At 41.4% G+C, this 72,089-nt stretch overlaps 3 protein-coding genes across 4 annotated transcripts; 1 reads left to right on the top strand and 2 right to left on the bottom strand.

Annotated features, from left to right (window-relative positions):
• Nucleotides 1-34,857: 34,857 nt before the first annotated feature.
• LOC135071574 (palmitoyltransferase ZDHHC18) lies at nt 34,858-38,130 on the bottom strand. Its single transcript, XM_063965348.1, has 5 exons — nt 37,610-38,130; nt 35,936-36,740; nt 35,742-35,863; nt 35,268-35,410; nt 34,858-35,183 (listed from the first exon to the last, which is right to left on the bottom strand). The coding sequence occupies exons 2-5, from the start codon at nt 36,692-36,694 to the stop codon at nt 34,924-34,926; spliced, it is 1,284 nt and encodes a 427-aa protein (XP_063821418.1). The 5' UTR covers nt 36,695-36,740; nt 37,610-38,130; the 3' UTR covers nt 34,858-34,923.
• A 5,305-nt stretch (nt 38,131-43,435) lies between these two features.
• On the top strand, nt 43,436-47,599 carry LOC135071294 (solute carrier family 35 member E1 homolog). Of its 2 annotated transcripts, XM_063965083.1 has the most exons (3): nt 43,436-43,517; nt 43,627-44,075; nt 44,273-47,599. In XM_063965083.1, exons 2-3 carry the CDS (start codon nt 43,751-43,753, stop codon nt 44,884-44,886), a joined length of 939 nt encoding a protein of 312 aa, XP_063821153.1. In that variant the 5' UTR covers nt 43,436-43,517; nt 43,627-43,750; the 3' UTR covers nt 44,887-47,599. The 2 variants fall into 2 exon arrangements, with proteins under 2 accessions (XP_063821153.1, XP_063821152.1); XM_063965082.1 differs by having other exon boundaries at nt 43,439-44,075.
• A 4,159-nt stretch (nt 47,600-51,758) lies between these two features.
• Nucleotides 51,759-61,096, bottom strand: LOC135071293 (endoplasmin). Its single transcript, XM_063965081.1, has 12 exons — nt 60,958-61,096; nt 60,509-60,598; nt 56,569-56,729; nt 56,237-56,491; nt 55,967-56,163; nt 55,408-55,755; nt 54,981-55,164; nt 54,702-54,868; nt 54,181-54,506; nt 53,580-53,782; nt 52,653-52,816; nt 51,759-52,133 (listed from the first exon to the last, which is right to left on the bottom strand). The coding sequence occupies exons 1-12, from the start codon at nt 61,001-61,003 to the stop codon at nt 51,947-51,949; spliced, it is 2,328 nt and encodes a 775-aa protein (XP_063821151.1). The 5' UTR covers nt 61,004-61,096; the 3' UTR covers nt 51,759-51,946.
• Between the last annotated feature and the right edge of the window lie 10,993 nt (nt 61,097-72,089).

Genomic DNA, 72,089 nt, shown 5'->3' with positions numbered 1-72,089 from the left:
GCACCCCTACGTGTTATACATCAAATTGTGCGTAATATTTTTAGTAAACACCCTCGTGACGTTTGACACGCGAAAAATCGATTTTCGTGGAAATTTTCGACTTTTCAAATTTTTAATATTGACTTAGAATATTTTCATACAAAAATTTACAACTTTGGTATTTTTGGTCCGTTTTTCAAAATTTTTTCGCTTTAATAGACTCACCCCTTTCGGCTTAGCACTCCCCTGACGTTCGATTGATATCGTTCCATACTAGAACTTGCTTTTTTGGCGGATTTTAGGTTTTCGGAAACGGTTTTTGGACGTCTTTTTCAAAATTTTTCAGGGCGACCCCAGGCGTTGACCGTCTTATTTTGTCCGTCTCGACGAGCCCTATCCGTGGACACCTCATTTGTTGCGATCCGACGCATACAAATCGAGGAATTTGCAGGACAGTCGAAATTTTGGGTCATACCGAGGTGATGTGGTAAATCGATTTACAAACAAAAGCAACTCAAATTTTCTTCAAAATTTAAACGCACCCCTACGTGTTATACATCAAATTGTGCGTAATATTTTTAGTAAACACCCTCGTGACGTTTGACACGCGAAAAATCGATTTTCGTGGAAATTTTCGACTTTTCAAATTTTTAATATTGACTTAGAATATTTTCATACAAAAATTTACAACTTTGGTATTTTTGGTCCGTTTTTCAAAATTTTTTCGCTTTAATAGACTCACCCCTTTCGGCTTAGCACTCCCCTGACGTTCGATTGATATCGTTCCATACTAGAACTTGCTTTTTTGGCGGATTTTAGGTTTTCGGAAACGGTTTTTGGACGTCTTTTTCAAAATTTTTCAGGGCGACCCCAGGCGTTGACCGTCTTATTTTGTCCGTCTCGACGAGCCCTATCCGTGGACACCTCATTTGTTGCGATCCGACGCATACAAATCGAGGAATTTGCAGGACAGTCGAAATTTTGGGTCATACCGAGGTGATGTGGTAAATCGATTTACAAACAAAAGCAACTCAAATTTTCTTCAAAATTTAAACGCACCCCTACGTGTTATACATCAAATTGTGCGTAATATTTTTAGTAAACACCCTCGTGACGTTTGACACGCGAAAAATCGATTTTCGTGGAAATTTTCGACTTTTCAAATTTTTAATATTGACTTAGAATATTTTCATACAAAAATTTACAACTTTGGTATTTTTGGTCCGTTTTTCAAAATTTTTTCGCTTTAATAGACTCACCCCTTTCGGCTTAGCACTCCCCTGACGTTCGATTGATATCGTTCCATACTAGAACTTGCTTTTTTGGCGGATTTTAGGTTTTCGGAAACGGTTTTTGGACGTCTTTTTCAAAATTTTTCAGGGCGACCCCAGGCGTTGACCGTCTTATTTTGTCCGTCTCGACGAGCCCTATCCGTGGACACCTCATTTGTTGCGATCCGACGCATACAAATCGAGGAATTTGCAGGACAGTCGAAATTTTGGGTCATACCGAGGTGATGTGGTAAATCGATTTACAAACAAAAGCAACTCAAATTTTCTTCAAAATTTAAACGCACCCCTACGTGTTATACATCAAATTGTGCGTAATATTTTTAGTAAACACCCTCGTGACGTTTGACACGCGAAAAATCGATTTTCGTGGAAATTTTCGACTTTTCAAATTTTTAATATTGACTTAGAATATTTTCATACAAAAATTTACAACTTTGGTATTTTTGGTCCGTTTTTCAAAATTTTTTCGCTTTAATAGACTCACCCCTTTCGGCTTAGCACTCCCCTGACGTTCGATTGATATCGTTCCATACTAGAACTTGCTTTTTTGGCGGATTTTAGGTTTTCGGAAACGGTTTTTGGACGTCTTTTTCAAAATTTTTCAGGGCGACCCCAGGCGTTGACCGTCTTATTTTGTCCGTCTCGACGAGCCCTATCCGTGGACACCTCATTTGTTGCGATCCGACGCATACAAATCGAGGAATTTGCAGGACAGTCGAAATTTTGGGTCATACCGAGGTGATGTGGTAAATCGATTTACAAACAAAAGCAACTCAAATTTTCTTCAAAATTTAAACGCACCCCTACGTGTTATACATCAAATTGTGCGTAATATTTTTAGTAAACACCCTCGTGACGTTTGACACGCGAAAAATCGATTTTCGTGGAAATTTTCGACTTTTCAAATTTTTAATATTGACTTAGAATATTTTCATACAAAAATTTACAACTTTGGTATTTTTGGTCCGTTTTTCAAAATTTTTTCGCTTTAATAGACTCACCCCTTTCGGCTTAGCACTCCCCTGACGTTCGATTGATATCGTTCCATACTAGAACTTGCTTTTTTGGCGGATTTTAGGTTTTCGGAAACGGTTTTTGGACGTCTTTTTCAAAATTTTTCAGGGCGACCCCAGGCGTTGACCGTCTTATTTTGTCCGTCTCGACGAGCCCTATCCGTGGACACCTCATTTGTTGCGATCCGACGCATACAAATCGAGGAATTTGCAGGACAGTCGAAATTTTGGGTCATACCGAGGTGATGTGGTAAATCGATTTACAAACAAAAGCAACTCAAATTTTCTTCAAAATTTAAACGCACCCCTACGTGTTATACATCAAATTGTGCGTAATATTTTTAGTAAACACCCTCGTGACGTTTGACACGCGAAAAATCGATTTTCGTGGAAATTTTCGACTTTTCAAATTTTTAATATTGACTTAGAATATTTTCATACAAAAATTTACAACTTTGGTATTTTTGGTCCGTTTTTCAAAATTTTTTCGCTTTAATAGACTCACCCCTTTCGGCTTAGCACTCCCCTGACGTTCGATTGATATCGTTCCATACTAGAACTTGCTTTTTTGGCGGATTTTAGGTTTTCGGAAACGGTTTTTGGACGTCTTTTTCAAAATTTTTCAGGGCGACCCCAGGCGTTGACCGTCTTATTTTGTCCGTCTCGACGAGCCCTATCCGTGGACACCTCATTTGTTGCGATCCGACGCATACAAATCGAGGAATTTGCAGGACAGTCGAAATTTTGGGTCATACCGAGGTGATGTGGTAAATCGATTTACAAACAAAAGCAACTCAAATTTTCTTCAAAATTTAAACGCACCCCTACGTGTTATACATCAAATTGTGCGTAATATTTTTAGTAAACACCCTCGTGACGTTTGACACGCGAAAAATCGATTTTCGTGGAAATTTTCGACTTTTCAAATTTTTAATATTGACTTAGAATATTTTCATACAAAAATTTACAACTTTGGTATTTTTGGTCCGTTTTTCAAAATTTTTTCGCTTTAATAGACTCACCCCTTTCGGCTTAGCACTCCCCTGACGTTCGATTGATATCGTTCCATACTAGAACTTGCTTTTTTGGCGGATTTTAGGTTTTCGGAAACGGTTTTTGGACGTCTTTTTCAAAATTTTTCAGGGCGACCCCAGGCGTTGACCGTCTTATTTTGTCCGTCTCGACGAGCCCTATCCGTGGACACCTCATTTGTTGCGATCCGACGCATACAAATCGAGGAATTTGCAGGACAGTCGAAATTTTGGGTCATACCGAGGTGATGTGGTAAATCGATTTACAAACAAAAGCAACTCAAATTTTCTTCAAAATTTAAACGCACCCCTACGTGTTATACATCAAATTGTGCGTAATATTTTTAGTAAACACCCTCGTGACGTTTGACACGCGAAAAATCGATTTTCGTGGAAATTTTCGACTTTTCAAATTTTTAATATTGACTTAGAATATTTTCATACAAAAATTTACAACTTTGGTATTTTTGGTCCGTTTTTCAAAATTTTTTCGCTTTAATAGACTCACCCCTTTCGGCTTAGCACTCCCCTGACGTTCGATTGATATCGTTCCATACTAGAACTTGCTTTTTTGGCGGATTTTAGGTTTTCGGAAACGGTTTTTGGACGTCTTTTTCAAAATTTTTCAGGGCGACCCCAGGCGTTGACCGTCTTATTTTGTCCGTCTCGACGAGCCCTATCCGTGGACACCTCATTTGTTGCGATCCGACGCATACAAATCGAGGAATTTGCAGGACAGTCGAAATTTTGGGTCATACCGAGGTGATGTGGTAAATCGATTTACAAACAAAAGCAACTCAAATTTTCTTCAAAATTTAAACGCACCCCTACGTGTTATACATCAAATTGTGCGTAATATTTTTAGTAAACACCCTCGTGACGTTTGACACGCGAAAAATCGATTTTCGTGGAAATTTTCGACTTTTCAAATTTTTAATATTGACTTAGAATATTTTCATACAAAAATTTACAACTTTGGTATTTTTGGTCCGTTTTTCAAAATTTTTTCGCTTTAATAGACTCACCCCTTTCGGCTTAGCACTCCCCTGACGTTCGATTGATATCGTTCCATACTAGAACTTGCTTTTTTGGCGGATTTTAGGTTTTCGGAAACGGTTTTTGGACGTCTTTTTCAAAATTTTTCAGGGCGACCCCAGGCGTTGACCGTCTTATTTTGTCCGTCTCGACGAGCCCTATCCGTGGACACCTCATTTGTTGCGATCCGACGCATACAAATCGAGGAATTTGCAGGACAGTCGAAATTTTGGGTCATACCGAGGTGATGTGGTAAATCGATTTACAAACAAAAGCAACTCAAATTTTCTTCAAAATTTAAACGCACCCCTACGTGTTATACATCAAATTGTGCGTAATATTTTTAGTAAACACCCTCGTGACGTTTGACACGCGAAAAATCGATTTTCGTGGAAATTTTCGACTTTTCAAATTTTTAATATTGACTTAGAATATTTTCATACAAAAATTTACAACTTTGGTATTTTTGGTCCGTTTTTCAAAATTTTTTCGCTTTAATAGACTCACCCCTTTCGGCTTAGCACTCCCCTGACGTTCGATTGATATCGTTCCATACTAGAACTTGCTTTTTTGGCGGATTTTAGGTTTTCGGAAACGGTTTTTGGACGTCTTTTTCAAAATTTTTCAGGGCGACCCCAGGCGTTGACCGTCTTATTTTGTCCGTCTCGACGAGCCCTATCCGTGGACACCTCATTTGTTGCGATCCGACGCATACAAATCGAGGAATTTGCAGGACAGTCGAAATTTTGGGTCATACCGAGGTGATGTGGTAAATCGATTTACAAACAAAAGCAACTCAAATTTTCTTCAAAATTTAAACGCACCCCTACGTGTTATACATCAAATTGTGCGTAATATTTTTAGTAAACACCCTCGTGACGTTTGACACGCGAAAAATCGATTTTCGTGGAAATTTTCGACTTTTCAAATTTTTAATATTGACTTAGAATATTTTCATACAAAAATTTACAACTTTGGTATTTTTGGTCCGTTTTTCAAAATTTTTTCGCTTTAATAGACTCACCCCTTTCGGCTTAGCACTCCCCTGACGTTCGATTGATATCGTTCCATACTAGAACTTGCTTTTTTGGCGGATTTTAGGTTTTCGGAAACGGTTTTTGGACGTCTTTTTCAAAATTTTTCAGGGCGACCCCAGGCGTTGACCGTCTTATTTTGTCCGTCTCGACGAGCCCTATCCGTGGACACCTCATTTGTTGCGATCCGACGCATACAAATCGAGGAATTTGCAGGACAGTCGAAATTTTGGGTCATACCGAGGTGATGTGGTAAATCGATTTACAAACAAAAGCAACTCAAATTTTCTTCAAAATTTAAACGCACCCCTACGTGTTATACATCAAATTGTGCGTAATATTTTTAGTAAACACCCTCGTGACGTTTGACACGCGAAAAATCGATTTTCGTGGAAATTTTCGACTTTTCAAATTTTTAATATTGACTTAGAATATTTTCATACAAAAATTTACAACTTTGGTATTTTTGGTCCGTTTTTCAAAATTTTTTCGCTTTAATAGACTCACCCCTTTCGGCTTAGCACTCCCCTGACGTTCGATTGATATCGTTCCATACTAGAACTTGCTTTTTTGGCGGATTTTAGGTTTTCGGAAACGGTTTTTGGACGTCTTTTTCAAAATTTTTCAGGGCGACCCCAGGCGTTGACCGTCTTATTTTGTCCGTCTCGACGAGCCCTATCCGTGGACACCTCATTTGTTGCGATCCGACGCATACAAATCGAGGAATTTGCAGGACAGTCGAAATTTTGGGTCATACCGAGGTGATGTGGTAAATCGATTTACAAACAAAAGCAACTCAAATTTTCTTCAAAATTTAAACGCACCCCTACGTGTTATACATCAAATTGTGCGTAATATTTTTAGTAAACACCCTCGTGACGTTTGACACGCGAAAAATCGATTTTCGTGGAAATTTTCGACTTTTCAAATTTTTAATATTGACTTAGAATATTTTCATACAAAAATTTACAACTTTGGTATTTTTGGTCCGTTTTTCAAAATTTTTTCGCTTTAATAGACTCACCCCTTTCGGCTTAGCACTCCCCTGACGTTCGATTGATATCGTTCCATACTAGAACTTGCTTTTTTGGCGGATTTTAGGTTTTCGGAAACGGTTTTTGGACGTCTTTTTCAAAATTTTTCAGGGCGACCCCAGGCGTTGACCGTCTTATTTTGTCCGTCTCGACGAGCCCTATCCGTGGACACCTCATTTGTTGCGATCCGACGCATACAAATCGAGGAATTTGCAGGACAGTCGAAATTTTGGGTCATACCGAGGTGATGTGGTAAATCGATTTACAAACAAAAGCAACTCAAATTTTCTTCAAAATTTAAACGCACCCCTACGTGTTATACATCAAATTGTGCGTAATATTTTTAGTAAACACCCTCGTGACGTTTGACACGCGAAAAATCGATTTTCGTGGAAATTTTCGACTTTTCAAATTTTTAATATTGACTTAGAATATTTTCATACAAAAATTTACAACTTTGGTATTTTTGGTCCGTTTTTCAAAATTTTTTCGCTTTAATAGACTCACCCCTTTCGGCTTAGCACTCCCCTGACGTTCGATTGATATCGTTCCATACTAGAACTTGCTTTTTTGGCGGATTTTAGGTTTTCGGAAACGGTTTTTGGACGTCTTTTTCAAAATTTTTCAGGGCGACCCCAGGCGTTGACCGTCTTATTTTGTCCGTCTCGACGAGCCCTATCCGTGGACACCTCATTTGTTGCGATCCGACGCATACAAATCGAGGAATTTGCAGGACAGTCGAAATTTTGGGTCATACCGAGGTGATGTGGTAAATCGATTTACAAACAAAAGCAACTCAAATTTTCTTCAAAATTTAAACGCACCCCTACGTGTTATACATCAAATTGTGCGTAATATTTTTAGTAAACACCCTCGTGACGTTTGACACGCGAAAAATCGATTTTCGTGGAAATTTTCGACTTTTCAAATTTTTAATATTGACTTAGAATATTTTCATACAAAAATTTACAACTTTGGTATTTTTGGTCCGTTTTTCAAAATTTTTTCGCTTTAATAGACTCACCCCTTTCGGCTTAGCACTCCCCTGACGTTCGATTGATATCGTTCCATACTAGAACTTGCTTTTTTGGCGGATTTTAGGTTTTCGGAAACGGTTTTTGGACGTCTTTTTCAAAATTTTTCAGGGCGACCCCAGGCGTTGACCGTCTTATTTTGTCCGTCTCGACGAGCCCTATCCGTGGACACCTCATTTGTTGCGATCCGACGCATACAAATCGAGGAATTTGCAGGACAGTCGAAATTTTGGGTCATACCGAGGTGATGTGGTAAATCGATTTACAAACAAAAGCAACTCAAATTTTCTTCAAAATTTAAACGCACCCCTACGTGTTATACATCAAATTGTGCGTAATATTTTTAGTAAACACCCTCGTGACGTTTGACACGCGAAAAATCGATTTTCGTGGAAATTTTCGACTTTTCAAATTTTTAATATTGACTTAGAATATTTTCATACAAAAATTTACAACTTTGGTATTTTTGGTCCGTTTTTCAAAATTTTTTCGCTTTAATAGACTCACCCCTTTCGGCTTAGCACTCCCCTGACGTTCGATTGATATCGTTCCATACTAGAACTTGCTTTTTTGGCGGATTTTAGGTTTTCGGAAACGGTTTTTGGACGTCTTTTTCAAAATTTTTCAGGGCGACCCCAGGCGTTGACCGTCTTATTTTGTCCGTCTCGACGAGCCCTATCCGTGGACACCTCATTTGTTGCGATCCGACGCATACAAATCGAGGAATTTGCAGGACAGTCGAAATTTTGGGTCATACCGAGGTGATGTGGTAAATCGATTTACAAACAAAAGCAACTCAAATTTTCTTCAAAATTTAAACGCACCCCTACGTGTTATACATCAAATTGTGCGTAATATTTTTAGTAAACACCCTCGTGACGTTTGACACGCGAAAAATCGATTTTCGTGGAAATTTTCGACTTTTCAAATTTTTAATATTGACTTAGAATATTTTCATACAAAAATTTACAACTTTGGTATTTTTGGTCCGTTTTTCAAAATTTTTTCGCTTTAATAGACTCACCCCTTTCGGCTTAGCACTCCCCTGACGTTCGATTGATATCGTTCCATACTAGAACTTGCTTTTTTGGCGGATTTTAGGTTTTCGGAAACGGTTTTTGGACGTCTTTTTCAAAATTTTTCAGGGCGACCCCAGGCGTTGACCGTCTTATTTTGTCCGTCTCGACGAGCCCTATCCGTGGACACCTCATTTGTTGCGATCCGACGCATACAAATCGAGGAATTTGCAGGACAGTCGAAATTTTGGGTCATACCGAGGTGATGTGGTAAATCGATTTACAAACAAAAGCAACTCAAATTTTCTTCAAAATTTAAACGCACCCCTACGTGTTATACATCAAATTGTGCGTAATATTTTTAGTAAACACCCTCGTGACGTTTGACACGCGAAAAATCGATTTTCGTGGAAATTTTCGACTTTTCAAATTTTTAATATTGACTTAGAATATTTTCATACAAAAATTTACAACTTTGGTATTTTTGGTCCGTTTTTCAAAATTTTTTCGCTTTAATAGACTCACCCCTTTCGGCTTAGCACTCCCCTGACGTTCGATTGATATCGTTCCATACTAGAACTTGCTTTTTTGGCGGATTTTAGGTTTTCGGAAACGGTTTTTGGACGTCTTTTTCAAAATTTTTCAGGGCGACCCCAGGCGTTGACCGTCTTATTTTGTCCGTCTCGACGAGCCCTATCCGTGGACACCTCATTTGTTGCGATCCGACGCATACAAATCGAGGAATTTGCAGGACAGTCGAAATTTTGGGTCATACCGAGGTGATGTGGTAAATCGATTTACAAACAAAAGCAACTCAAATTTTCTTCAAAATTTAAACGCACCCCTACGTGTTATACATCAAATTGTGCGTAATATTTTTAGTAAACACCCTCGTGACGTTTGACACGCGAAAAATCGATTTTCGTGGAAATTTTCGACTTTTCAAATTTTTAATATTGACTTAGAATATTTTCATACAAAAATTTACAACTTTGGTATTTTTGGTCCGTTTTTCAAAATTTTTTCGCTTTAATAGACTCACCCCTTTCGGCTTAGCACTCCCCTGACGTTCGATTGATATCGTTCCATACTAGAACTTGCTTTTTTGGCGGATTTTAGGTTTTCGGAAACGGTTTTTGGACGTCTTTTTCAAAATTTTTCAGGGCGACCCCAGGCGTTGACCGTCTTATTTTGTCCGTCTCGACGAGCCCTATCCGTGGACACCTCATTTGTTGCGATCCGACGCATACAAATCGAGGAATTTGCAGGACAGTCGAAATTTTGGGTCATACCGAGGTGATGTGGTAAATCGATTTACAAACAAAAGCAACTCAAATTTTCTTCAAAATTTAAACGCACCCCTACGTGTTATACATCAAATTGTGCGTAATATTTTTAGTAAACACCCTCGTGACGTTTGACACGCGAAAAATCGATTTTCGTGGAAATTTTCGACTTTTCAAATTTTTAATATTGACTTAGAATATTTTCATACAAAAATTTACAACTTTGGTATTTTTGGTCCGTTTTTCAAAATTTTTTCGCTTTAATAGACTCACCCCTTTCGGCTTAGCACTCCCCTGACGTTCGATTGATATCGTTCCATACTAGAACTTGCTTTTTTGGCGGATTTTAGGTTTTCGGAAACGGTTTTTGGACGTCTTTTTCAAAATTTTTCAGGGCGACCCCAGGCGTTGACCGTCTTATTTTGTCCGTCTCGACGAGCCCTATCCGTGGACACCTCATTTGTTGCGATCCGACGCATACAAATCGAGGAATTTGCAGGACAGTCGAAATTTTGGGTCATACCGAGGTGATGTGGTAAATCGATTTACAAACAAAAGCAACTCAAATTTTCTTCAAAATTTAAACGCACCCCTACGTGTTATACATCAAATTGTGCGTAATATTTTTAGTAAACACCCTCGTGACGTTTGACACGCGAAAAATCGATTTTCGTGGAAATTTTCGACTTTTCAAATTTTTAATATTGACTTAGAATATTTTCATACAAAAATTTACAACTTTGGTATTTTTGGTCCGTTTTTCAAAATTTTTTCGCTTTAATAGACTCACCCCTTTCGGCTTAGCACTCCCCTGACGTTCGATTGATATCGTTCCATACTAGAACTTGCTTTTTTGGCGGATTTTAGGTTTTCGGAAACGGTTTTTGGACGTCTTTTTCAAAATTTTTCAGGGCGACCCCAGGCGTTGACCGTCTTATTTTGTCCGTCTCGACGAGCCCTATCCGTGGACACCTCATTTGTTGCGATCCGACGCATACAAATCGAGGAATTTGCAGGACAGTCGAAATTTTGGGTCATACCGAGGTGATGTGGTAAATCGATTTACAAACAAAAGCAACTCAAATTTTCTTCAAAATTTAAACGCACCCCTACGTGTTATACATCAAATTGTGCGTAATATTTTTAGTAAACACCCTCGTGACGTTTGACACGCGAAAAATCGATTTTCGTGGAAATTTTCGACTTTTCAAATTTTTAATATTGACTTAGAATATTTTCATACAAAAATTTACAACTTTGGTATTTTTGGTCCGTTTTTCAAAATTTTTTCGCTTTAATAGACTCACCCCTTTCGGCTTAGCACTCCCCTGACGTTCGATTGATATCGTTCCATACTAGAACTTGCTTTTTTGGCGGATTTTAGGTTTTCGGAAACGGTTTTTGGACGTCTTTTTCAAAATTTTTCAGGGCGACCCCAGGCGTTGACCGTCTTATTTTGTCCGTCTCGACGAGCCCTATCCGTGGACACCTCATTTGTTGCGATCCGACGCATACAAATCGAGGAATTTGCAGGACAGTCGAAATTTTGGGTCATACCGAGGTGATGTGGTAAATCGATTTACAAACAAAAGCAACTCAAATTTTCTTCAAAATTTAAACGCACCCCTACGTGTTATACATCAAATTGTGCGTAATATTTTTAGTAAACACCCTCGTGACGTTTGACACGCGAAAAATCGATTTTCGTGGAAATTTTCGACTTTTCAAATTTTTAATATTGACTTAGAATATTTTCATACAAAAATTTACAACTTTGGTATTTTTGGTCCGTTTTTCAAAATTTTTTCGCTTTAATAGACTCACCCCTTTCGGCTTAGCACTCCCCTGACGTTCGATTGATATCGTTCCATACTAGAACTTGCTTTTTTGGCGGATTTTAGGTTTTCGGAAACGGTTTTTGGACGTCTTTTTCAAAATTTTTCAGGGCGACCCCAGGCGTTGACCGTCTTATTTTGTCCGTCTCGACGAGCCCTATCCGTGGACACCTCATTTGTTGCGATCCGACGCATACAAATCGAGGAATTTGCAGGACAGTCGAAATTTTGGGTCATACCGAGGTGATGTGGTAAATCGATTTACAAACAAAAGCAACTCAAATTTTCTTCAAAATTTAAACGCACCCCTACGTGTTATACATCAAATTGTGCGTAATATTTTTAGTAAACACCCTCGTGACGTTTGACACGCGAAAAATCGATTTTCGTGGAAATTTTCGACTTTTCAAATTTTTAATATTGACTTAGAATATTTTCATACAAAAATTTACAACTTTGGTATTTTTGGTCCGTTTTTCAAAATTTTTTCGCTTTAATAGACTCACCCCTTTCGGCTTAGCACTCCCCTGACGTTCGATTGATATCGTTCCATACTAGAACTTGCTTTTTTGGCGGATTTTAGGTTTTCGGAAACGGTTTTTGGACGTCTTTTTCAAAATTTTTCAGGGCGACCCCAGGCGTTGACCGTCTTATTTTGTCCGTCTCGACGAGCCCTATCCGTGGACACCTCATTTGTTGCGATCCGACGCATACAAATCGAGGAATTTGCAGGACAGTCGAAATTTTGGGTCATACCGAGGTGATGTGGTAAATCGATTTACAAACAAAAGCAACTCAAATTTTCTTCAAAATTTAAACGCACCCCTACGTGTTATACATCAAATTGTGCGTAATATTTTTAGTAAACACCCTCGTGACGTTTGACACGCGAAAAATCGATTTTCGTGGAAATTTTCGACTTTTCAAATTTTTAATATTGACTTAGAATATTTTCATACAAAAATTTACAACTTTGGTATTTTTGGTCCGTTTTTCAAAATTTTTTCGCTTTAATAGACTCACCCCTTTCGGCTTAGCACTCCCCTGACGTTCGATTGATATCGTTCCATACTAGAACTTGCTTTTTTGGCGGATTTTAGGTTTTCGGAAACGGTTTTTGGACGTCTTTTTCAAAATTTTTCAGGGCGACCCCAGGCGTTGACCGTCTTATTTTGTCCGTCTCGACGAGCCCTATCCGTGGACACCTCATTTGTTGCGATCCGACGCATACAAATCGAGGAATTTGCAGGACAGTCGAAATTTTGGGTCATACCGAGGTGATGTGGTAAATCGATTTACAAACAAAAGCAACTCAAATTTTCTTCAAAATTTAAACGCACCCCTACGTGTTATACATCAAATTGTGCGTAATATTTTTAGTAAACACCCTCGTGACGTTTGACACGCGAAAAATCGATTTTCGTGGAAATTTTCGACTTTTCAAATTTTTAATATTGACTTAGAATATTTTCATACAAAAATTTACAACTTTGGTATTTTTGGTCCGTTTTTCAAAATTTTTTCGCTTTAATAGACTCACCCCTTTCGGCTTAGCACTCCCCTGACGTTCGATTGATATCGTTCCATACTAGAACTTGCTTTTTTGGCGGATTTTAGGTTTTCGGAAACGGTTTTTGGACGTCTTTTTCAAAATTTTTCAGGGCGACCCCAGGCGTTGACCGTCTTATTTTGTCCGTCTCGACGAGCCCTATCCGTGGACACCTCATTTGTTGCGATCCGACGCATACAAATCGAGGAATTTGCAGGACAGTCGAAATTTTGGGTCATACCGAGGTGATGTGGTAAATCGATTTACAAACAAAAGCAACTCAAATTTTCTTCAAAATTTAAACGCACCCCTACGTGTTATACATCAAATTGTGCGTAATATTTTTAGTAAACACCCTCGTGACGTTTGACACGCGAAAAATCGATTTTCGTGGAAATTTTCGACTTTTCAAATTTTTAATATTGACTTAGAATATTTTCATACAAAAATTTACAACTTTGGTATTTTTGGTCCGTTTTTCAAAATTTTTTCGCTTTAATAGACTCACCCCTTTCGGCTTAGCACTCCCCTGACGTTCGATTGATATCGTTCCATACTAGAACTTGCTTTTTTGGCGGATTTTAGGTTTTCGGAAACGGTTTTTGGACGTCTTTTTCAAAATTTTTCAGGGCGACCCCAGGCGTTGACCGTCTTATTTTGTCCGTCTCGACGAGCCCTATCCGTGGACACCTCATTTGTTGCGATCCGACGCATACAAATCGAGGAATTTGCAGGACAGTCGAAATTTTGGGTCATACCGAGGTGATGTGGTAAATCGATTTACAAACAAAAGCAACTCAAATTTTCTTCAAAATTTAAACGCACCCCTACGTGTTATACATCAAATTGTGCGTAATATTTTTAGTAAACACCCTCGTGACGTTTGACACGCGAAAAATCGATTTTCGTGGAAATTTTCGACTTTTCAAATTTTTAATATTGACTTAGAATATTTTCATACAAAAATTTACAACTTTGGTATTTTTGGTCCGTTTTTCAAAATTTTTTCGCTTTAATAGACTCACCCCTTTCGGCTTAGCACTCCCCTGACGTTCGATTGATATCGTTCCATACTAGAACTTGCTTTTTTGGCGGATTTTAGGTTTTCGGAAACGGTTTTTGGACGTCTTTTTCAAAATTTTTCAGGGCGACCCCAGGCGTTGACCGTCTTATTTTGTCCGTCTCGACGAGCCCTATCCGTGGACACCTCATTTGTTGCGATCCGACGCATACAAATCGAGGAATTTGCAGGACAGTCGAAATTTTGGGTCATACCGAGGTGATGTGGTAAATCGATTTACAAACAAAAGCAACTCAAATTTTCTTCAAAATTTAAACGCACCCCTACGTGTTATACATCAAATTGTGCGTAATATTTTTAGTAAACACCCTCGTGACGTTTGACACGCGAAAAATCGATTTTCGTGGAAATTTTCGACTTTTCAAATTTTTAATATTGACTTAGAATATTTTCATACAAAAATTTACAACTTTGGTATTTTTGGTCCGTTTTTCAAAATTTTTTCGCTTTAATAGACTCACCCCTTTCGGCTTAGCACTCCCCTGACGTTCGATTGATATCGTTCCATACTAGAACTTGCTTTTTTGGCGGATTTTAGGTTTTCGGAAACGGTTTTTGGACGTCTTTTTCAAAATTTTTCAGGGCGACCCCAGGCGTTGACCGTCTTATTTTGTCCGTCTCGACGAGCCCTATCCGTGGACACCTCATTTGTTGCGATCCGACGCATACAAATCGAAAAATTTGCCCGCCCACCCACCCTTTGGTCATTTACTAGGTAGACTTTTTGAATTTGACCAAAAATTATTATTTTAGTTTTGGGTTGCATAGGCCAGGGTTGTCATTGAGGGACATTTTGAAGAAATTAGGGTTTAGTTTTAAGTTCAGTTTAGGTCTTATTTGACATTATACTCGCTTTAATTACACAAATTGTGTACTCGACCGCTCCCGACTGCGAGGTGTTGCTGTTCCCGGCATCTGAAAGCAAATTGACGCATAATATTAGTAGAGAGACAACAGCTGAGTAACTGCCGGGCGCGGTGACAGCCACGAGGTCTATTTGGGATTATTCTGAAACAGAATATTTTAAGAACATTTTATTATATACTATATTATTTTACAACTTATACAAACTTACCTTTTATCTATTTTATCTGTTTTATTTTACGCGGTCTCAAGACCTAAATTGTTTTATTTTTACTGACGCATACCTCTAGCACCATGTTTGGTTTTAGAACACCGGCTAAGAGGGTCAGCGACACGAGCCAACAAAAGTCTCCTGATTCCCCGCCCATCAGAAGACCGGGTAAAGTGAGGCGCAGCGTCGGGGAGTGGGAGGCGGGGAAAGCTGGGCTTTCCTCCGCATCCGACTCAACCCCGCCGCGAGCTGAACCGCCGAAGGCTCCAAAGAAGCCCGCGCCGTTGCGCCGGGCCTCTGTGGAGGCTTCGGTGAACTCACCTAAAACTCCCACTGTCACTGTCACCAGAGACAGGACAGCCGAAGCCAGAGCCTCCCTTCAGAAGGCCAAAATGAGCCTTGGCACTGCTCGTAACCTGAGGGGAGACATCAAGACCACCGTCGTAGAGGCTCTGGATCGGCTGTACCAGCTCGTTAAGGAATCTGAAACGGACAAGAAGGGGAAGGCTCCCAGCAAGAGCATGGTCGAGCCTGAACCTGAAAAAGAGCAGGAAAAGGATAGGGTAGAGAGGAAGATAATAGATGAGGACAGGATAGTGACAGAAATACTGGAAAATAGGAGACTTTTGTTGGAGAATAGTTCGAAAATGGAAGCTCTGAAGGAGGAGATGGAGAAGCAGCGGAGTTCCCTGGAGAAGACGACCTATGCCAGCGTGGCGGCTTCCGTGCCCAACCAGCAGCAGGCCAGGTCGGCCCTCCACTCCGTCGTCGTCACATCGAAAGATGAGACGGAGACGGGGGAGGAGGTGCTGCGGAAGGTCAGGGAAGCCGTCAACGCCAAGGAGGGCTGGGTTCGTGTAGAGAAGATAAGGAAGGCAAAACATGCAAAAATAATAATGGGATGTGGAACATTAGAGGAAAGGGAAAAAGTAAAGGAGAGAATCAAGGACACGGGTGGCTCCCTCATCGCGGAGGACATGAAGAATAAAGACCCGCTCCTGGTGCTGAAGGACGTTCTGCTGCTAAATAGCGACGAGGACGTCCTGAAGGCACTCAGGAAGCAGAACGGGAATATTTTCCGTGACCTCCGCGAGGGGGAGGACCGTGTCACAATCAGATACAAAAAGAAAGCCAGGAACCCGCACACTCAGCACATAGTAATGAGCGTTTCCCCGGCGATTTGGACGAGAGCCGTCGGGACGGGCTCCGTGCATATCGACCTGCAGCACATCAGAGTGGCCGACCAATCACCGCTGGTGCAGTGCACAAAGTGTTTGGGGTACGGCCACAGCAAGCGATTTTGCACGGAGCCCGCTGACGTCTGCAGTCACTGTGGCGGGCCGCACTTCAGCGCCGACTGCGCCGAGAAGCTCGCTGGCGGGGCACCTTCGTGCCGCAACTGTCAGCGAGCCAAAGCGGAGCATGTCGCACATAATGCTTTTAGCACCGACTGCCCAGTGCGCAGGCGGTGGGATGCGTTGGCCCGATCCACGGTGGCGTACTGTTGAAGTCGTTCTAGGCGTGATCAACATCCAGCTCATGAATCAAACATCTCACAAACTCCTTGACAAAATTGTTAGGCGGTTAGGTGAAACAATATTAACTCTCTTAAGTTCGGCAAGAAAAGACTCCAATTTTACACTTTTGGCTAGCAAAATTCCGAAAACAAAATTTAAACCTACTTACAAAATTTGGCAAACAAACTGGAGTCAATTTGATGGCCAAATTGACCCGTTTAAAAGTAAAAACTTATCGAAATATACGTAGTAAAGGGAAGTTAAATGTTTACTTAGTATTATGATCAATACAAAAGCACAACATTTAAAAGGTATACAAGATAAGTATCAAAATTCGAAATTAGACACAAAAATGATCCGACAAGCACATAATTTGGAATTAGAAAAATAACAGTAAATTAAATTTAAATTAGAAAAATCTGCATAAAATCAAACATGACCAAACGAAAAAAGTACACTCAGAGAAAACTACAGATATTTTAAAAATAAAAAAGAACAAGACTCAAGAAAACACTCACAAAAATTAAACTTAAAACCTTAAAACCCGTAGAAGCAAATTGACTAAAACATAATAAAAAAGGCTCTGGTGACCATGCTAGAGGTAGAAAGATTAAAAAAAAAAAAAAAAAAAAAAAAAAAACCTAACCTAACCTAACTTAATGAAACCTAACAAAACCTAGGTTAGGTTTCAAGAAAACACGAATCCCTAAAAACGGAAATCCCTGAAAATTCGAGGTTAGGTTCCTGACACCATCCTAAATCCCGGTTAGGTTCGTTTAAGAACCTAACTTAATGAAACCTAACAAAACCTAGGTTAGGTTTCAAGAAAACACGAATCCCTAAAAACGGAAATCCCTGAAAATTCGAGGTTAGGTTCCTGACACCATCCTAAATCCCGGTTAGGTTCGTTTAAGAACCTAACTTAATGAAACCTAACAAAACCTAGGTTAGGTTTCAAGAAAACACGAATCCCTAAAAACGGAAATCCCTGAAAATTCGAGGTTAGGTTCCTGACACCATCCTAAATCCCGGTTAGGTTCGTTTAAGAACCTAACTTAATGAAACCTAACAAAACCTAGGTTAGGTTTCAAGAAAACACGAATCCCTAAAAACGGAAATCCCTGAAAATTCGAGGTTAGGTTCCTGACACCATCCTAAATCCCGGTTAGGTTCGTTTAAGAACCTAACTTAATGAAACCTAACAAAACCTAGGTTAGGTTTCAAGAAAACACGAATCCCTAAAAACGGAAATCCCTGAAAATTCGAGGTTAGGTTCCTGACACCATCCTAAATCCCGGTTAGGTTCGTTTAAGAACCTAACTTAATGAAACCTAACAAAACCTAGGTTAGGTTTCAAGAAAACACGAATCCCTAAAAACGGAAATCCCTGAAAATTCGAGGTTAGGTTCCTGACACCATCCTAAATCCCGGTTAGGTTCGTTTAAGAACCTAACTTAATGAAACCTAACAAAACCTAGGTTAGGTTTCAAGAAAACACGAATCCCTAAAAACGGAAATCCCTGAAAATTCGAGGTTAGGTTCCTGACACCATCCTAAATCCCGGTTAGGTTCGTTTAAGAACCTAACTTAATGAAACCTAACAAAACCTAGGTTAGGTTTCAAGAAAACACGAATCCCTAAAAACGGAAATCCCTGAAAATTCGAGGTTAGGTTCCTGACACCATCCTAAATCCCGGTTAGGTTCGTTTAAGAACCTAACTTAATGAAACCTAACAAAACCTAGGTTAGGTTTCAAGAAAACACGAATCCCTAAAAACGGAAATCCCTGAAAATTCGAGGTTAGGTTCCTGACACCATCCTAAATCCCGGTTAGGTTCGTTTAAGAACCTAACTTAATGAAACCTAACAAAACCTAGGTTAGGTTTCAAGAAAACACGAATCCCTAAAAACGGAAATCCCTGAAAATTCGAGGTTAGGTTCCTGACACCATCCTAAATCCCGGTTAGGTTCGTTTAAGAACCTAACTTAATGAAACCTAACAAAACCTAGGTTAGGTTTCAAGAAAACACGAATCCCTAAAAACGGAAATCCCTGAAAATTCGAGGTTAGGTTCCTGACACCATCCTAAATCCCGGTTAGGTTCGTTTAAGAACCTAACTTAATGAAACCTAACAAAACCTAGGTTAGGTTTCAAGAAAACACGAATCCCTAAAAACGGAAATCCCTGAAAATTCGAGGTTAGGTTCCTGACACCATCCTAAATCCCGGTTAGGTTCGTTTAAGAACCTAACTTAATGAAACCTAACAAAACCTAGGTTAGGTTTCAAGAAAACACGAATCCCTAAAAACGGAAATCCCTGAAAATTCGAGGTTAGGTTCCTGACACCATCCTAAATCCCGGTTAGGTTCGTTTAAGAACCTAACTTAATGAAACCTAACAAAACCTAGGTTAGGTTTCAAGAAAACACGAATCCCTAAAAACGGAAATCCCTGAAAATTCGAGGTTAGGTTCCTGACACCATCCTAAATCCCGGTTAGGTTCGTTTAAGAACCTAACTTAATGAAACCTAACAAAACCTAGGTTAGGTTTCAAGAAAACACGAATCCCTAAAAACGGAAATCCCTGAAAATTCGAGGTTAGGTTCCTGACACCATCCTAAATCCCGGTTAGGTTCGTTTAAGAACCTAACTTAATGAAACCTAACAAAACCTAGGTTAGGTTTCAAGAAAACACGAATCCCTAAAAACGGAAATCCCTGAAAATTCGAGGTTAGGTTCCTGACACCATCCTAAATCCCGGTTAGGTTCGTTTAAGAACCTAACTTAATGAAACCTAACAAAACCTAGGTTAGGTTTCAAGAAAACACGAATCCCTAAAAACGGAAATCCCTGAAAATTCGAGGTTAGGTTCCTGACACCATCCTAAATCCCGGTTAGGTTCGTTTAAGAACCTAACTTAATGAAACCTAACAAAACCTAGGTTAGGTTTCAAGAAAACACGAATCCCTAAAAACGGAAATCCCTGAAAATTCGAGGTTAGGTTCCTGACACCATCCTAAATCCCGGTTAGGTTCGTTTAAGAACCTAACTTAATGAAACCTAACAAAACCTAGGTTAGGTTTCAAGAAAACACGAATCCCTAAAAACGGAAATCCCTGAAAATTCGAGGTTAGGTTCCTGACACCATCCTAAATCCCGGTTAGGTTCGTTTAAGAACCTAACTTAATGAAACCTAACAAAACCTAGGTTAGGTTTCAAGAAAACACGAATCCCTAAAAACGGAAATCCCTGAAAATTCGAGGTTAGGTTCCTGACACCATCCTAAATCCCGGTTAGGTTCGTTTAAGAACCTAACTTAATGAAACCTAACAAAACCTAGGTTAGGTTTCAAGAAAACACGAATCCCTAAAAACGGAAATCCCTGAAAATTCGAGGTTAGGTTCCTGACACCATCCTAAATCCCGGTTAGGTTCGTTTAAGAACCTAACTTAATGAAACCTAACAAAACCTAGGTTAGGTTTCAAGAAAACACGAATCCCTAAAAACGGAAATCCCTGAAAATTCGAGGTTAGGTTCCTGACACCATCCTAAATCCCGGTTAGGTTCGTTTAAGAACCTAACTTAATGAAACCTAACAAAACCTAGGTTAGGTTTCAAGAAAACACGAATCCCTAAAAACGGAAATCCCTGAAAATTCGAGGTTAGGTTCCTGACACCATCCTAAATCCCGGTTAGGTTCGTTTAAGAACCTAACTTAATGAAACCTAACAAAACCTAGGTTAGGTTTCAAGAAAACACGAATCCCTAAAAACGGAAATCCCTGAAAATTCGAGGTTAGGTTCCTGACACCATCCTAAATCCCGGTTAGGTTCGTTTAAGAACCTAACTTAATGAAACCTAACAAAACCTAGGTTAGGTTTCAAGAAAACACGAATCCCTAAAAACGGAAATCCCTGAAAATTCGAGGTTAGGTTCCTGACACCATCCTAAATCCCGGTTAGGTTCGTTTAAGAACCTAACTTAATGAAACCTAACAAAACCTAGGTTAGGTTTCAAGAAAACACGAATCCCTAAAAACGGAAATCCCTGAAAATTCGAGGTTAGGTTCCTGACACCATCCTAAATCCCGGTTAGGTTCGTTTAAGAACCTAACTTAATGAAACCTAACAAAACCTAGGTTAGGTTTCAAGAAAACACGAATCCCTAAAAACGGAAATCCCTGAAAATTCGAGGTTAGGTTCCTGACACCATCCTAAATCCCGGTTAGGTTCGTTTAAGAACCTAACTTAATGAAACCTAACAAAACCTAGGTTAGGTTTCAAGAAAACACGAATCCCTAAAAACGGAAATCCCTGAAAATTCGAGGTTAGGTTCCTGACACCATCCTAAATCCCGGTTAGGTTCGTTTAAGAACCTAACTTAATGAAACCTAACAAAACCTAGGTTAGGTTTCAAGAAAACACGAATCCCTAAAAACGGAAATCCCTGAAAATTCGAGGTTAGGTTCCTGACACCATCCTAAATCCCGGTTAGGTTCGTTTAAGAACCTAACTTAATGAAACCTAACAAAACCTAGGTTAGGTTTCAAGAAAACACGAATCCCTAAAAACGGAAATCCCTGAAAATTCGAGGTTAGGTTCCTGACACCATCCTAAATCCCGGTTAGGTTCGTTTAAGAACCTAACTTAATGAAACCTAACAAAACCTAGGTTAGGTTTCAAGAAAACACGAATCCCTAAAAACGGAAATCCCTGAAAATTCGAGGTTAGGTTCCTGACACCATCCTAAATCCCGGTTAGGTTCGTTTAAGAACCTAACTTAATGAAACCTAACAAAACCTAGGTTAGGTTTCAAGAAAACACGAATCCCTAAAAACGGAAATCCCTGAAAATTCGAGGTTAGGTTCCTGACACCATCCTAAATCCCGGTTAGGTTCGTTTAAGAACCTAACTTAATGAAACCTAACAAAACCTAGGTTAGGTTTCAAGAAAACACGAATCCCTAAAAACGGAAATCCCTGAAAATTCGAGGTTAGGTTCCTGACACCATCCTAAATCCCGGTTAGGTTCGTTTAAGAACCTAACTTAATGAAACCTAACAAAACCTAGGTTAGGTTTCAAGAAAACACGAATCCCTAAAAACGGAAATCCCTGAAAATTCGAGGTTAGGTTCCTGACACCATCCTAAATCCCGGTTAGGTTCGTTTAAGAACCTAACTTAATGAAACCTAACAAAACCTAGGTTAGGTTTCAAGAAAACACGAATCCCTAAAAACGGAAATCCCTGAAAATTCGAGGTTAGGTTCCTGACACCATCCTAAATCCCGGTTAGGTTCGTTTAAGAACCTAACTTAATGAAACCTAACAAAACCTAGGTTAGGTTTCAAGAAAACACGAATCCCTAAAAACGGAAATCCCTGAAAATTCGAGGTTAGGTTCCTGACACCATCCTAAATCCCGGTTAGGTTCGTTTAAGAACCTAACTTAATGAAACCTAACAAAACCTAGGTTAGGTTTCAAGAAAACACGAATCCCTAAAAACGGAAATCCCTGAAAATTCGAGGTTAGGTTCCTGACACCATCCTAAATCCCGGTTAGGTTCGTTTAAGAACCTAACTTAATGAAACCTAACAAAACCTAGGTTAGGTTTCAAGAAAACACGAATCCCTAAAAACGGAAATCCCTGAAAATTCGAGGTTAGGTTCCTGACACCATCCTAAATCCCGGTTAGGTTCGTTTAAGAACCTAACTTAATGAAACCTAACAAAACCTAGGTTAGGTTTCAAGAAAACACGAATCCCTAAAAACGGAAATCCCTGAAAATTCGAGGTTAGGTTCCTGACACCATCCTAAATCCCGGTTAGGTTCGTTTAAGAACCTAACTTAATGAAACCTAACAAAACCTAGGTTAGGTTTCAAGAAAACACGAATCCCTAAAAACGGAAATCCCTGAAAATTCGAGGTTAGGTTCCTGACACCATCCTAAATCCCGGTTAGGTTCGTTTAAGAACCTAACTTAATGAAACCTAACAAAACCTAGGTTAGGTTTCAAGAAAACACGAATCCCTAAAAACGGAAATCCCTGAAAATTCGAGGTTAGGTTCCTGACACCATCCTAAATCCCGGTTAGGTTCGTTTAAGAACCTAACTTAATGAAACCTAACAAAACCTAGGTTAGGTTTCAAGAAAACACGAATCCCTAAAAACGGAAATCCCTGAAAATTCGAGGTTAGGTTCCTGACACCATCCTAAATCCCGGTTAGGTTCGTTTAAGAACCTAACTTAATGAAACCTAACAAAACCTAGGTTAGGTTTCAAGAAAACACGAATCCCTAAAAACGGAAATCCCTGAAAATTCGAGGTTAGGTTCCTGACACCATCCTAAATCCCGGTTAGGTTCGTTTAAGAACCTAACTTAATGAAACCTAACAAAACCTAGGTTAGGTTTCAAGAAAACACGAATCCCTAAAAACGGAAATCCCTGAAAATTCGAGGTTAGGTTCCTGACACCATCCTAAATCCCGGTTAGGTTCGTTTAAGAACCTAACTTAATGAAACCTAACAAAACCTAGGTTAGGTTTCAAGAAAACACGAATCCCTAAAAACGGAAATCCCTGAAAATTCGAGGTTAGGTTCCTGACACCATCCTAAATCCCGGTTAGGTTCGTTTAAGAACCTAACTTAATGAAACCTAACAAAACCTAGGTTAGGTTTCAAGAAAACACGAATCCCTAAAAACGGAAATCCCTGAAAATTCGAGGTTAGGTTCCTGACACCATCCTAAATCCCGGTTAGGTTCGTTTAAGAACCTAACTTAATGAAACCTAACAAAACCTAGGTTAGGTTTCAAGAAAACACGAATCCCTAAAAACGGAAATCCCTGAAAATTCGAGGTTAGGTTCCTGACACCATCCTAAATCCCGGTTAGGTTCGTTTAAGAACCTAACTTAATGAAACCTAACAAAACCTAGGTTAGGTTTCAAGAAAACACGAATCCCTAAAAACGGAAATCCCTGAAAATTCGAGGTTAGGTTCCTGACACCATCCTAAATCCCGGTTAGGTTCGTTTAAGAACCTAACTTAATGAAACCTAACAAAACCTAGGTTAGGTTTCAAGAAAACACGAATCCCTAAAAACGGAAATCCCTGAAAATTCGAGGTTAGGTTCCTGACACCATCCTAAATCCCGGTTAGGTTCGTTTAAGAACCTAACTTAATGAAACCTAACAAAACCTAGGTTAGGTTTCAAGAAAACACGAATCCCTAAAAACGGAAATCCCTGAAAATTCGAGGTTAGGTTCCTGACACCATCCTAAATCCCGGTTAGGTTCGTTTAAGAACCTAACTTAATGAAACCTAACAAAACCTAGGTTAGGTTTCAAGAAAACACGAATCCCTAAAAACGGAAATCCCTGAAAATTCGAGGTTAGGTTCCTGACACCATCCTAAATCCCGGTTAGGTTCGTTTAAGAACCTAACTTAATGAAACCTAACAAAACCTAGGTTAGGTTTCAAGAAAACACGAATCCCTAAAAACGGAAATCCCTGAAAATTCGAGGTTAGGTTCCTGACACCATCCTAAATCCCGGTTAGGTTCGTTTAAGAACCTAACTTAATGAAACCTAACAAAACCTAGGTTAGGTTTCAAGAAAACACGAATCCCTAAAAACGGAAATCCCTGAAAATTCGAGGTTAGGTTCCTGACACCATCCTAAATCCCGGTTAGGTTCGTTTAAGAACCTAACTTAATGAAACCTAACAAAACCTAGGTTAGGTTTCAAGAAAACACGAATCCCTAAAAACGGAAATCCCTGAAAATTCGAGGTTAGGTTCCTGACACCATCCTAAATCCCGGTTAGGTTCGTTTAAGAACCTAACTTAATGAAACCTAACAAAACCTAGGTTAGGTTTCAAGAAAACACGAATCCCTAAAAACGGAAATCCCTGAAAATTCGAGGTTAGGTTCCTGACACCATCCTAAATCCCGGTTAGGTTCGTTTAAGAACCTAACTTAATGAAACCTAACAAAACCTAGGTTAGGTTTCAAGAAAACACGAATCCCTAAAAACGGAAATCCCTGAAAATTCGAGGTTAGGTTCCTGACACCATCCTAAATCCCGGTTAGGTTCGTTTAAGAACCTAACTTAATGAAACCTAACAAAACCTAGGTTAGGTTTCAAGAAAACACGAATCCCTAAAAACGGAAATCCCTGAAAATTCGAGGTTAGGTTCCTGACACCATCCTAAATCCCGGTTAGGTTCGTTTAAGAACCTAACTTAATGAAACCTAACAAAACCTAGGTTAGGTTTCAAGAAAACACGAATCCCTAAAAACGGAAATCCCTGAAAATTCGAGGTTAGGTTCCTGACACCATCCTAAATCCCGGTTAGGTTCGTTTAAGAACCTAACTTAATGAAACCTAACAAAACCTAGGTTAGGTTTCAAGAAAACACGAATCCCTAAAAACGGAAATCCCTGAAAATTCGAGGTTAGGTTCCTGACACCATCCTAAATCCCGGTTAGGTTCGTTTAAGAACCTAACTTAATGAAACCTAACAAAACCTAGGTTAGGTTTCAAGAAAACACGAATCCCTAAAAACGGAAATCCCTGAAAATTCGAGGTTAGGTTCCTGACACCATCCTAAATCCCGGTTAGGTTCGTTTAAGAACCTAACTTAATGAAACCTAACAAAACCTAGGTTAGGTTTCAAGAAAACACGAATCCCTAAAAACGGAAATCCCTGAAAATTCGAGGTTAGGTTCCTGACACCATCCTAAATCCCGGTTAGGTTCGTTTAAGAACCTAACTTAATGAAACCTAACAAAACCTAGGTTAGGTTTCAAGAAAACACGAATCCCTAAAAACGGAAATCCCTGAAAATTCGAGGTTAGGTTCCTGACACCATCCTAAATCCCGGTTAGGTTCGTTTAAGAACCTAACTTAATGAAACCTAACAAAACCTAGGTTAGGTTTCAAGAAAACACGAATCCCTAAAAACGGAAATCCCTGAAAATTCGAGGTTAGGTTCCTGACACCATCCTAAATCCCGGTTAGGTTCGTTTAAGAACCTAACTTAATGAAACCTAACAAAACCTAGGTTAGGTTTCAAGAAAACACGAATCCCTAAAAACGGAAATCCCTGAAAATTCGAGGTTAGGTTCCTGACACCATCCTAAATCCCGGTTAGGTTCGTTTAAGAACCTAACTTAATGAAACCTAACAAAACCTAGGTTAGGTTTCAAGAAAACACGAATCCCTAAAAACGGAAATCCCTGAAAATTCGAGGTTAGGTTCCTGACACCATCCTAAATCCCGGTTAGGTTCGTTTAAGAACCTAACTTAATGAAACCTAACAAAACCTAGGTTAGGTTTCAAGAAAACACGAATCCCTAAAAACGGAAATCCCTGAAAATTCGAGGTTAGGTTCCTGACACCATCCTAAATCCCGGTTAGGTTCGTTTAAGAACCTAACTTAATGAAACCTAACAAAACCTAGGTTAGGTTTCAAGAAAACACGAATCCCTAAAAACGGAAATCCCTGAAAATTCGAGGTTAGGTTCCTGACACCATCCTAAATCCCGGTTAGGTTCGTTTAAGAACCTAACTTAATGAAACCTAACAAAACCTAGGTTAGGTTTCAAGAAAACACGAATCCCTAAAAACGGAAATCCCTGAAAATTCGAGGTTAGGTTCCTGACACCATCCTAAATCCCGGTTAGGTTCGTTTAAGAACCTAACTTAATGAAACCTAACAAAACCTAGGTTAGGTTTCAAGAAAACACGAATCCCTAAAAACGGAAATCCCTGAAAATTCGAGGTTAGGTTCCTGACACCATCCTAAATCCCGGTTAGGTTCGTTTAAGAACCTAACTTAATGAAACCTAACAAAACCTAGGTTAGGTTTCAAGAAAACACGAATCCCTAAAAACGGAAATCCCTGAAAATTCGAGGTTAGGTTCCTGACACCATCCTAAATCCCGGTTAGGTTCGTTTAAGAACCTAACTTAATGAAACCTAACAAAACCTAGGTTAGGTTTCAAGAAAACACGAATCCCTAAAAACGGAAATCCCTGAAAATTCGAGGTTAGGTTCCTGACACCATCCTAAATCCCGGTTAGGTTCGTTTAAGAACCTAACTTAATGAAACCTAACAAAACCTAGGTTAGGTTTCAAGAAAACACGAATCCCTAAAAACGGAAATCCCTGAAAATTCGAGGTTAGGTTCCTGACACCATCCTAAATCCCGGTTAGGTTCGTTTAAGAACCTAACTTAATGAAACCTAACAAAACCTAGGTTAGGTTTCAAGAAAACACGAATCCCTAAAAACGGAAATCCCTGAAAATTCGAGGTTAGGTTCCTGACACCATCCTAAATCCCGGTTAGGTTCGTTTAAGAACCTAACTTAATGAAACCTAACAAAACCTAGGTTAGGTTTCAAGAAAACACGAATCCCTAAAAACGGAAATCCCTGAAAATTCGAGGTTAGGTTCCTGACACCATCCTAAATCCCGGTTAGGTTCGTTTAAGAACCTAACTTAATGAAACCTAACAAAACCTAGGTTAGGTTTCAAGAAAACACGAATCCCTAAAAACGGAAATCCCTGAAAATTCGAGGTTAGGTTCCTGACACCATCCTAAATCCCGGTTAGGTTCGTTTAAGAACCTAACTTAATGAAACCTAACAAAACCTAGGTTAGGTTTCAAGAAAACACGAATCCCTAAAAACGGAAATCCCTGAAAATTCGAGGTTAGGTTCCTGACACCATCCTAAATCCCGGTTAGGTTCGTTTAAGAACCTAACTTAATGAAACCTAACAAAACCTAGGTTAGGTTTCAAGAAAACACGAATCCCTAAAAACGGAAATCCCTGAAAATTCGAGGTTAGGTTCCTGACACCATCCTAAATCCCGGTTAGGTTCGTTTAAGAACCTAACTTAATGAAACCTAACAAAACCTAGGTTAGGTTTCAAGAAAACACGAATCCCTAAAAACGGAAATCCCTGAAAATTCGAGGTTAGGTTCCTGACACCATCCTAAATCCCGGTTAGGTTCGTTTAAGAACCTAACTTAATGAAACCTAACAAAACCTAGGTTAGGTTTCAAGAAAACACGAATCCCTAAAAACGGAAATCCCTGAAAATTCGAGGTTAGGTTCCTGACACCATCCTAAATCCCGGTTAGGTTCGTTTAAGAACCTAACTTAATGAAACCTAACAAAACCTAGGTTAGGTTTCAAGAAAACACGAATCCCTAAAAACGGAAATCCCTGAAAATTCGAGGTTAGGTTCCTGACACCATCCTAAATCCCGGTTAGGTTCGTTTAAGAACCTAACTTAATGAAACCTAACAAAACCTAGGTTAGGTTTCAAGAAAACACGAATCCCTAAAAACGGAAATCCCTGAAAATTCGAGGTTAGGTTCCTGACACCATCCTAAATCCCGGTTAGGTTCGTTTAAGAACCTAACTTAATGAAACCTAACAAAACCTAGGTTAGGTTTCAAGAAAACACGAATCCCTAAAAACGGAAATCCCTGAAAATTCGAGGTTAGGTTCCTGACACCATCCTAAATCCCGGTTAGGTTCGTTTAAGAACCTAACTTAATGAAACCTAACAAAACCTAGGTTAGGTTTCAAGAAAACACGAATCCCTAAAAACGGAAATCCCTGAAAATTCGAGGTTAGGTTCCTGACACCATCCTAAATCCCGGTTAGGTTCGTTTAAGAACCTAACTTAATGAAACCTAACAAAACCTAGGTTAGGTTTCAAGAAAACACGAATCCCTAAAAACGGAAATCCCTGAAAATTCGAGGTTAGGTTCCTGACACCATCCTAAATCCCGGTTAGGTTCGTTTAAGAACCTAACTTAATGAAACCTAACAAAACCTAGGTTAGGTTTCAAGAAAACACGAATCCCTAAAAACGGAAATCCCTGAAAATTCGAGGTTAGGTTCCTGACACCATCCTAAATCCCGGTTAGGTTCGTTTAAGAACCTAACTTAATGAAACCTAACAAAACCTAGGTTAGGTTTCAAGAAAACACGAATCCCTAAAAACGGAAATCCCTGAAAATTCGAGGTTAGGTTCCTGACACCATCCTAAATCCCGGTTAGGTTCGTTTAAGAACCTAACTTAATGAAACCTAACAAAACCTAGGTTAGGTTTCAAGAAAACACGAATCCCTAAAAACGGAAATCCCTGAAAATTCGAGGTTAGGTTCCTGACACCATCCTAAATCCCGGTTAGGTTCGTTTAAGAACCTAACTTAATGAAACCTAACAAAACCTAGGTTAGGTTTCAAGAAAACACGAATCCCTAAAAACGGAAATCCCTGAAAATTCGAGGTTAGGTTCCTGACACCATCCTAAATCCCGGTTAGGTTCGTTTAAGAACCTAACTTAATGAAACCTAACAAAACCTAGGTTAGGTTTCAAGAAAACACGAATCCCTAAAAACGGAAATCCCTGAAAATTCGAGGTTAGGTTCCTGACACCATCCTAAATCCCGGTTAGGTTCGTTTAAGAACCTAACTTAATGAAACCTAACAAAACCTAGGTTAGGTTTCAAGAAAACACGAATCCCTAAAAACGGAAATCCCTGAAAATTCGAGGTTAGGTTCCTGACACCATCCTAAATCCCGGTTAGGTTCGTTTAAGAACCTAACTTAATGAAACCTAACAAAACCTAGGTTAGGTTTCAAGAAAACACGAATCCCTAAAAACGGAAATCCCTGAAAATTCGAGGTTAGGTTCCTGACACCATCCTAAATCCCGGTTAGGTTCGTTTAAGAACCTAACTTAATGAAACCTAACAAAACCTAGGTTAGGTTTCAAGAAAACACGAATCCCTAAAAACGGAAATCCCTGAAAATTCGAGGTTAGGTTCCTGACACCATCCTAAATCCCGGTTAGGTTCGTTTAAGAACCTAACTTAATGAAACCTAACAAAACCTAGGTTAGGTTTCAAGAAAACACGAATCCCTAAAAACGGAAATCCCTGAAAATTCGAGGTTAGGTTCCTGACACCATCCTAAATCCCGGTTAGGTTCGTTTAAGAACCTAACTTAATGAAACCTAACAAAACCTAGGTTAGGTTTCAAGAAAACACGAATCCCTAAAAACGGAAATCCCTGAAAATTCGAGGTTAGGTTCCTGACACCATCCTAAATCCCGGTTAGGTTCGTTTAAGAACCTAACTTAATGAAACCTAACAAAACCTAGGTTAGGTTTCAAGAAAACACGAATCCCTAAAAACGGAAATCCCTGAAAATTCGAGGTTAGGTTCCTGACACCATCCTAAATCCCGGTTAGGTTCGTTTAAGAACCTAACTTAATGAAACCTAACAAAACCTAGGTTAGGTTTCAAGAAAACACGAATCCCTAAAAACGGAAATCCCTGAAAATTCGAGGTTAGGTTCCTGACACCATCCTAAATCCCGGTTAGGTTCGTTTAAGAACCTAACTTAATGAAACCTAACAAAACCTAGGTTAGGTTTCAAGAAAACACGAATCCCTAAAAACGGAAATCCCTGAAAATTCGAGGTTAGGTTCCTGACACCATCCTAAATCCCGGTTAGGTTCGTTTAAGAACCTAACTTAATGAAACCTAACAAAACCTAGGTTAGGTTTCAAGAAAACACGAATCCCTAAAAACGGAAATCCCTGAAAATTCGAGGTTAGGTTCCTGACACCATCCTAAATCCCGGTTAGGTTCGTTTAAGAACCTAACTTAATGAAACCTAACAAAACCTAGGTTAGGTTTCAAGAAAACACGAATCCCTAAAAACGGAAATCCCTGAAAATTCGAGGTTAGGTTCCTGACACCATCCTAAATCCCGGTTAGGTTCGTTTAAGAACCTAACTTAATGAAACCTAACAAAACCTAGGTTAGGTTTCAAGAAAACACGAATCCCTAAAAACGGAAATCCCTGAAAATTCGAGGTTAGGTTCCTGACACCATCCTAAATCCCGGTTAGGTTCGTTTAAGAACCTAACTTAATGAAACCTAACAAAACCTAGGTTAGGTTTCAAGAAAACACGAATCCCTAAAAACGGAAATCCCTGAAAATTCGAGGTTAGGTTCCTGACACCATCCTAAATCCCGGTTAGGTTCGTTTAAGAACCTAACTTAATGAAACCTAACAAAACCTAGGTTAGGTTTCAAGAAAACACGAATCCCTAAAAACGGAAATCCCTGAAAATTCGAGGTTAGGTTCCTGACACCATCCTAAATCCCGGTTAGGTTCGTTTAAGAACCTAACTTAATGAAACCTAACAAAACCTAGGTTAGGTTTCAAGAAAACACGAATCCCTAAAAACGGAAATCCCTGAAAATTCGAGGTTAGGTTCCTGACACCATCCTAAATCCCGGTTAGGTTCGTTTAAGAACCTAACTTAATGAAACCTAACAAAACCTAGGTTAGGTTTCAAGAAAACACGAATCCCTAAAAACGGAAATCCCTGAAAATTCGAGGTTAGGTTCCTGACACCATCCTAAATCCCGGTTAGGTTCGTTTAAGAACCTAACTTAATGAAACCTAACAAAACCTAGGTTAGGTTTCAAGAAAACACGAATCCCTAAAAACGGAAATCCCTGAAAATTCGAGGTTAGGTTCCTGACACCATCCTAAATCCCGGTTAGGTTCGTTTAAGAACCTAACTTAATGAAACCTAACAAAACCTAGGTTAGGTTTCAAGAAAACACGAATCCCTAAAAACGGAAATCCCTGAAAATTCGAGGTTAGGTTCCTGACACCATCCTAAATCCCGGTTAGGTTCGTTTAAGAACCTAACTTAATGAAACCTAACAAAACCTAGGTTAGGTTTCAAGAAAACACGAATCCCTAAAAACGGAAATCCCTGAAAATTCGAGGTTAGGTTCCTGACACCATCCTAAATCCCGGTTAGGTTCGTTTAAGAACCTAACTTAATGAAACCTAACAAAACCTAGGTTAGGTTTCAAGAAAACACGAATCCCTAAAAACGGAAATCCCTGAAAATTCGAGGTTAGGTTCCTGACACCATCCTAAATCCCGGTTAGGTTCGTTTAAGAACCTAACCGGGCACACGAGCGCGTGCGTAGCACGCGCTCGTGTGCGCGCTCGTGTCTACGAAATGTATAGTGCCGCCGGGCGGGGGGCGCGGCGGGGGGGCGGGGGGCTGCGGGGGGCGGGTCTCTGCTTCTGAAATTGTTTACATCCGTTTTTGTAGAAATAATCATATTTAGTGATACGTTTTTCACCGGCATATTAAAATAGATAACCGTGACAATCCCCAACACGAGAATATGAGTTGTTCACTTTGAGGCTAGATGGCGCCGTGTGAAATCGTCCAAAGATATTTATTTATTATTAATATTTTTCTATGAAAGGTACTATGTTACTGAATTTTTAATACCGCCACGAAATTATTACGAAATTAAAATAAATATTTTATTAATTTGTTAATAAAATATTTATTTTTACGAGATACAGTTTAAACACAACAAAAAAAATAAGTCAAAGGTCTCTAGCTAACTGCTCCCACACAAACGATAACGACATGCAAACATTTGCGTATTAATATAATGTAAGCATTAATAATAAATATATTTTTATAAAACGTCAAAGTTCTAGTCAAGAGTCAAAGCTCAAGACCGAACGAGATGGAGGACTGTTGTGAACGCCCTCTGCCCCATCTAGGGGACATAGGACCATAAGTCAAGTAAGTCAAAGTTCTTTATTTTCATTATACTAGTTATAAATATTTTAAAAAAATAAGTGTCTCTAAAAGATGTGCAACGTAGCAAACGCGGCTTCCCCGCGTGGAATTTTGTCTGTCACAGAAAAACTTTATCGCGCGCGTCCCTGTTTCAAAAACCGGGATAAAAACTATCCTATGTCCTTTCCCGGGACTCAAACTATCTCTATGCCAAATTTCATCAAAATCGGTTCAGTGGTTTTGGCGTGAAAGAGAGACAGACAGACAGACAGAGTTACTTTCGCATTTATAATATTAGTATAGATAAATGTAACAGTGGTTTTTAAAAGCCTACTTGCAAAAATAAAATGAATTTTATTATAATTGAGTAACAATATACTTACAATCGATCCTTCTAGAAGCAAGCTGCAGTTATATCAAACTCCACGGCGCCAGAGTTCCGGCCCGCGGCGATTCCGAAGTCGGTCGAGTCGCTGCAGACGATTCCGCTACTTTTTGCACTGGGCTCCGTCCTTCTGGCAGTTCATTTCCGACCTGAAATTGAGAAAATTAAAATTAACTTGGTAAGTACATATTATTAAACTTGAAATTACTTAAAACTGAAATTGTGTAAATCATAATTGTCTCATTTGTGCATACGACAGGGAACAGATTTAAGAATATTTTGTTTAAAGCACAAACTTCTACGTATATTACTAGACAAGTTGTGATTCCTGAGCAATTTATTGATACTCGCTTTCGAGTATTAGTTAAATATGTCTTCTACTATGTCTTTAACTGAATGAAAATTATACATAAGTAATAAAATTTTGCATGCCGAAAGGCCAACAAATACTCTAAACCCACGTTCGCAAATAAAAATGATTATTGATTTTATTTGATTTGAGAATGCATGTGAGCGTGGGAGGAGCAGATGCGCCGCGAAGTTTTTCTCTGGCAAATAACTAAGATTCACATTATCGTTTAACGTTCATATTTTGAAAGTTAAGTTTATTTGGGGTAACCGACAAAGACACGCTCGTGCTGTGACAAAATTTTAATTTTAAAGCAGCGGCATATATTTGTGTCTTCAATAAGTAGCAGAAGATAGGTTGGTACATGTATAGATTAGCACGCTGTTATTGGAAAAATGTTGGAAACTCGTTTATTACAACATGCATAAATACGTTACGAGGACATTTTACATAAGGCTATAGAAGCACCATTAAAATAAAACAATACAAATATAGCATCAATAGCCCAACGCGAACGGCGAAAGGGACGGTGGCTGACTCGAGATCCTATTGTGGTGAACCCGCTCGTAACACATATAGGTATACTTAGCTCACGTCACTCATAAAAATGTAAAAATGTATAAAATGTAAGTTTCTCAGTAAGTGAATGAATTGTTCTTATGAGAAATAAAGTGTCTTTAACCATTACCACGAGGTTTTCACTGTATTATTAGTAATAGGGTAATAGTCCAACAGAGAACACAAAAAAAAAAACAAGACAAAACATCTGATTATGACCCATGTCGATTGCAGATAAAAAAGGAGAAAAAAAATTGAACCATACAAATAAAATGTATTACCCACCTACAGTACACGCATTATGTTGGAGGTAGTATAGCGGCACGGGCACGCGCAGCACCACGCCGCGCCGAGGGCCAGTTGCGCGGAGCGTTTGAAGATGCCGTCACCCAACAAAAAACAAAACAGGTTAATATTCACTCGGTTTAGGTGTTTAGCGGCGGGTGCACAGAGTCTACGACCGAGTGCACGGTGAAGCGAGCGAGCGACGTGCGCTCCGCGTCGTGTTCCGATTCGGACTGGTTCGGGAGAGATGCGGCGGCGCGCGTTCGGCAACGTTCGCCGAGCGCTCGGCGCGAACAATGGACGATCGCCGTGACGTCGTAACCGTCACCCGCAGATGACGACTGCAACGTGCTGCGATAGCTTTGTACTATCCGTTCGCTTTAAGTTTGCCGCTGGCGATATGACGTCACTCGAAGGGAAGCGTCTATAATTATAACAAACTATAAATATTTTTTATTTATTATTATTGATAGGAATTGTGTATTTGCATAAAATAAGACACATTAATTGCGTTCAATCGTTAACTGATTGCGTTTTATCGCGGTCGGGGGAGGGGACGCGCATTCCACGGACCGGCAAACTTAGCGCGAACGGGTAGTACGGATGCGCAATAGATTTGCGAAGCTAGGTGCGATTCGAATCGTTGTCGTCGCACGCGTGTAAATACCTACGTTTATTAAAACATAATTAAAGTATTCACACTGACAATGATCACGTCAAAGGCATCAATCGTAAGGTTAAAGAAATAATGCATACCTGAAATCCATCGGAGCGCAAAGGGCGAACACCGAAAAAATGAAACGCAGCGGTCTTAATGTATGCGTATATTAATCAGTAGGTATTATGTACACGGGAGGGCGCGGGCGGGGGCGGGGTCAGAGCGCGGCGAGGGCTCGCGCGCGCGGCGCGGGCGGCGGCAGGTGCGGCAGGTGCGGCGGCGGGTCGGGCTCGTCCAGGTCCAGCGCCGCGTCGATCATGGTGGTGTCGTGCAGCAGCCGCAGCCGCGACGCGCTCAGGCCGGCCGGGCCCGGCGCCGGCTCGGGCTCCAGGCTGCGGTTGAGGTAGGCGTGGCGCGCCGGCGCCGGCTCGCCCGCCTCGAACGGGCTCGCGGGGCCGCCGGCCGTCGGCGCGGCGCCTGCGGGGACGAATTTATCTCTTTAGGTTTCGTTCCTTGATCCGTCTCGTTCGCGCGCGTTCCGGGCGGAGAGAAAGATGTTACCGTCTCTCCCGTCGTGCTCCCGGCGCGGCTGGGCGGCGAGCGGCGCGGCGGGCGGCGCGGCGGGCAGGGCGGCGGGCGCGTGCAGGGCGCGCGCGAAGTGCGCGGGCAGCTCGTCCTTCACGTCGATCGTGAACACGCCGCGACTGCGAAGGGAGATATTATACACGCTAGTGAGATACTTGGATCGGCGTCACAAAAGATATTCACTCGTAGATGTGAGCAATTTTAAAATTCAATGTGAGCGAGATAATGAGGGAAAACCCCAAATTCATAATAAATGTAATATTTCACTGATAAAAATGTTTGGTTACTACTTACACAACAAAAGTGACCACTGAACACTTTGGTTATGAGGAACAAAATGTTGTGTAAATTAAACAAATAATTCTGTAGTGAGCAAGACTTAGTTTGGTTATAGTTAACACTTAGTTCGGTGGTCAATTTTTTCAGTGTTTGTAAGGCAAAGCGTGTCACCGATCGATGAGGCTGGGCGCCAGCGGGCCGCACAGCACGTGCCAGCAGTTGGCGCAGGCGTTGCCGCGCGAGTACGGGTTGGGGTTGGACACGCCGCGCCGCGTCGAGAACGAGCCCTTGATCTGAAAGCAGTCGTCGGGTGAGCCGGGAGCGAGGCGCGAGGGACGGGACGAGCGGGCGACGGCGACACTCACGTCCTCGTTGGTGGTCTGGTCGGTGGAGGCCAGGTAGGTGTGGAAGCCGGCCAGCCCGAGCACGGACCACACGGACAGGAAGCAGACGGCGGCCACGACGGCCGAGGCGGGCGACGCGCGCAGCGCCGCGCCCAGCCCCGCGCCGCGCGCCGCCAGCGCCAGGTGCGTCACGGCGCACGCGAACACGAACACCGCCAGGAACGACAGCGACACCACGAACGTGTAGAAGTAGCGGTAGTTGCGCTTGCCCACGCAGTTGCCCACCCACGGGCAGTGGTGGTCGAAGCGGTCCACGCAGTTGTCGCACAGCGAGCAGTGCGAGGCGCGCGGCGGGCGGAACATCTTGCACGTGAAGCAGTACTTGAGCTTGACGGGCCGGCCGCGCACCAGCACCTCGCGCGCGCGCGGCGGCGGCCGGCCGGCGGCCTCGCCCGCGCCCGCGCCGCCGCCCGCCTCGAGCGCCGCGGCCTCGGCCGGCGCGGCGCGCGGGATGATGCCGGGGTCGGACAGCGCCGTGCGCAGCAGCGCGGCCAGCGTGAAGGCGCACAGCGCGGCGCCCACGGCCGGCACGGCGGGCGACACGCGCGCCGCCAGGAAGGGGCAGTCGAAGGCGAAGTGCAGCGCGCACGTGCCGCAGATGAGCGCCAGCGTGAGCGCGAACACGCCGGGGTGCGGCGCCGTCATGAGGCGCCCGTCGCACCAGAAGCGGTTGCGGCCCGCGAACACCTCCCACTTGCGCGTCACGCGCCGCGACGCCATCGCGGCATCACCGGCCGCCGCCGCGTCGCCCGCGCCGCCGCGCCGCCTGCGGCCAGAACCAAACTTATTATGAATCGAACCTGTGTGCGACGAAAGAACCAGCATTCAAATTTTCCAAGATTTTTATTAATTTAAGGGAAATAATTTGTAACAGTAATTTTGCATTCGGTTGTCTCCAGGGTCCGAAGATCTCGACATCAAAAGGCGCAAATATGTCACAAGTGACTTATATTTGCAATGTTTGGCTAATTTTGCCGACTCAGCTGCAGCCCCAGCTTTAACAATTGATTCCCTAAGGTGGGAAGGCGCTAAAGTATCGACACATGTAGAGTCCCAAACTAAAGCCAGTCCCTGTTCCCGAGAAGCCAGAGTGAGACCATCAGGTCTCTTGCCATCATTACGGACCAATCCACGTAGTTCTAACATGGAAGGAATGTTGATGCTGGCAAGGGCTCTCCTGATGACATTGTTGAGGGCAGGGTGTCAGGTGTCACATTTGACCGTGCACAAGAATTGACTATCTATTGTGTCTGGATTTGTGGCTCTCGAAGGGTTAACATCCTTCCATATATAAGTGTAGCTACATTTATTTTTATTACATTTCATAAAACACATCCTACAATCTCAGAACATAAATGATAATAATACTGATACACCAATCTAAAGGAAGGGGCATATCAAGTTTTTTTGGAGATAAGAATAATCTAAAGATAAATGCATAAACCTAATGGTACCTACTATTACTACTACAATCATCTATTAATAATCAATCATATTGAGATTCTGAAGTCACATTATTAAGAAAGAGCAACAATTTAAATTTTTGATTGCAAACAAGAACAATAAGTACAACAAGAGAGGTAATGGTCAGGTTCAGCTCACAATGACAGTGGGCTGAGGCGAACTGGTACTCACTGGCTCGACGCAAGCGGAGAGCAGGTAGGCCTCTGGAGGCGCTGGGCGGAGCGCTGGAGGCTGCGACCGAGGTCTACACTCGGAGCTGTCCTTGGGCACGCTCGCTCGCACACTGCTCTACACTACGCTCAATTAACTTCGTCTATAACAAACGTCCGACAGTACTCCCTAATATTCAAAAATTCAATGAAATACTTAAGAGATAACTTCTCAAGATGAGAACTACACTTTTCAACTAAACGTGTGGCTAGAAATATTACAGAAATAAATATATACCACACTGTAAATGGCTTGGCTGGTGTTCGAAATTGTGTTAAATCGATCGTAAAAACACTTAAATCCAAATAAACATAAAAATTAAATAATCTAAAAACAAAGTGCTAAAAACTTTCTATCGTTGTTCCATTAATCACATACAGATAATAAAACTTGCTGTATGTCATCTCATTGACGTATGACAGCTAAACAGGAAATCATGTGACTCATAGATATGGATAGAATAGATACAGCAAGTTGCTCATCAAAGCGTGCCATTCCGATATGTCCAAATGGACAAGTGATTTAGACGCGCTGTTATTTTAAAATCGATTTGCTCAATCGTTATCGGGTTGCTTAGAAAATCCTATCTATCTTCAAAATCACCTGACCCAGCGTTATGAAACAAAGCATATTGGCAAAACAATATGCGTTATTATTTTATGTGTATTAAAAATAAAAAGCTTAAATTAATTGAGTCTTTATTTTAAAAAACTAGGTCAGGCATCTTTGAAGACATTGAAGACTTTATAAAATTATAACTGACCCTTTTCTTTGCGGTCCACTGTATATGGTTTGGTATATTAACCAAGATAAGTAATTTAAAATATGGAATTATGAATTTACTTTGATATAGGTACATTAAGCACATTAAAAATATTATTAGCAAATTAATTAACTAATTAATACATTATAGAATGACATTTATTGCGCTTAAGCTTGCAAAATTATTTTAATGTAGTTTGTCAAGCTATAAATTTTACAAAATATCATTTTTGTCCCACCCATCAGCACGTCAAAAAATTTGTATGAAGACTAGCGTGCCCAGCGTGCCACTTTTTTAACGTCATTAGTGTCATTTTAGCGAAATTTAGTAGTTGCCGCATCGTAAAAATATTCGTATCATCGTACTGCAATCGCAAAGTCATCAGGTGGTAACGTGCGGTGCGTCTCGATTTCACAAATAATATTTTGTAAAATTTATAGCTAGACTGACTGTGGATTAAAATAATTTTGTAAGCGTAAGCGCATTAAGCGTTATTCTATAATGTTAATTAAATAAATTGTAATTAATTTGTTATAATATTATACAGTGTGAGTCACGTTAAAGTGTACATATGAAAATAGATGAAACTAGACCTATTTTTATCGACAAAAAAGAGGTAAAATTTTTTTTTAGATTTTTTTTAAATTTTTTATATAATTTTTTTTCTTCCAATTACTTATTGTAAAGAAAGCGTAATAACTTTTAAACTAAGCGGTATATCCTGATAAAATAAAAACAGTAATAATGCTAAATAACAGGCAATACTAAATAATTACTTCTAATACACAAAAAAGGCCAACAAATAATAAAAAATGATACTTTTTGAAAAAAATCTGCTTTAAAATTCGTGTTTTTTTGGTTATTTGATAAATTTCTCCAAAAAATGCCAATATAACCGGTGATTTTTATTACTTTGTATTATTCTCTATCGTATTACCTTCGTAAAACCAAAAATCGCATGTCTCTATCCCTATCACAACGTTTGCAATGATCGTTTCAACTATTCCTCTCCGGGCGCGCCATACAATGCTTTGTTAACAACGAAACTGAAAATGGCTCTAGATTTGTAATTTTGATAAAGACAAGTTAGATTTCAAATAAAAACAAAAGGTTTCGAAGTAAAATAAGCATTTTAGTTAAAATTAAAATTGTCTCTACCTGTAGCGGAGAATAATGTTGTGGCAGGCCTTTGTTCAAACGATCATAGCAAATGTTGTGATAGGAATAGAGACATGCAATTTTTGGTTTTACAAAGATAATACGATAGAGAATAATACAAAGTAATAAAAACCACCTGTTATAGGTGCATTTTTTGGAGAAATTTATCAATTAACCAAAAAAACACGAATTTAAAAGCAGATTTTTTTTAAAAAGTATCATTTTTTATTATTTGTTGGCATTTTTGGTGTATTTTATGTCTTTTTTTAGTATCGCCTGTTATTTAGCATTATTTCTGTTTTTATTTTATCAAGATATACCGCTTAGTTTAAAAGTTATTACGTTTTCTTTACAGTAAGTAATTGGAAGAAAAAAAATTCTATTGTACGGGCGGGAGGCACCGCTCCCGTGCCCGGGATATGCGGTCAGGAAGGGAACTAACTCCCTAGTGAGCCTAGAGTCCCTATTCCGTAAGACACTAAGTCCCTAGAGCCCTAGCCCTGCCTAACAATAAATACTTAGACATAATAAGGTGTGATAGGAAGGAAGCTGTGCCCAGGTCGCCCAGGGCAGCAGCGTTAGGACGGCAGGTAGGCGGCGGGGACCCGCTGCCAGCCCGGCAGACTCACCGGACTGATCATAGCGACGGCTAAGGGTGTCTTGGCCGCAGCGGGGGGAAATGAGACACAACGACGTTCGGTTGATATCTGTTTATTGTTATGATTCTATTGCTATTTATACATAAGTTATTTACTGTACACAATGAAACGTATTTGCTAGTGTGCCGTCGGTGTAGAGTGCCGACGGTGCACGTTGAGGGTTCATGGGTCGCCCGGCGGTCGATGCTGACGGTGCAGCAGGATGTACGATCGTGCTCGTACATATTGGCACCTCGCAGAAGAAGAAGGCGCGGAGGATGCTGCACGTGGTTGCCCTGCTGCCCGATGACCGTAGACCGGTGACTCCATGAGTGGTTGATGACCCAGGTGGTGGACCTCTGGTTGGCTGTCCACTTGGTGTCCACCTGGCTGGTTGATTGACCAGGCAGCTCGCGGGCCTGGCTCCTGGTGATGCCAGGATGGTCCCGGGCCTGGCGCTGGTGAGGCCTGGCACTGGTGTGGCCAGGCTGGTGGTGTGGAGCCTGGCGCTGGTGTGGCCAGGCTGGTGTGGTCAGGCACATGGTGGGCCTGGCGCTGGTGTGGCCAGGCTGGTGATGTCAGACTGATGGTGGGCCTGGCACTGGTGTGGCCAGGCTGGTGTGGTCAGGCTGATGGTGGGCCTGGCGCTGGTGTGGCCAGGCTGGTGATGTCAGACTGATGGTGGGCCTGGCACTGGTGTGGCCAGGCTGGTGTGGTCAGGCTGATGGTGGGCCTGGCGCTGGTGTGGCCAGGCTGGTGTGGTCAGGCTGATGGTGGGTCTGGCGCTGGTGTGGCCAGGCTGGTGTGGTCAGGCTGATGGTGGGCCTGGCGCTGGTGTGGCCAGGCTGGTGTGGTCAGGCTGATGGTGGGCCTGGCGCTGGTGTGGCCAGGCTGGTGATGTCAGACTGATGGTGGGCCTGGCGCTGGTGTGGCCAGGCTGGTGTGGAGGCACATGGTGGGCCTGGCGCTGGTGTGGCCAGGCTGATGGTGGGCCTGGCGCTGGTGTGGCCAGGCTGGTGATGTCAGGCTGATGGTGGGCCTGGCACTGGTGTGGCCAGGCTGGTGTGGTCAGGCTGATGGTAGGCCTGGCGCTGGTGTGGCCAGGCTGGTGTGGTCAAGCTGATGGTGGGCCTGGCGCTGGTGTGGCCAGGCTGTTGTATAGCTGTTGTCCTCTTGATTGGTGCCCTCTTGGCTTGTGTTGCGCTGAACAGCATCTGCGACTTTTCGGTTACCGGTGAGACCCACTTCCGGGAGGCCGGTAACTGATCCGCTGCTGTCAGGTTAGTGATGTTCTGATGATGGTGGTAGTTGCTCAACTTGGTGGTAGATGATGGTACTTGTCGTTGAAGATGGTAGTTGTCGTTTTGTCGTTGATGATGGTAGTTGTCGTTGGTAGGAAAACTAGGAATTAGGATGGTAGTGAAGGACAACAGTATTGGTAGTTGTGGTTGTTATAATAATAATTTCCCTCGCCTAATATTGTTAACACTGCCTAATGGGGAATTTAAAATGTTTACTTGAAAACGCAATACAAAAATGTTATGTTATTTTACTTGGTATAAAGTCAATGGACTGCGAAATGCTTAGTTGCAGAAAGGTGAAACTATGCGAGAATCGCTGAATGGTAGTAATACGCTCGCAATGTAGCAAAGTATGGTAATGTGAAAAATGAAGATTTTGTGGCAATGCACAAGCCACAGTGAGAAATAAATAAAATAATGGTTAGTTGTAGCCTCTTGCTTACTACAACTTGGTAAAAATGGTCGTTTTAAGATCTGTAGCTTCTGGTTGCTACCTGGTCGATCTTATTTCTTGGTTTGTAGCGTCTTGATTGCTACTGGTTTGGTAATGGTCGTAGGTTATGTAGACTGGTACGCTACATAACTTGATAATGGTAAAGTCGATAGCTTCTTGGTTTGCTATCTTAAATGGTAATGGTAATAAGTTAGCAGTCTGGTTCGCCGCATAACTTAATAATGGTAAAGTCGTTAGCTTCTTGGTCGCTAACTTAAATGGTAATGGTTAATTAGTTATGCAGTCTGGTTCGCTGCATAACATGATAATGGTAGAGTCGATAGCTTCTTGGTTTGCTATCGTATTTGGTAATGGTAAATAACTTATGTAGACTGGTTCGCTACATAAAATAATGGTAAAATTGATAGCATCTTGGTTTGCTACCATTTGATAATGAATAATGATAATGATGATGTTAAGACCGCGCTCAGTAAAAATGGTGATTCACGAGTTGGTCAGTTTTGCTACATTGCTCGCTAAAAGTTTTTATGAATGATGTTTACAATTGGTTAGGTATTGAAAGACCAAAATAAGGTCATTGTTTGGTTAATGTTGAATATCAATAATGGTAAATGGTCGAAGAGTTTAAGCAATCGAGAAAATATGGAGTGGTTGTAAGGCACTCCATCCCGATGCTGAAATGGTTCAAGGATGAAAGACCAACTGTAGGGTCTGGTGGTCGCTGATGAACTATCCGGCTCGAAGATGTACGGGCGGGAGGCACCGCTCCCGTGCCCGGGATATGCGGTCAGGAAGGGAACTAACTCCCTAGTGAGCCTAGAGTCCCTATTCCGTAAGACACTAAGTCCCTAGAGCCCTAGCCCTGCCTAACAATAAATACTTAGACATAATAAGGTGTGATAGGAAGGAAGCTGTGCCCAGGTCGCCCAGGGCAGCAGCGTTAGGACGGCAGGTAGGCGGCGGGGACCCGCTGCCAGCCCGGCAGACTCACCGGACTGATCATAGCGACGGCTAAGGGTGTCTTGGCCGCAGCGGGGGGAAATGAGACACAACGACGTTCGGTTGATATCTGTTTATTGTTATGATTCTATTGCTATTTATACATAAGTTATTTACTGTACACAATGAAACGTATTTGCTAGTGTGCCGTCGGTGTAGAGTGCCGACGGTGCACGTTGAGGGTTCATGGGTCGCCCGGCGGTCGATGCTGACGGTGCAGCAGGATGTACGATCGTGCTCGTACATCTATATAAAATTAAAAAAAAATCTCGAAAATTTTTTGACCTCTTTTTTGTCGATAAAAATAGGTCTAGTTTCATCTATTTTCATATGTACACTTTAACGTGACTCACACTGTATTAATGATTTTATAGGTATGCCCGCCCGGTCCATAGTTTATACATCATTGGTCAGCCAGCAGTGCCAGCGAGCCAGCGACTGTCACTAGTGTCACTTGTCAATTGGTAATGTCAGAGTTGTCAAACTATCAGTCGTCGATTGCCAAAAAAATTACCTTGACATTATTCTTCTTTCGAGTCGTGTCTGTATGGAAATAGTACGTCTTTCTTTCATATTTTTGAAGTGATAATTCATTAATGTACATGTAGTGGTTTTTATTGTGTCTGAATGAATGCACACTCAAACAGAATTAAATTAAAACCTAGAATGCCTCCGCGGACTGGAGACCGAGAGAGAGGAATATGACACGTCTCACGTCCAACGAGCCGCAGCGAGAGCGATGCGACGGTGACCGGACTGACCGGAAATAGAAGAAGTCCGCAAGTCGCGATGGGGCTGCAGGGCTCGCGGCGCGAGGCGCTGGCGGTGGCGGCGCTGTGCGCGGCGTGGTACGCCGTGAGCTCGGCCAGCAACGTGCTGGGCAAGCTGGTGCTCACCGACTTCCCGTTCCCCATGACCGTCACCATGGCGCAGCTGCTGGCCATCGTGCTGCTGAGCGCGCCGGCCTTCGGCGCCGCCGGCGTGCGGCGCGAGACCGACTTCCCGCGCGCCTACTACTGGCGCACGCTCGTGCCGCTCGCCTTCGCCAAGTTCCTCACCACCGTCTGCTCGCAGGTCTCCATTTGGAAAGTTCCAATATCTTACGCGCACACGGGTAAGCTCTCGACAGTCGACCAAAGTCCGATCAGATGTCTCACCAATGAGGCTTTTCGCAATTTTATTTCGCACGATATTATTATTCTGTTACGGTCGTACGACATGAATATGATGATCGCTCTCTTTCACAAGCCTTCATGTTTTCTCGTTTAAACAATTCCTAGCCTCACAGTGACCGAGGGTGTGTGTGCGCAGTGAAGGCGACGACGCCGCTGTGGACGGCGGCGCTGGCGCGGCTGCTGTTCGGCGAGCGGCAGCCGCGCGCGGTGCAGGCGGCGCTGCTGCTGATCGCGGCGGGCGTGGGCGTGGCGTCGGCCACGGAGCTGCACTTCGACGCGCTGGGGCTGGGCGCCGCGCTGGCCGCCGCCGCGCTGCTCAGCCTGCAGCACCTGTACTCCAAGCGCGTCATGCGCGACACGGGCGTGCACCACCTGCGCCTGCTGCAGGCGCTGGGCCGGCTGGCGCTGCTGCTGTTCCTGCCTCTGTGGGCGTGGAGCGACGGCGCGGCGCTGCTGGGCGCGGCGCCGGCGGGCGGCTGGGCGCGCGTGGGCGCGCTGCTGGCGGGCGACGGCGCGCTGGCGTGGCTGCAGGCGGTGCTGGCCTTCAGCGTGCTGTCGCGGGTGTCGCCGCTGGCCTACGCGGTGGCGTCGGCGGCCAAGCGCGCGGCGGTGGTGGGCGCGTCGCTGCTGCTGCTGCGCAACCCGGCGTCGCCGCTGAACGTGGCGGGCATGGCGCTGGCGGCGGGCGGCGTGCTGGCCTACAACCGCGCCAAGCTGCGCGCGCGCGAGCGGCCCGCGCTGCCCGTGTGACCCGCGCCGCGCGCCCCACTCGCCGACCGGTGTGTAGGAAGATTTAGCTATTGTTTAGACTTTTCGTCGAACTGTGACGTGACTGACTTTTTTACATACTTTTGTTGAGATTATAAGCTCACAGTGATACTTCGATGTGAATAATTTAATGAAATTGTTTTGTTTAGAGAGCCGATTTTCCTCGACCGATCGTCAGATAACTTTATTACTGAGACTAGCTGTGGCCGCGACTTCGTACGCATAAAAACATTTTGAATAATATTTCCTGTTTTTGCAACATTTTTCTTTACTACTCCACCCCTATTACTATTACTAGCCCTATTACTAGCTTTGGCTGTAGTGTAGGGTGATGTTATACAGGGTGGAATTTTGTAATACCACCTGTAGCCTTATTCACGTAACAAAACTTCAACGACAACAAATCGCTGAATGCGATACGTGAATTAGGCCACTGATGGGAAAATACTCTTAATAATGTAGATAAAAAAATTTAAATAAAAAAAAAACATTCCTTTATTATCGAAAAGAAATAGACCATTCAAAGATTTTCAGATATATTCTTGACACACCTGAGAATCAAACCAACTAAAATTGTTAAAAATTACACCCTGTATTTTTATTGCATCGATCGTTAGGGTTAAGCATAAGGATGAAATCTCTAGCAAACATCAAATGACAAAACCATGAAATCTTAAATAATTTTAATTATTTACAGAAAAATTGTATGGTGGGGGATTTTCAAAAATTTTCGGAAATGTTTGAATGCAGTTCTATCCTTTTCAAAAATAAAGGAATGTTTTCTTTGAGTAAAATTTTCTGAGTACTTTCTCTCCAAGTGGTATTACAAAATTCCAGCCTGTATACTAATCTAAACCCATCCTCAATAAATGGGCTATCCAACACAAAAATACTTGTTCAAATTGGACCAGTAGTTCCTCAAATTAGCACATTCAAGTAATTACAAACAAACTCTTCAGCTTTATAATATGTATTAGTTGATTATTAATAAATAATTAATAATAAGTATACCTAGATAGATTTGACGTATTGGCAGTGTTGTCAGTATTATTGGCTCGCAAGAGTTGAAGTCGTCACTTGTTGTATGTGCTGCGTAGGCTGCCATCTTGTGCAACAGACTCGATTGCAGACATTTAACAATAGCATGGTAGCATAGGTGTATTCGATATTTAAACTCGAATGTGCAGTGTTGTTTGAAGGGGTGAGTGGACAAAGGTGTTATCTGACAAAACTGAAGAATCGACTTTTTTGCATGAACATAGGTTTTAAGTGATGATAAAATCGACTAATGAGCTCAAAACACGCAATTTTATTACGTGTCAAACCTTAACAAAGGTGTTATCTGACAAGCATTCATACATTTCAGGATTCAAATGTGGTATGAGCAGATTAACATTATCAAACACTCATAACTCATTTTGTTAGTTAAGACCTTTGTCCACTCACCCCTTCAATTTTATTGTTTAGATAAAAGTTATCTGACGATTGAAAAAAAATTGCCCATAATATACAGCGTTATTTGTAAAACATCAGCAACCTCGCAGGATTAGATAACTGTAGGTCTAGTAGCACTTATCTGAGTCAGTGCCTGAGGTATGGGAGCGGCACGGGAGATTTTTTTTCAATATCAAAATCAAATGTCAGCAAGACTTAAGAATATGTGCTTCGTATGATAGGTCACGTCATTATATCAATGTCACCCAACCCGTGGCTCCCCCTCAGGCACTAAATCAGTTGCATTACACAAGTAAACATTACTGTTTCATGTTTTATTGTACTGACATGATATTACAGACTCATTTATAAACAAAAGAATGATGCGACATACACTCGCGTGCTCCGAATTCATTTGTTAAGACATATAACCCTGTATACCCATAAAATGGGGTTACCTCCGGCATATCGAGTAACAAATGATCGAAAATCAAAATATCGAATACGTTTCATCGAACGATCAAAATATCGAATTTACAAATGATGTAACGTTCAAAATATCGAAGATAAAATTATCGAAAGTCGATCTTATTTTGCATTGTTTAATAGGAAGATTGAGTTCCTTGTTGACTATGGTACCCTAAAGTGGGAAATAAAAAAAATGTGTGTATGAATATGTTTTATTTATATTAATCATAATGAAATTTAATTAAAACCTCTATATTGATTTTCGATATTTAAATCATTCGATATTTTGATCGTTCGATCATTTGTAAATTCGATATTTTGATTTTCGATCATTTGTTATTCAATGTAGGGTAAACCGACAGTCATTGGACGCTGCCAGTCATTGGACAAAACAACCCTTGAATTTTCTTAAAATGAATATTCCTTCAAATACAATGAATATTCCTTCAAAAAAACGCCCTTTTATCCATCAGTCGGAATCTCTCAGTTGTTGAAATAAAATTGCAATTTTTAATTCAGTAAATGACTGTCCAATAACTTTCTTAAGTGTCCAATGACTGGCAGTTTACCCTAGCGGAGGTAACCCCATAAAGTGACGTGAAACAGACACAAATATTGAAATAATATTATGTTCAAATGATGAGCATAAATTATTATTCAGTTGATTGTTTTCGATAACAGTAATAATTTATTTGATAGTGTTGTAGCAAGTATTTTATGATGTTATTAAAAAGATGAGATGTGGCTGAGCCACCAGTTATTTTTTGTGAATATAAAATGTTTTATGTTTAAAGATAGTTTTATTGCGATATAAAATTTACAGATCCTTTCATCTTGTATGTCTGTTACTCTAAAGCACGTAAACCAGTGAATCTAAGTTTTACCAGGCCTGTTCATCTCCGCGAGTTTACATCGAAAACAAAACACGCACGATTGCCCCCTACAAGCCTTTTGTACCCTTTGCACCACCGGCCTGCACCACTGGTGGTGCAAAGGGTATTTTTAAATCCCTCTTGCACCACCAACAAATAGTGCTGTGCTACCATCGACTGTAAAAGTAGTAGTAGACTGTAAAATACTTAATAATTTAATTGTTATAAATAAATCAAAACCTACCTAAAAGTTTTAATTTGTGTGTGTGTAAGTAGTGCCTATAAACATTTCACTTCAGACCCACGATACCCCGGGCCTACATCCTACATACAACGAATAAAGTACCAGGGCAACATAACCATAAAGGAGCTATTTTATGATACATGTTTATTTCTCGGGTCAACCAAGAAGAATTTGATATAGCTCCTTTATGATTATGTTGCCCTGGTACTTTAGGAATTATTCGTTGTATGTAGGTATGAATGGTTGTTATTAATTTTTATGTTATGTTGTCAAATCTGTCCAGTAGTTTCGAAGCCTATTCAGTAATAAAAAAAAAACAAACAATCAAATCTTTCCTCTTTATAATATTAATATTATATGATTATAGATAATCGTTTTACAGTTAATGGTAGGGCGGCACTATTGGTGGTGTAAAAGGGATTAAAAAATACCCTTTGCACCACCAGTGGTGCAGGCCGGTGGTGCAAAGGGTACAAAAGGCCTACAAGAGTACTATTCGACAAGGCCTCACATACGAGCGAACATTGACTCACGCACGCGTATTCTTGTGTATGATGGAAAAAAATAAAGAAAATGGTGTACTAAATACTGTGCAGTATTTAACTGCCTAAATAATAATAAAAACACAGAATGTACTTTTTTAAGTTGCCTGAAGACACTGAGAGGTAAATAAGTAGTTAATATTATTCATGATAATTCATGCTAAATCATGTATTTCCTCCGCCATTTTCTGCAGATTGGCACCTCACGTCACATCATTTTACCGAAGTCAGCCCTATAGCTTCGGCGCAGTACCGATCACTGACGTTTGTCAACAAAACTTCTGACAAACTTGCTTGACTCTTGAGACAAGCTAAATTACACCATATTGTTAATGACATTGAGCATACATTTTTTTAAATACCTTCGCGAAGTAAAACTTCTGTTTTCGTTTCAGCCAAATGACGTCCACTGCTGGACAAAGGCCTCCCCCAAGGTTTTCCACAATGAACGGTCCTGCGCTGCCCGCATCCAGGCTCCTCCCGCGACCTTTACCAGATCGTCGGTCCACCTAGTAGGAGGCCTGCCCACGCTACGTTTTCCAGCCCGTGGTCGCCACTCGAGAACTTTCCTGCCCCAACGGCCATCGTCTCTACGAGCTATGTGCCCCGCCCACTGCCACTTGATTTTAGCAATTCTGCGAGCTATGTCGGTTACTTTGGTTCTCCTACGGATCTCCTCATTTCTGATTCGATCACGCAGGGAAACTCCGAGCATAGCCCGCTCCATCGCCCTTTGGGTGACCTTGAGAACCTTGAAAACTTCTGTACGTAGTACTTATTATTATTCTGTGGTTTTACTAGTAAATCATAGGATTTCTAACTTGATGACCTTGTAAATATAAGAAATGAGATATAAATGAGCTGGTGTAGGGCAAAAAAAGAATGAGACATTCACATGTATAGGCTCCTTAAGAGCATTTGACGATTTGTAAGTACTAATTTAATTAGTCTAACTAAACAAATAAAGATAATTTTGATTTTGAAAGAATTTTTCACGCAATGTCGCAGGCAATAGCTAGTATTATACATTGAAAACCGATATAATTATTATATGCATGTACGAATCTTACGAATACGAATATCTGTATCCGTGCAGGGATCGAACCCGCGAATGTATTTCCATGAACGTCAGGATGACACATAAATCTCTTTATCTTTCGTGATATATATTATAAAACAACTATATCTAATGGTACCGGTAAATGTAACCAGTTAAAGTAAGCATATTGTTTGAGTTACCCAAAGTAGTCAACATAATGTTTGCAACACTGTTCTCAAAAATCGAGTGTTGCTAACATAAATATCGACTACTTAGGGTGCCTTAAACTTTGACTGGTTACATACAGGGTGGAAACGATAAGTGATCTCACTCGATTATTTCTAAACTATACAAGATATTCAAAACCTGGTTACTGATTCTGAAAGTCCTACACGAGCTCTATCCAACGGTACCAATAATAGGTTACAAAATAAACTGGATCTATCCGAAAATTCAATGTTTCCAGCTTACATACTTTTAGTAAAACTACATAATATCAAAAACTATACAAGATATCCAAAAACTGGTTACTGATCCTGAAAGCGCTTTACGAGCTCTATCCAACGGCATCAATAATAAGTTACAAAATAAACTGGATCTATCCGAAAATTCAATGTTTCCAGCTTCCATACATTTAGTACTACCACAGTCATGGCACTCATGTCTTGATAAAGTTATAGCAAGTAAAACCTAAAACCAATGTTTTCCATGAATAATTTTAATTAAGAATGTAATTTACGAGTTAATTTTAAGTGTTTATAATTAAATAAAAAATTAACACTTCTAATATTGTGTGGCTGGCATACATTTAGTATGGAGGCTGAAAACATTGAATTTTTCGATAGATCCTAACTGGATCTGTAACCTATTACTGATACCGTTTGAAAGAGCTCGTGAAGCACTTTCAGGATCAGTAACCAGTTTTTCGATATCTTGTATAGTTTAGAAATAATCGAGTGAGATCACTTATCATTTCCACTCTGTATATGAAATATGTAGGTATTGAATATCAGAGGTGGCATTGTGTAAAGCAATCGTAATCATTTGACAGTTCATAACGTAGGTACGATAGTCAGTTAAAGCGTTAGAATAATCGTACGTTATGAGCTGTCAAATGATAACTTTTGCTTTACACATTTCCACCTCAATCATTTTGGCGATCTTAGACGCTTCGCTTCGATCTATCTGACGCTGACTGTACAGCTACCATTCAAATTACTACATGTGATATATCATTGGAAAGAAGAGAAGCTAGAGATGCTTTGAAAATCATTGGCAATCCATTATCACCTTTAATTATTTTTGAAATCGAATTCTAAGTTGAATTTTTCATCGTGGTTTGTACTTTTGTTAAACTTTGGCGGCTCGTAACTAGCTATAATCATTATCTGGATCTGAAATTTATTTTATTTGACTAAGACATATTCAATATTAATATCAAATAAAAAAATCGTTTGAAAACACACGAGAAAAAAAAATGAAGCAGTTTTCAGGTCAAATTTCGGAAAAAAATAAATAAAAACAAAATATCAATTAAAAAAAGTAGCTCACTTAGGGTGAAATGGGCGAACTTGTATTCTTAAAATGAACCTACCTATACACCTACGAAGTTTGTTTAACCTTCCGCCGAACACCCTGTATATAACTCTAAAGGTGACTGACTGACTGACATTTATTTATTTATTTATTTTATTTATTTATTTATTTATTTAATTAACATGCAAGTGAGCTTACAGATTTATATCCAAAGCGCTCACATTGCCAATTTGAAATTACATTTAATGTTAGTAAGTACTTATATCTATTTATGGTTAGTAGACAAATACAATCTTAATTTTTTTACAAAACATTCTAAGGAGTTGACATAGTGATCTATCAACGCACAGCCCAAACCACTGGACGGATCGGGCTGAAATTCGGCATGCAGGTAGATTTCATGACGTAGGCATCCACTCTCAAAGGATTTTACGAAACTCCGCCCCTAAGCGGGTAAAACGGGATCCACGCGTACGAAGTCGCGGGCGGCCGCTAGTGGTAATATAAGTCAGTTAGTTCGTCATCCGTCAGAGTTGTTAATTTATAAGAAATATACTGTGAGCGCCCGCGCGTTTTAGCAGAGGTTCTTAAAATATATATTATTATACAATGTATAGGACTATAGGTCATAGTTATCGGCAAGTCGAATCAATGCGGATATTCAAATTCAGGTCTCGACAAACACATCAGGGAAAGCGAGGGAGAAAAGAAAAATATGGTTTAATAAATATAATTTATTTACATTACATAAAACCGCGTCACGCGTCACATTTTCATCATACCAAAACGCACACACGCGCACTCATCCACCGAATATAAACGTAAATGCAGGAAGGAGCGCCACGACCACGCGCTCGAATCTCAGTACGGTCCCTAAAAATTAACCTAGTTCGATACCTCCTAGCGCCTACAGCTCGTCGTGGTCCTCGGCCGGCACGTCCTCGGCGTCGGCGTCGGCGTCGGCGGGCGCGGGCTCGTCGTCGGGCTCGGGCTCGGCGCGCGCGCCCGGCGGCAGCCCCAGCGCCGCCTGCAGCATCGCCTCCACGCTCTCCGCGAACTGCACCGCCTGCCCCTCCTGCAGCATGTAGCCCGACCTGCGCACACGCGAGCGTCAGCGGGCTCCTGCGCGTCCGTCCCACCTCCCACCCCACACCAGCGTTGCCAGTTTTTTTTTTCGCCAAGTCGGGACTTTGGTACTTTTTGAGTGAAAATAGCGGGATTCTTCCGTCAGAAGCGGGACATAGTAAAAAAAACGTATTTAATCAAAGGTTTTTAAATATTTATCTTTTTATTTGACTTAAAATTACGTTTACGTGACAATAGATAGCAAAAGTAGCCATAGAAAATGTATTTTAACAAAAAAATAATATTTTAAATCAGATTTATTCTATCGTTAAATTCGTCTTTAGAATAAAAAAAGAAAAAAATTATAAAAGTTTTATTCTTTAGAATAATATGGCGTTTCAAACAATAGTCTGGTGAAGTGGTCTCTCTCCGAAAAGCGGGACCGAGCCTGTCCCGCGCGGGACATTAAAATTTGATTTAAAAATCGGGACGTCCCGCCAAAATCGGGACGTCCGGCAACGCTGCCCCACACCCCGCCCGGCACTCACCTCAGCGCGGCCGTGCGGTACAGCGTCTCGGCGGCCTGCAGCGCGGCGGCGCCGTCGGGGTCGTCGGTCACGCGGCGCAGCAGCTCCGCGACCACGGGGTGGCGCGGGTTGATCTCCAGCAGCTTCTTCTGCATCAGGTGGTGCTTGCGCTGCGCGTCGTCCGCCTGCGGACAGAGAGCGCGGGTGAGCGATGTGTCGTCGGGCCTAGGGCTTCCAATCCCGCAATACCGAGATTTCGGTATTCCGGGATCCCGCATCATTTTTTAGTCCCGCGTGCTGCGGGATTACGGGTGCGAGATCCCGCGGGATTTGCGGGACTGTAAAGAAACATGCGCACGACCATTAGCGACTGCGATCGGTCGGCTACTGAAAAACTCTTTATGAGTCCGGAGGGTCAATGGGGAAATATCTCACATTTACATATAATTATTTAAAAGGAATACCACCGACTAGTGTGGAAGCCGTAAGAGCCTTCTCTGCTGCTGGCTATATTGCCTCTAAAATACGCTGCAATTTGGCAGACGACACTTTAGACATGCTATGTTTTCTTCGCAAACATTTCCAATTGAATGATAAAAAAAAATATGAAAGAAACTACATGATTATTTATCATTCAGAAAAAAACAGTTTTTTTCTATTGTACTTGATTAAAGTTGATTGTATTTTTATATTTGATCTCAGTAATTGAAGTGTAATTTGAATGATCTCATTTAACGTTAATTAAAGTGAAATTACGTTGATTTAAATTGATTAATGTATTGTTTTATTTGCCTCACATAATATTTTTCATAATTATATGCGGGATCCCGCCAATACCGGGATCCCGCGGGATTTGAATTCCAACTCCCGCCAATACCGGGATCGAGCATGGGGTGCGGGATTGGAAGCCCTAGTCGGGCCGGCCGGGGAGGGCGAGCGCGCCGCTACCTTCTGGTGCGCGTTGGAGAGCGCCAGGCGCTCCATGTTGCCGGTCCAGCCGAAGGCGGTGGCGGCGAGCGCGGCGGGCGAGCGCGCGAGGCGGCGCGACACGACGGCGCGCGTGATGTGCGCGTCCAGCTTCTGCGCCAGCCAGCGCGTCAGCGGCTCGAACCGCTTCTTGTGCGCCTCGAACTGCTCCTTCTGCGCGGGGCCTGCCGGGGCGAGAAACGGACGAAAGTCAATTCATATCGCGGCGCGACGTTTCTCGATAACAAATAAAATTATAATAAAGAAATAACTTTTTTAAAAACAAGCTTTATCCTGCACCAAAGTTCTCGGGAAGTCGAATCTAATGAACCCAAACACGATAAGTTTCCGCCGTTTCGTTTAGGAGCTCCTATGGCCACCTCCTGACTCCATCATCAGACCAGCTCAATGGTACCATAACATTGTATTGTCATCGTACTTACATAAGTACACCAAATTGTAACTCAATCGGTTGAGGAGAAGTGGTCTTAAATTCAGTTGCAAGATTTGTCCCACACATACTAACAAGTGAAGTCAATATAAAGCTTGTAATAATAATAATAAAAAACGAAGCGAATCTCACTGTCTTCGAGGTCGAAGATCTCCTTGGCGATGTTCTGGAACTTCTTGCCGTCGTACTCGGGCAGCGAGGACAGGCAGTACTCGTCCACGGCCTCGGTGAGGTACAGCACCTCGTAGCCGCGCGCCTCGAGCCGCTCGGCGAAGGGCGAGCGCCGCACCTCGGCCAGGCTGGTGCCGGCCACGTAGTAGATGTGCGCCTGGCCGGGCCGCATGCGCGCCACGTAGTCGGCCAGGAACGTCATGTCGTCGCCGCGCGACGAGTGGAAGCGCAGCAGCTTGGCCAGGCGCGAGCGGTTGCTGGGGTCCTCCATCACGCCCAGCTTGATGCTGCGGGGGGGACTCGTTTGGTTATCGTCGAATCGAATCTATTCAAGTGACGAAGGATAAAACGCACGAATGGTCGTTATTTATGCACTTTTTGAGACGTTCGAGCTCGTGAACGTCGGTTGAACATTATTAATCAGATACCGCGAATTCCTGTAACAAAACAGCAAAAAAAAAAAAACAAGCGGTCGCACTGACTTGGTGGAGTACTCCTTCCAGAAGTGCGGGTATTCGTCGTCAGGGATCTTCTTGAGCATATCGAGCGCCTTGCGCACGAGCTTCTTCTTGATGATCTTGATGAGCTTGTGCTGCTGCAGCGTCTCGCGCGACACGTTGAGCGGCAGGTCGTCGCTGTCCACGATGCCCTGCAACATGCGCGCCGCGTCAGTTCCGCGACCGAGACTTTCCAGAAACGATTAAACTTCACGGCCTCGTCGGGTTTCGGACGAAGCGGCGGAGTTCGAAAAGGGAACCGACCTGGATGAAGGCGAGGTAGTTGGGCATGAGGTCGTTGAACTCGTCGGTGATGAAGACGCGGCGCACGTAGAGCTTGATGCTGTCGGTGCTGGTGCCGTAGCGGTTGAAGCTGTCGGCGGGCTGCACGCGCGGCACGAACAGCAGCGCGCGGAACGTCACCTCGCCCTCCGCCACGAAGTGCGCCCTGCAACAGCCACACACGCGGTCACTCAGCACCGCCCCGAGTGCGCAAAATCTCAAATTCTCTTTAGTATAATCTTTTTTTTATATTGAGATTCCAACTTTGAATTCGATGAAATTCAAAAAAATTTTAAAGACTATGTAGAGTAGAAGCACAAGTTTATTCATGTGACTTCTCAAGAAGCGCTCGTACGACTCCCACTCGTGAATCTCGACATGAGGTCTATGTGCGCACTGCGCTACCCACCTGGCGAGCGGCGGCGACGAGTCCTTGGTGAGCGTGCGGTAGAAGGAGGTGTACTCGTCGTCGGCCACGTCGCTGGGCTTGCGCGTCCAGATGGGCTTGTTGTCGTTCATGAGCTCCCAGTCCCACACGGTCTTCTCGGTCTTCTTGGTCTCCTTGTCCTTGTCCTCGGCGTCCTCCACCTGCGCGTCGTCGTCGGCGTCGGCCTCGGGCTCGGCCGGCTCCTCCACGGTCTCGGTGCGCGAGGCCCACAGGTAGATGGGGAAGTTGATGAACTGCGAGTACTTCTTGACCAGCGCGCGGATGGTGTCGGGCTGCAGGTAGTCGGCCGCCTCCTCCTTCATGTGCAGGCTGCGGGCGCGAGGGCGAGGGTTACAAACGACTCAACGCGGTGTAGTTTTATTAGAAACTAAATAAAATAAACTCTTCAGGTTTAAAATATTAATAAAAGTATAGATATAAAACAATGATAGATTGTATAAAGTGTAAGGGCAGAGCTTCCCTGTTGTGGCTTCGATGAGGTGGTGGTGAGGTGAGGTGGCGAGGCCGGCTGGCTACTCACGTGATGTGCGTGCCGCGCTTGAGCGTGTCGCCGCGCGGGTCGGGCGCCACGCTGAAGGAGCTGGCGTCGGACTCCCAGAAGTGCTGCGCGTCGTCGTTGTGCTTGGACGCCACCGACACCTTGTCGGCCACCAGGAAGGCGGAGTAGAAGCCCACGCCGAACTGGCCGATCATGTCGTTCATCTCCTGCGCGTTCGACTGCGGACACAAGCGCGGGACGTCAGGCGGGGCGGGCCGGGCGGGCCGGGGAGGGGGCGGGCGCGGCGCGTACCTTCTCGGCGTCCTGCATCTTGGAGAGGAAGTCGGCGGTGCCGGACTTGGCGATGGTGCCGAGGTTGTTGACGAGGTCGTGGCGCGTCATGCCCACGCCCGAGTCGACGATGTGCAGCAGGCGGCGCTCGGGCTCGGCCTTGATGCGGATGCTGAGCTCGGGGTTGCGCTCCAGCACGTCGCGGTCCGTCAGCGACAGCAGCCGGATCTTGTCCAGCGCGTCCGAGCCGTTCGAGATCAACTCGCGGAGGAAGATCTGCGACAAACGGTCGAGTCAGTTCAGCGGCGCCGAAGTCGGGCGCGAGCCGGTGGCGAGTCGCGGGCGAGACGTACCTCCTTGTTCTTGTAGAGCGAGTTGATGATGAGCTTCATCATGCGGTTGACCTCGGTCTGGAAGGTGAAGTTCTGCGCGCGGTCGCGCAGCTCGCGCAGCTGCGCCACGCTGAGCCCGTCCGGCGAGATGGCCTCCTCCTCGCGCAGCAGCGCCTCCGCGTCTGCGGCACGCACGCAACGACTCTGTTATACTTGTTGACGCCCGCGCCCTCCGCCAAGCGGCGTAACCAAATATTTACTTTTTGAACAATGTTGAAGCAGGACGAGGTCCAGGCGCGGATCCACGGTTGTGGGCACTGTGGGCATGCCCAAAACCCTAATTTGCTTGTTTTAATTATGATCTATTGATAAGATCGATAGGCATGCATGTATGTCCGGGCATGTAGTGATCCAACTCTCACTTTGCTCATTTTTGGTGGTTGTGCCCACAACCTTTTTTAACGGCTGGATCCGCGCCTGACGAGGTCCCACACTAAGAGGATATCTAGTGGGCCACCACGCCTAACCTGACATATTTAAAAATCGAAAAAAGGCTTGCAATAATTATTGAAAAAATAAAATTGAAATGACTAATTAATAACGTTCACGTCACTATAAGCTAAAACTATAAATCGTGTGCTGAATTATGTGTAAAATACAATCCCACCAAAAACATTCTGTAAAAAACTAGCCAAGTCTCGGTGGAGCTGCTTGTTTATCTCTAAAAAATAATGAAATCTAGACAAAGTCGTGCCAAGTCTATGGTTCCTTACTGCGATTTCTTTATTAATATAGTTAATGTTGTGTGACTTGGCCGTTGAAGGGTACAAAACGAGGTGCTCCATGACACAATTGCACCAATCGGTCGCTAGAACCGCTACCTACCGCGCCACTTGGAAAACGTTGATTCAACAATAACCAGTCAATTGTAGGTTTAATAAAGTTGCGTATTTCAATAATACTTATGTAATTATTTTAATAAAGATTGTTCAACGGCCAAGTCACACAACATTAACTATATTAATAAAGAAATCGCAGTAAGGAACCATAGACTTGGCACGACTTTGTCTAGATTTCATTATTTTTTAGAGATAAACAAGCAGCTCCACCGAGACTTGGCTAGTTTTTTACAGAATGTTTTTGGTGGGATTTCACTTCTTTTTGTAGAAAGTGGCAAAATTATTTAACGTCGTCGTTTTATCGACATTTTTTTACGATATTAAACACAAATAAACTCAACGACCCTTAAAATGGACAACGAACAACGAATGAACAATTATTTAAATAACATAACCTTAGCGAACCTTATAATATAATAAACGAAATTAACGAAATGCAAATTACATAACATTCAACTTAATCGACGGGGGACTCTAGAAAGGAAAAAAATCTGGACACCGCTTGCTAGTGCTAGCGCCATCTAGTGGCGAGCGAACAAGCGAACATGCGAACACCACGGTGCCGGAGTAGTATTGATTATGAATGTGGTGTTACTCCAGATCTTCGATTTTCCTAGTTTTTATAGTTTTCCCTTTATGTGGCCATTAAACCCTAACTCTGTACCAAATTTCAGCTCTCTGAGTTTACGGGAAGTACTAGTTCTATTTTGATGATTATCAGTGAATGAGTGTCGTAAATACGAAACTTTGCTTTCGCTTAACTTCGGAACTAAATGACCTACAGGCTTGAAATTTTGGATTTAAAGTATGTGATTATATCTTACTAGATGACGAAAATTTCTGCGTTGTGGTCTTATCCAGAGGTTCTCAAATAGGGGCCTGAAAATGCGGCGAAATGGTTCCAGTAAAGGATGGTACGGCAGTGTTTGCTTCGCGCTCGACTTGGCGGGGGCACTGCCGTGCCCCCAGATGAAATGTGTCGTAGCAGACTACATACATTTAAATGTCGTCATGAAACGTATTTCATGCCTCAACCAATGAATATGACATTAATAATAAAATCAATGCGATGCAATTAATCAGTACATCCAAATCGCACGCGCGTAATCATGTATTAACAGTTAATTAATAAACACATCAAAGTTTGGAGCGTGGGTATCGATCAATCATTCCCGTCGCCACAGTTATCATTAGCAACTGACTGATGTTTGCGCCCCGACTGGGTGGTTAATAAATCTGTATCGTTCGAGCGGCTCTCGCACTCGTTTACAAATCGATCCTGAAAAGGGTCTTTCATCCTGTTCCAACTCTGTCGTCGGAGAGTGTAAAGGCGGTGTGCAGAATCTGAACATCAGTGCAAGGATGTCGGATACGGAAGGAGCCAGCCCGGCGGCGGGTGCGGCGGCAGGGTCGGCGGCGGCGGCGGCGGGGTCGGCGGCGGCGGCGGGCGCGGACGGCGGCGGGCGGGTGCTGCACGCGCGCTCGTTCAAGCTGCGGTTCGCGGCGCAGCAGGAGCCCGGCCGCTCCGACGTGTCGTCTGTCAAGCCTCTGGGCCTACGTTCGTATCGAGAGCGTCGCCGAATGCTCGGTCATCGTAGCCGACTAGTTTTTCAACGATTCACAATATGAATAATGAAATATCGTTTGCAGCGGCGACGGTGACGGACAAGTTCTACCGGCGCTCGGAGCCGGACGGCGGCGGCGTGGAGGCGGAGCGCACGCAGCGCGCGCTGGCGCGGCTTCGCGGGCTGTTCGCGCGCGGGCCCCGCGACAAGCTGCGCGCGCCCGCCACCGCCGCGCACGAGTGAGGCCGCTTCCACTACGCCGGACCGGTTGAACTCCCGGAAGGGCTAGTGACTGTACAATTTATATGAAACTATTCACGTTATCCCAGATCCCGCTTTTTGCCGGGCCCGGCATTTTTACCGAGCGTTTTGTCACTGCGAAGTTCCGGCAGAACCACCGGACCGGAGCAGTGTGAACGAGTTTGTGCGGTATCAGTCGCCCCGCCCGTGTTCCCCGCGCGTCATTCGGCTCGCATTTTTTGATAAAAGTAGACTTGACTGTCCGATTTTCTTGCGGGATCCAGTGTAATGTGAACACTCAGCCCGGCGTCCGGCAGATTTGCCGGAAACCAGAACGGAAGTCCGGAATAATGGAAATGCCTTTTTTTTCTTCTTTCTGGCTCTGGAACGCAGCCTAACTACCGCCGCTGAGGCTCACATGACCGTTCAGTGCACCGGGATACGACCTATCTTAAGATAGATTGCTTTTTCAAAAACAGTGTAAACTCTTTATAATGCCACTTGATTTGACAACAAACTCCTTATAAAATCAAATTTTCTTGACTTTATGTTTTCTATCCCTTAACTGTCGCTCTGTTTCAAGTCCGCTCTCTATTAAATCAAATCAAATATTATTATTGCATAATGTAGGTACATACGGGTCACTCAATAAAATATTGTTATTCTCTATTACGTCGAAAAATGCTAAGTCCAATGAGTGTCATTATATAGAGTTTATTACACTGTAAATGTAATTATGATTCTGTGCTTCTGTTAATAAATTTAAAAAATAGACCACACTGTTTTGGCAGATATGGATGGTGGTGGAAAGAGGCATCCAAAATATCGTTCGCTTCTTTTAGCGACAAAAGACTAAACCACCACATCCAAGACTCGGCCTGGCTCAAGGCGCGCCTCCTCGTGCTAGCCGCTGATGACAAGCTCAAGCAGAAATGAAGGATCCGACCAAAAACATCCATGTTCAATGTTCAACCAATAAATGGCAACTATGTTATCACATAATCTTATGGGTATTATGATAGTTAAGTAAGCTAGATTGATAACAGTTTAAAATATCGAATAAAGTGGTGTTTTTGACTTAAATCACATTTTGACTTTGTTTAAAACTCCCAACACAGACTAAATTAAAAAAAAATGAGGTGAATTGAAGTAAACTCATAAGTCGAGTTGTTAATGATCCTGAAGATGAATGTCGAGATAAGTATTATTTTCTGTCAACTTCAGCAGCGGTTCAGTTGTAGACAGACAACAGCTCACCAGTCCGCGAGCCCTCGCGTGAGGCGCCCAGGTCGGCGTCCACCGTCAGCTCCTCCACCGAGCCCACGCCCTCCTGGCCGCGCGCGCCTCCTGCAACAACACCACCGCGCGATATGGAACTATTGCTTCGAACACCTACAACTTTCACAGCCTACAGCTACTGAAAAAACTTTACGGGTATTTTGATTGAATAGGTACCCACCTACTACGTTGTGTGTCAAAGAAAGTTCTAGCTTCAGCGCATTGTACTTAATGATAGTTTATCAGGTGGGTGCAAAGGAATAGTGAGTTAAACGATCCGGTAGGTGACCGACTTCCGAAACATCACACAAAGCTTTTGAGTTGAATCATTGAATTCGTTTCGAACCGGAGCGTAAAAAAAATTAATCAAATTCATGGCAACTACTTTTTCTGTACGAAAGTGAGCAAAAAATATAGAAATCCTTTACCTGAGAGAAACAGGAGGCCGACGCCTAGCAATAAAAAGTATTTCATTGCTAGTTTAGTTGGGAGAAACAATATTTTTTAACGAAGATTTTGTCACCTCCTGACAATGCCGGTTTGAAAACTGTCTAAAAATGCTGGACCACGCTCTGCAATATCCACGCAAGAAATTTCTGAAGTTTATTGCTATTGGTAGTTGAATTGTCAAAACGTCTGGATAACCAATAGTAAAAATACACGGCATAACGTTTGACAAATAGTAGATAAAATAATACAAATGTTTCTTTCTTATTGGTCGAAAATGTGGGTAAAAATAAGACAAGGAAATACTTATTTTTTTTGATGCAAGTTTTATACGGCTTTGGATCTCATCTATACAGCCAGTTTGATAAAGATAATATTTAATTTAATAATTATTGTGTTATTATAGCTTAGCTATGATTGAATAATAGCAGTAACAGTTTACAAGTATTTTTACGTACCTATTAAGTCTTTTTTGTATGAATTTAATAGGGTAGTTGCTATAGAAAAATACTTGGGCCTAGTGCTAGGCTAGATGAAAAACGGACATGGGAATCACATAAATTATTCTAAAAACCGGCCAAGTGCGTGTCGGACTCACGCACAAAGGGTTCCGTACGATTGATTTATGTTTTTTTTTTTACTTTAAGTTATTTGTATGAAAGATTGCGCGGTAATAAGCGATTTACGATTTACGAGGTATTAAAAAAAACTACTCACTAGATCTCGTTCAAAACAATTTTCGTTGGTAGTTTTTATAGTAATGTACATCATATCGATAGTGGAAATATCAATTACTGTAAGGGACAAAACACGACTTTTCAGGAGAGCCAAAAAACGTTTTTTTTTTCTTTATACCTCAATATCTTTTTATGTGATGTTACGATTTAAATAGTTTCTATGGCAAAGTTTCTTAGAATTTTCTGTTCTTTCATAATATAAACGCCAAATTTTCGAAAAATGGGTAGTTTAAAAGATAGCATGTCCCTTACATTAAAAAAACGAGCTTGACTGTACCTTACAATGTTGAAATTTCACAGTATGGAATGTCATGTATGTTGTAAGGTACATTTAAGAATAAACACGACAGTAATATTATTGTAACTTGACAATTTTAACATTGAAACCTGATGTAAGTAGAGGTTGCATTCGAGTATTCATTAACAAAACGAAGAGAAGAGATAGAAACAAGACAACTTAGTGTTCACAAATGCAGTTGGAGGCATCAAATACACATCACCAACAAAACATTTAGTCACTGATGATGCCTACATCTGCATTTGTGAACAAGTTGTCTTGTTTCTATCTTTTTCTGTTCATTTTTACGCAGATAGGTTTTTTTTTCAATCATCGTTCGTTCGTTTTAGCCGAATGACGTCCACTGCTGGACAAAGGTCTTCCCCCAAGGATTTCCACAACAACCGGTCCTGCGCCGCCCGCATCCAGGCACCTCCTACAACCTTCACCAGATCGTCGGTCGACCTAGTGGGGGTCTGCAGCACATTACGTCTTCCAGCTCGTGGTCGCCACTCAAGAATTTTTCTGCCCCAGCGGCCATCAGCTTTGCAAGCTACGAGCTCCATCCACTGCCACTTGATTTTAGCGATTCTGCGGACTATGTCAGTCACTTTGGTTCTCCTGCGGATCACGTCATTTCTGGTTCAATCACTACGAGCATAGCACGCTCCATCGCCTTTGACCTTGAGTCTTCTTATGAGGCCCACAGTAAGCGACCACGTCTCAGATCCATAAGTTATCAAAGACTTTTGTCTTGAGACAGTGCGATATTTCAGACGTGAGAATATCACGAAGCTTCCTGAACGTTGCCAGCCGAGTTGGATTCGACGATTGACCTCTTCCACGAAGTTAGACCTACCTAAGGCTGGTTTTAGTGTCACGCAGACCGTCAGTGCGGATCGCTCCGCACAGCCAATCTGTATGAACTGATAGGGAGCGAGCGATTCCTGCGGACCGCATTACTCTAAAACGCTTCCTCGAAGTTTACAGATCGGCTGTGTGAAGCGGATCCGCACTGGACGGTCCGCGTGACACTATAACCAGCCTAACTGGACTGTTTGTACTAGGTACATATAAGTGTCAACAACTGCCGAGTGTAGAGTATCCAACCTTTAGAGGAGTGGGTGCAACACGGACATTTGACATGATTTTGTCTTGTCCATGTTTCATTTTAAGACCCCCTTGTTGAGAGGCTCGACTCAGGCCATTGTGCATTGTGCCTAGATCTTCCACGGTCTCAGCCATGGCTATGATATCGTTTGCGAATCGAAGGTGGGTTATTTACTCACCGTTGATATTTATGCCGAATCCGTTCCAGTCCAGAAACAGTTTCGGAGTTTTCAGTTCCCCCTGTCTGCTGCTGCAACTGGTTTCGAGTCTTGATCCTGGAGACGGAACGACATTGTGGCGTTTTCGTACAAGCCTTTCAACATTTCGATGTATCGATATAGGTAGTCAATTTGACACCGTTGGAGAAACTGTAGTAGGTACTGCCCAGGTCTCGATCGAAGCTTTCTCATAGTCCACAAACGCCAGGCAAAGTGACTGACTATACTCCTCGGTCTTCTGTATAATCTGCCGTGGCGTATGTATGTGGTGTACTAAAGCGATTGAGAGATTGAGAGGCTGGAAGTCATCGAGCTTACGAGCGAGACGATTCGTAATGACTCTCGAAAACAGCTTGTAGACATGGCTCGGAAGTGAGATGGGTCTATAATTCTTCAACAAGGTTTTGTCGCCTTTTTTGAAGAAGAGTGTCACCACACTTCTGTGCCATACCGTAGGCGTTTTTCCTTCGAGGATGACGGAATTGAACAGCTTCTGAAGAGCCTTCAGCCCCTCGGTCAAAAACCCAACTGCGTAAAAATGAACAGAAAAAAGATAGAAACAAGACAACTTAGTGTTCATAAGTGTAGTAGGAGTGGGAGGCATTAAATGCATATCACCACCAAAAAAAGTAATTGATATCCTATATGCATATTAACGTAAGGGCCTAATTATAATAAATCAAAAAGTTTTAAATGAAGTAAGGTTCAATGAGTTCAAAAGTTAAAACCAACAGTTTAGGGTAAGGGCTGAATTGTATTATTAAAAGGAATTTACGTCCTTTAAATCATTTGTTTCCCCAAAAGTCGTATTCAGACGACTAAAAATGTTTAAGGTAAGGGACATTTTTTTAAAGATATCAACATTTCAAGTATACCAATCGATAGAGCCGAAAATTCTGAATGCGTTGGTATATATAACTCATTTTGGCCAAAATGTCCCTTACATTAATTGATACTTCCACTATCGATATGATTTTTTTAGATTTTTCTTTTTCTTATTTTAGAAGTTAGAGGGGGGGGGGGGGGACCAACTTTTTTCCACTTTGGAAGCGTCTGTCACGCAAACTATTCGGTTTAGAAAAAAAATATTTTAGAAACCTCGATATCATTTTTGAAGACCTATCCATAGATACCCCAACACGTATGTTTGATGAAAAAAAAAATTTAAGTTTCAGTTTTAAGTATGGGGAGCCCCCAATATTTTATTTTTTATTTTTGCATCAAAATCTTAATGCGGTTCACAGAATACATCTACCTACCAAGTTTCAACAGTATATAGCTCTTAAAGTTTCGGAAAAAAATGGCTGTGACATACATACAGACGGACAGACAAACATGACGAATCTTTATTCTTTAGGGGTTCCGTTTTTTGCCATTTGGCTACGGAATCCTAAAAATCGTAGTAAAGTCTATTCGCTAACTGGTGCAAGACTGTTGTCTTATGGCCCATAAGGTAGTCTTGCACCAGTTAAGTGGCGATCATAGCAAACGAATGATAGGAATAGAGACATGAGATTTTTGGTTTTACAGAAGGTAATACGATAGCATAGTAGAGGAATTAATTCCTCTATGTACGATAGAGAATAATACAAAGTACTTAATAAAAACCACCTGTACAAATAGGGGAATTATTTGGAGAAAGGACATCATCCATTTTGGTCCAAAATCAAAAGTGCCGGCCAAAAAATAAAAGTGCTGTATTCTGATAGAATACGTCCGCCTTAGCATTTATTACTATGGCACCAAAGCTGTAGCACCACTGTGCATCGTAGTATTTGAGTTCTAAAAATATATGAAACGACTGACTTTGATCTCAAATACTACGACGTACAGTGGTGCTACAGCTTTGGTGTCATAGTAACAAATGCTAAGGCGGACGTATTCTGTCAGAATACAGCACTTTTTTTTTATTGGCCGACACTTTTGATTTTGAACAAAAAATGTATGAATAGTCGATGACTTTTAGATCTCAAATACTCGACGCACAGTGGAGCTAGTACGGCTTTGGTGCCATAGTATAGATGAACTACACTGAAATGTCCCACCGAAGATATTGACAGAAGGGTGCCACCATCTTCGTTCAACTACATGGTTTCCACCGTGGCAAAAGTCGGAACTAGCGATCCGCTATTGACGGTGGCCCCCCTGTCAGTGTCAAATAAAGGACAGTTCAGTGTAGTTCTGTCAGAATACAGCACTTTTTTTTGTTGGCCGGCACTTTTGATTTTGGACCAAAAATATATGAAACGTGGATGATGTCCTTTATCTAATAATAAAAAAAACACAAAATAAAATACAATTTTTTCTCAAAAATAACATTTTGTTGCCGTTTTCAGGGTATTTTATTAGTATCACATTCATACAATATGATCTTCACAATAAGTAATTAAAAGAAAAAAATTCTGTATATTGTAAAAAAAATAAATCTTTTTTTTTTACGTTTTTTCCTTCGATAAAAAAGTTTTAGTTTCACCCATTTTCATTATGTGCCCTTTATCAAGCAAAACTCACAGGGCTTCTCCACTCCAGTATCTCATTGCGTTGCTCTCTCATTTATTTTTAATCGTTTTTTGTGCTTTCTTTGCACAGATATCCATTTCTGTGTTTCTTTGGAAGGTTGTTTAAAAAGTAAAAAGTCAATGTTTGAAGTTGACATTTGACATGTCATTTTGTAAATATTGTTTACTCATGTAAATCATGTTAATTTGCAGTTATTTATTTTAGCTCTAAAAGAACGAAGAATTCAGGATTTTAAGCAGCCAGGAATAGGGCATGCATTGTAATCTCTCATCAGAAATATGATTAACAACAGTTCACCGCATACGGTTACCTCTCGACGTCGAATCGTTTACCGACGAAGTGGATGGCGAGTTCACCAATTCAAAATACTCAGCGGTGAAGTGGTATGCAGAGTGGCAGTGTTGCGAATGGAGGGGTCACTGCTTTTATGGTTAGGCAACGGTAGTGGGAAAGCTGAACTTAACGAAATAGCCCTAGGCATGCCGGCCATCGCTAATGGTACGGCGGGGCGAGCTGGCTTAGCCTCGACTCTTCTCGGCGTGGAAGGACCTGCAACGGCCATGGCTCGACGATTGACAGCTCTGTTAAAACGGCCAGTGTATGTTTGTGCAGGTAGTGAATTTGATAGATTCACTATACCAATTGTGGAACGTGGACTAATAGCTGAGATTAAAAACAAGCGAGACTATTTTTGAAACTGGCTTTTTATCTATGAATAAGCTTTTAATGTGAAATAACATTTGGTCTATTCCACTTTGTTCACCTGGATTTGATCACCCAGGTAATCAAAGTGGACTCCAGGCGACACTGGTGTCCTTTGAGTTTGTTGAGGAGTTCACTTCGATGACACGGGTGATCAAACCCAGGTGATCAGAGTGCAATAGACCAAAATATGGATAAGATAATTTGTTCTTTTAATAAATTGCAGTTTTAAGATCATTATGTTACCCTAAATTGTGCAAATAAATATTTTAATTTGAAAACAATTAAAGTCAAGTTATTTAATTTACTGTGTTATCATTTTACATAATGTTTGTAGGTACATTGTTTGGCAATAATATTTTAAATTTGCTAGATCTAGATAATATGTTTTAGAAATGATTAGTGCTTTAAGTTTCATTAGTTCTCATACATCTATTTCTGATAGAATTAAATCCTACAATGTGTTAAGATTAGATTAGAACTCAAAAAGGCTTGTATGAATACAGTGTCAACTCTATTTAACACTCAGATTTAACATCACTCAATTTAACAACAAACTATAAAAATGATAAAATTTCTTGACTTTGGTCAGTTTCTTAATAATAACGATATCTCAACATTCATGGAAATACATACTATCTTACTACTATAAAATATAATTAGAGTTGTTTTATTTTTAACATCCAAATTATTTATTTATTTTTATTAGCATTTTTGTCCTCTGAAAATCTGTTGTCCTCTAAATTAATAAGTCAGCCACAATCAACACTATTTCAGCCACTATTTATCTTTGATGTTAGCCTCTGTAAATATAACTTAGCATGGAAAAAAATATTTAGCATCTAAATGTAACTTAAATTCAAGCAGAAAACTTCTAAAATAAATTATAAATGCCACCAATTAAAAAACTGTATTGCCATCTAATTTTGTAACTCGGTGTCTTTAAAAATTAGTGAAACATCAAAATTTATGACTCGCCCTTATATTCTTTGATCATCAAAATATACCTCAACAAAAATTGGCCAAGTGCGTGTCGTGCCACGCACAGTTTAGGGTTCCGTATCTGTCCGTCATTACCACAATATATTTTTAGAAGCAAGCAATTACTTCATCTAAAGTCACTTTTCATATTTTCTTCTAAGAAATGTTTACTAGTTAAGAAATATTATAATACATGAGTCAAATGACTATTACTCTTAAAGTAACTGATGTAAACCGTTATAGTTTTCCTTGAATGTTCATGAAAAGCAGTATTATTAGGTACTAATTTTTACAGATTTTTTAAGCTAACAGTTTGGTTTATGAGGGGGGGGGGGGACGCCCTACTCGAACAAAAATTGACAGACAAACAGACATGACGAATCTATAAGGGTTCCGTTTTTGACATTTGGCTACGGAACCCTAAAAATGAAAACAGTACCACAGCTCAAGACTTATTTTAATTTTTAATAAAGGTAGGTTCGGTTCGGAGTAAGAGTCAATCCTGGAAAGTGTCAGGCGATAGTTCTGGGGGGCTCTAGGGATCTGGGATCGGCTCCTAGTGTTGTCTTTGACGGAGTTGTTGTTAACTATTCTCCGTATGTGGAAAATCTTGGGCTCGTCATTGATAACACTGAGTTGGTCTCAGCATGTCAAGGAAACCAGCGGGCACTGTACCGCTTCAAAAACTTTCTGCTCTCTAGCACAAAGACCTTGCTTGTGCAGTCCCTAATCCTGCCTATTCTTGATTATGGTGACATATTTTGTTGTACGGACATCTCACAGGAACTTCTAAACAAGTTGTACCGCCTCCTGAACAACTGGATAAGATTTTTCTTCGGCCTCCGCAAGTTTGACCACATCTCGTCTTTTCGCTCACAGCTTGGATGGCTTAATTAATCCCATTAAGTAGACAGCGTAGAAACATTCGTACCTACTCTCTGTATGCTTCACTCGATTACCTTCAATCCTGACTCTCCACCTTATTTAAAAGAGAGGTTCTAGTACCTTCACTCTCAATAAGAAATACTCTACTCACAATAGAAATCTTCGCTCAAGTCAGACTCTTCAGCTTGTCACTCCTCGCCTTACCACCGGCTTCATATCTGGCTCCTTCTGAGTCTCAGCAGTAGGTACGGCTCTGGAATGGCCTTCCAGCGAGTTTGCGAAAAACAACCTCCAAAGAAGAACGGTCACTCCCCATAAAAAAAACCCAGACCCGACAGAAACGAGACATACCTCAGTTTTTTTGTCATGTCTTAATTACTTAGTTAAATTATATATTTTTTATATTCGAAATCGATGTAGGTAGGTATAACACCAAAATACCTATTACCCTTTGTTTTTTTTCAGGCGTTATACAAAATGCCTATTTATCACCAAAATTGGTAAATGTAGGTGTACCTAAATGTCTATTACAGCTGCTATGGAATGTATCTAAGTAACCTGGAAATACAGCCGGATTATACAGGTTATTTATGTAAAAATATTATATTATATTCATCGTCATCATCATTTTAGCCATGTAAAATTGTTGTTGCATTGTAACTTTGTTCATAATTGTTATTTTTAAGTGTACATGTTGTAATGTAACAATGTTGGTAGACCTAATAAATAAATAAAATTATTGATATAAACCTTAGATATAAACTAACTAAATTCTCCATTTTACACTATTAAGTCTCATACTCCTATTCATAGACAGATAGTAGGTATTACGTATTACCTATGTATAAACCATATTTTATAAGAACAATAGTTATAATATAATTATTGTATTTCCCTAATTTCTGATATTTATGTAGGTTTACAATAGTAGGTACAACATTTTCACCATCTTATTCTCTACCATTCTCGGCGTCTTCCTTCTTTTTTTTCAAGCAAGAGCTTAAAATCAGTGTTCTGCTCATTTTAGAGCAGTACCTATCTATGTCGCAGTCGGATTGTATAATCCGCCGTTTTACATTACCACTAGGCATTTTACATTACAGCTCTGTTTTGTAATACGGCGGTTCAACGTTTAGGCGGATTGTCATTGCGATACGTTCTTCAATACGGCGGCCCACGTTTAGCCGCATCGTACTACTACAGATTGTAGGGTGACCATATTTACAAAATAAAACAATGTTTAATGAAAATAAATTGTAATAAGACAGATTTTAAGAATTATAACCTTCGTTACTGTATACTAAATAATATATTTAAATAAATAAATAAATAAAATAAAAATTCTTTATTTTAGACAATTTTTAAAAGTCCATATTAAACGGGTTCGAAAATAAACATAGGTACACACAAACAATTATAAATTCAAAAACTTGTACCCTGTGCAGAGACGGACCATCATGGGGGTGGATAAGGCCCCGTGATCAGTCTCTGCACAAGACACTTCCATAGCGGCGATGTGTATCTGTCCGCTAGGGTCCTCAGAATAATATTTGGCTTCAGTATTTTTTTTTACTTATTTATAAATCACAAGGGATAGCCATCTAAAAAAAAGTAACTCAAAACAATTAGACTTTTCTAAACATTTTAAGAATTAATTAGATATTTGGCTTTAGTCTTTTTTAGACATTAAAAATGATCAAAGGGAACAGGTAACTCAAAACTATAAAGTTTTAGTCATTTTTTCTGGGTTATTTTTCTTTAAGATAAAATTATCTTCACCGGCCACAGCCATGATTTCATATTTTTACACTAATAATATTGTGTAGGATTCCGCCGAACACCAGAATCCATAGCCACTTTGTCCGGCAGCGCCACGGTATTGAAAATAGGAACTAAAAACTGTCAAAGCGGCGGGTAATGACACGCTGTTTTACATTACGGCTAGCCGTATTGAAGAACGTTTGGCGCCGAATACATTCCGGCGGATTTTCATTCAGCCGTATTCAATCCGGCTAAACGTTAATCCGCCGTATTACAAAACAGAGCTGTAATCATAGCTGGGCACCGTTAATCAAATAGTTAACTTCGTTAATCGTTAAACCGTTAATAAAAAAATTAACTTCGTTAAACGTTAAAACGTTACATTGCGCAAGATTTAACGCAAGTTAACGTTAATCCGTTAACACATAATAATAAAACGAAAAAAATAATTGTATGCAAGGTTCAAATAATTTCGAAAGCTTGTACCTATCGCGCATGGAATTTATTCCTCTTTTATGTTTGCGCTACAAGCTTTCGAAATTATTTGAACCTTGCATAAGTACAATTATTTTTTTCTTTTTAGTAAACTGCATTTCAGAATAAAAGCTTGTTTTAAAAAAAGTTTTTTAATTAACTATTATAATTTTATTTTACACTTTTTAGTAGTAGGTATCTCAATCGATTATTATTTTCCAATGTACATACATAATATCAATATTATAATTAAATTAAAAAACCAAAAAAATTAAATATCAAATTAAATTAAATCAATTAAAATGTAATTAAATTAAAAATCAAATTAAATTCAATCAATTAAAACCAAATAAATAAATAAATTCAATTCAATCAAATTCATTAACAGTGAATAAAATAAATAAGTTAAATCACCCTAAGCTTAGCTTAGATAAGCTTCCACCGTTTCGTTTAGGAATTCCTATGGCCACCTCCCGACTCCATCATCAGGACCCTGGACATTATCTAGTACTAAAGTGCTCGAAAAGACAAAACCAACGAATCCAAATTCGACGCGATGCCGCCGTTTCATTTAAGAGTTCCTTATGCCACCTCATGACTCCATCATCAGACCAGGTTGAATAGTACCATAACATTGCATTGTCATCGTACTTACATAAGTATACCAAATTTCAGCTCAATCGGTTGAGGAAAACTGGTCTTAAATTCAGTTGCAAGAGTTGTCCCACACATACATACTAACAAGTGTCGTTAGTGATCTGGTTTCTGGTTACAAAAACTATTGTTTTGGGTTCTGGAAGTTCTGGAAGCCCGAACGTACTTGTCAGAACGCGTTTTTATAGCGTTTTCAGCGTGCCTGCTGTATCTTTTTGGTAAATAGTAGGTACTGGATTAACGATTAACGGACTTAACGATAATTTAACGGAAGTTAACGAGTCCGTTAACAATTTTTAAAGTTAACTTAAAAGTTAATCCGTTAATAGAAATGTTAACTTCGTTAATTAACGATTAACGGATTAACGAGTTAATGCCCAGCTATGGCTGTAATGCAAAATGCCTAGCTGTAATGTAAAACGGCGGATTATACAATCTGACTGCGACATCTACACTGAGCTCTGCTTTTTTTCATCGCTGCGGCACACTTATACCTTAGCGCAGGATTCTCTTTTTTACTCTTTGTAATGTACTATTATCTTTCCTGCTACTCCTGTGTTTATTAGATAATCTTACTTTTTGCGTCCTGTGTGTCAATGTGTTTTGCAAATAAACCATACAGACCTATATCTATCTATCTAAGTAGGTATATTAACTAAACCTTCATATACAATAAAACTAGTGTAAGTAGGTATATTAACTAAACCTTCATATTTTTTTCACAGCCTTAGTCTCTCTAATTGACCTGTGGTTGACTGGTAGAGAATACCACCTGGCATTAAGTCCGCCACTGT

This window comes from Ostrinia nubilalis, chromosome 4 (genome assembly GCF_963855985.1).
Source record: "Ostrinia nubilalis chromosome 4, ilOstNubi1.1, whole genome shotgun sequence".
Classification (NCBI taxonomy): domain Eukaryota; kingdom Metazoa; phylum Arthropoda; class Insecta; order Lepidoptera; family Crambidae; genus Ostrinia; species Ostrinia nubilalis.
This window is presented reverse-complemented; position numbering and strand designations above follow the sequence as displayed.

Coding starts and splice junctions, on each gene's coding strand:
- LOC135071293 (XM_063965081.1), bottom strand. CDS start 61,003: ATGAAATACTTTTTATTGCTAGGCGTCGGCCTCCTGTTTCTCTCAG. Junction 60,599..60,957: donor CGGCCTCCTGTTTCTCTCAG/GTAAAGGATTTC, acceptor GTGTTGTTGCAG/GAGGCGCGCGCGGCCAGGAG. Junction 56,730..60,508: donor ACGCGAGGGCTCGCGGACTG/GTGAGCTGTTGT, acceptor TGCGTGCCGCAG/ACGCGGAGGCGCTGCTGCGC.
- LOC135071294 (XM_063965083.1), top strand. CDS start 43,751: ATGGGGCTGCAGGGCTCGCGGCGCGAGGCGCTGGCGGTGGCGGCGCTG. Junction 44,076..44,272: donor AATATCTTACGCGCACACGG/GTAAGCTCTCGA, acceptor GTGTGTGCGCAG/TGAAGGCGACGACGCCGCTG.
- LOC135071574 (XM_063965348.1), bottom strand. CDS start 36,694: ATGGCGTCGCGGCGCGTGACGCGCAAGTGGGAGGTGTTCGCGGGCCGC. Junction 35,864..35,935: donor ACCAGACCACCAACGAGGAC/GTGAGTGTCGCC, acceptor GACTGCTTTCAG/ATCAAGGGCTCGTTCTCGAC. Junction 35,411..35,741: donor GCGCCCAGCCTCATCGATCG/GTGACACGCTTT, acceptor CTCCCTTCGCAG/TCGCGGCGTGTTCACGATCG.